This window comes from Zingiber officinale, chromosome 6B (genome assembly GCF_018446385.1).
Source record: "Zingiber officinale cultivar Zhangliang chromosome 6B, Zo_v1.1, whole genome shotgun sequence".
Classification (NCBI taxonomy): domain Eukaryota; kingdom Viridiplantae; phylum Streptophyta; class Magnoliopsida; order Zingiberales; family Zingiberaceae; genus Zingiber; species Zingiber officinale.
The window spans coordinates 130,229,126-130,301,214 of NC_055996.1; the positions used below are offsets into that span (position 1 = coordinate 130,229,126).

The following is a 72,089-nucleotide window of genomic DNA, read 5'->3' on the forward strand; positions in this document are numbered from 1 at the left end:
TTGATTCATGTATTCAATGAGTCTAATTTAGATTATGACTCATTAAATCAACTTAATTTAATGAATTAGATTCATTATATTAAGTTGGCTTGAATCATATGGTTGGATTAGATCAACCATGAGAGAGATTTGATCAAGTTTGACTTGATTTGAGAGGAAGAGAAAAAGTCATGTTTGACTTGACTTTTTGCTACATCACTAGTGAGTTGGCAAGATGTGGACCAATAGGATTGCTCCACATCATCAATGTGTGCCACCTCATGGAGGTTACAAGCCTCCATAGCATTTAATGTGGCCGGCCCACATTAAATGAGGAGGTTACACTTGTTGCCATGTCATTTAGTGAGGTGGCAAGATGTGGACTAATAGTGTTGATCCACATCATCCTAGAGTGCCACCTCATGGGGGTTACAACTCTTAATGGTCTCCACATTAATTGGAATTAATGTGGGGGTTACACCTCCTAGAGTGGCCGGCCACTTGATGGCTAGGGGGTTTTTTGAATTTCCTCTCATTGATTCATTCACTCTTCTTCTCCCTTGGGTGCTCTCTCTTCTCCTTCTCTCATTCCTTGGCCGAACACTCCATTGGTACTAGCACACCTTGTGTTTTGGTCATCTCCTTCTACTTGTGTCCGTGTGGATACATATAGAGGTTGTCTACTTTGACAACTAGAGATCCGGCGACATCTTGGACAAGCGGGAACGCGAAGGGCTTCTCTACAAGGGTAATGATCTTAACTTTAGTGTAGATCTAAAGTTTTTACAAACTCGTACAAGAAAAAGGTTTTTCGATAATTTTGTTTACTAATCTTTGCACGAGATCCATGGCTTTGGGTGACTCGGGGTTTCCGCGACGCGAAAAAGCGGTTTTCGCGGCCCGAAGAACCCAACATCTACTACCCTGGATTAACAACCTCCTTGGTTGTAACCAGGTTAATTCTTCTGTGTCTTTCTTTTACTGTTTTATTATTTTGTTAACTATTGCACTAACTGAGTTGGAAATCCGAGGAGGGTATAATTACTTTTTGTTTTCAGCAATTCACCCCCTCTTGCCGGCCTCCGCTGCACCAACAAGTGGCATCAGAGCCTGATCGCCTCAGAAGGACTAACCGCCAACTGAAGCACTACGATCAAGACGATGGCCGAAGCTAACATCCATCCCCCGAAGTTCGACGGAGACTTCGCCACATGGAAGCGCAAAATGGAGGTATTTTTTAAAACGAATTTTGATATTCTTATTACAATGAAATATGATTTTGCAGCGCCGAAAGACAAAGAAGAAAACACATGGAGCAAGAAGGAGCAAGCCGATTTCGTCGCCAACGGAAAGGCGGAGTTCCACCTGCTTAGTGTGCTGCCATCACAAGAAGTAAATCGGATCGGAAGCTACGACTCAGCGAAAGATCTCTGGGAAAAATTCCTGGAGCTACACAAAGGTACTTTCGAAGCGAAGCTAGCGAAGCGCGACATCCTCCGGAACCAGTTAACGAACCTCCGGATGAACCAAGGCGAGAAGGTAGCGCAACTCCAAGCGAGAATCAAGGAGCTAATAACACAACTAATGAACCTTGGAGAAGAGGTAACCAACCGGGATTCCATCCGATACGCGCTCAATGCCTTCCCGAGAACTCCGGAATGGGCCTCCTTAGTAGATGCGTATTACATCTCTAAGGACCTTGAGGTAAGTACTTTAGAACAATTATTTTCCACTTTTGAACTTCACGAATCTCGAGTTTCAGAACCCAACGGAGCAGAGAAGACAAGTCAGAACATTGCTTTAAAGGCAAAGATGAACAGTTCTGACTCCGAAGCCTCAGTCGACGAATCCGAAGCGGCACTATTGGTAAGACGCTTCAATAAGTTTTTTAGTACTAATAAATTTAAATCGCAGAGGCATCATCGAAAGAAGAGGATGGTTTGCTGCTACAACTGCAACGAAGAGGGACACATCAAAGATGACTGCCCAAAGTTAAAGAGAAAGGAGAAAGAAAGGGCAAAACCAAAATACAAGAAACCAGAACCCTCCAAGCACAAGAATCTGAAGGCTACTTGGTCAGATTCGTCAACCTCTGAGTCGGACATCGAAGAATTCTCAGGGTTAGCGCTATTGGCGAACCATCAACCGGAAGAAGACTCAGGCTCAGAGATGAGCATCGATGAAGGGGGAGGAACATCAGAAGAAGAAAGCAGCAGTGAAGGGGGAGTGTCACCAGACCAGGTAAGTAAGGTACGCAATCTAACCCCAACTCAATCTTTCAAATTTATCAAGTCTCTTTCTAAAGAGTTAGATCAATTAGAAAACGAGAATGCTGAACTAAAGTTGAACTTAGCAAGAGCATGCCCGTTAGAAATGTATGATGATCTAAAATCAGAAAGTGAAAATTTAAAATTAGAAATTGAAAAATTGAAAAATGATGCATGCTTAAAGAAATTTCCAAAGTCAAAAATTAGAATTTATGGTAAATTAAATTGGTATATAAGGGAGCATCAAGGTCAACTTAGAAAAATACCAAGAAACTATGTACCCCCTAGATTTTTGAATAATCCTGTAGGAAGGAACCTCTATTGGGTTCCAAAATCTGTGCTTAATTAATTTTTCAAAAATTAAAAGCTTAAAGTGAGAAAATTAAACATTGAAATTCTTTATGGAAGCTTTGTCTAAGGAAGTGGTTGTTGCTCTAATAACCAAGAAGGCTTAGTGCCTCACCACGACCTAGAAGCTAAAATATTGAAAGAAAATGTTTAATTAACTTTCTGAAAAAGCATTAAACTAGAATCAAATAATGCTTTAAAAGTTTTTAAATCTTTTTAAAATTCTAAAAAGTCAGATTGTGAAAATTAAAAAATTTAAATATTGACTTAGAAATTTTTTATTGACTTAGAAAATTTTTTCTGAAAATTCAAAAATTTGACTTAGAATTTTTTTTAGAAAATTCATTTTGACTTAGAATTTTTTTTAAAAAAATTCATATTGACTTAGAAAATTTTTTTCTGAAAATTCAAAAATTTGACTTAGAAATTTTGTTTGGAAAAATTCATTTTGACTTAATTTTGACTTAGAAGATTATTTTTTTAAAACTAAAAAATTTAAATTTGACTTAGAAATTTTTTATGGAATTCATTTTTAACTTAGAATTTTTTTAAAATTCTATACATTTCACTTAACTTAAGTTATTTGTTTCATATTTTCTTAACCCCATTTTTGCTGATCAAAGGGGGAGAGAAAGGTACAAGTTCAAGGGGAAGTTAAACAAGGGGGAGATAAAATTTTAAATGTTTGCTTATTGTAAATTTTTTTAAAAAGGTGTTGCAATTTTATTTATTGAAAAATTATACTTAACCTGTTAGTCTAGTAATTTACCTTTAAAATTTCTATTTATATCTATGTTGTCCCTAACTTGAATTTGGGTTGATGAACATCAAAAATGGGGAGATTGTTGGACCCCGTGGTAGTTTTGATGTGATCAACCAAGTTGGTTAGGTCCTGCGTTGTATTTGATCCCTGTGTCTGAGTGTGCAGGAGCTTAGGAGCACAGGAAGTCGAGCGGAAGACGCAGCTAGCGAGAAGGACGCCACGGGAAGGGAGCTGACGGGCTCGGTGCGTCCGAAGGATGAGAGAGCTGCGGAAGAGTACTCCGGTGGGCGTGAAGAGCGTGCACGGCGTTCGAGGGACGTTAAGCCGGGACGGAAGGTTGCTCGAGGAAGGCCGGAAATTGGGTTCGGGTGAACCCTATTTCGGTTGGCCACAATCACCCAAAAGATCGGAGCATCGGAAGTCGCAACAAGCTGGAAACGAAGTCAAAGGAGCTGAGCTGCCAGCTTGGAGGCGCCTCCAACCTGACTGGAGGCGCCTCCAGCTTGAAGGCGCCTTCAGCCAGGTTGAAGGCGCCTTCAGCCAGGTTGGAGGCGCCTTCAACCAGTCAAAGTGACCGTTCTGCGCGCGGATAAAGTTTTATCCGCTGACTCCCATGGAGGCGCCTTGGACCCTCGTTGGAGGCGCCTTGGAGCCTCGGGATTTTCAGGACCTATATAAAGGCCCCTGGAGCTAGGAATTCAACAACAACTCAAGCATTCAATCTGTAGTGTTTCCTAGCAATAGTTCTGAGCTTTTGAAAGTGTAAAAGACTCCTCCGCCTTCAACAAAGGAGAGTTTCTTTTAGTGCGCTTCTACTACCCTGTATTAACAACCTCCTTGGTTGTAACCAGGTTAATTCTTCTGTGTCTTTCTTTTACTATTTTATTATTTTGTTAACTATTGCACTAACTGAGTTGGAAATCCGAGGAGGGTATAGTTACTTTTTGTTTTCTGCAATTCACCCCCCTCTTGCCGGTCTCCGCTACACCAACAGAATCTAGAAAAGCATTAGCTAGAATGATCATAATGGATGAACTCCCTTTCAAATTTGTAGAAAGAGAAGGATTTAAAACATTTATGGCTATAGTATGTCCAAAGTTTCGAATTCTTTCAAGATGGACGGTTGCACGTGATTATGTTGAATTATATGTAGTTGAAAGGGAAAAATTAAAAAAATTATTGCATGATTCAGCACAAAGAGTTTGTTTGACCACTGATACATGGACATCGATTCAGAAAATCAATTATATATGTCTAACAACTCAATTATATATTGATAAAAAATTGAATTTACAGAAAAGAATTATCAATTTTTGTCTAATTACAAGTCATAAAGGTGAGACTATTAGTTTAGCCATTGAAAATTACTTGAGGGGTTGGGGAATTAACAAAATTTTTACTATTATAGTTGATAATGCAAGTTCAAATGATATTGCAATCAATAGTTTTAGAAAAAAGATGACTAATTGGGATTGCACTATTTTAAAGGGAGAATATGCCCATATGAGATGTGTAACTCATATAATTAATTTGATTGTTATTGATGGCTTAAAAGATAATCAATCTGTGATGAAGGTCAGGAATGCAATCAAATATGTTAAGCAATCCTCCTCTAGATTAAGCAAGTTCAAAGAATGTGCAGAGATTGAAAAAAATTGAAAGAAAGAACTCATTATGTTTAGATGTACCAACCAGATGGATCAACTTTCTTGATGTTGAATACAACTCAAAAATTTGAAAGAGCTTTTGATAGGTTTGATGAACAAGATCCATGTTTTAAATTAGATCTTCAATATACAGAATGACATGTTATTTTGAATGAGAATGAAGAGATGATACTTGAATCAGATGGTAAACCTAAAAGAGAATTGAAGACTTTTGATGGGAAACCAACAAGTGCTTATTGGAATAATGTTAGACTTTTTACATCTCTACTGCAAGTTTTTTATGAACTAACATTAAAAGTTTCAGGATCTTTGTATGTCACATCCAATACTTTTGCACACGAGATTAGTTATATCCATACCATCTTGAAGGAGTGACAAGAAAGTGATGATATTGATATGTATTCAATGGGAATTAGAATGAAAAATAAATTTCACAAGTATTGGGGAGATATCAAGAAAATGAATAAGTTGTTTTATATTGAGGTGGTGTTTGATCCAAGGCATAAATTAGATTTCGTAGAATTTATATTGATTGAATTATATGGAGATGAGAAGGGTGTAAAAGTAGGAAAGATAATAAAGGACACTTTTTTTGCGTTGTATAAGAATTATAAGAAAAAATGGAGCTTCAATGTGATACTTCAATAGTTTCATCTATTCTAGAATCAGTTGACAATGATAATACTTCAACAAATATGAGTGATTTGGAAAGACAATCAATCATAGCGAAGTATAAGAAACAAAAGACACAAGTTTTTGGTGATGACAATATGTTAGAATTAGACAAGTATCTTAATGAAATAGTTGAAGAATATTGTGATACTTTTGACATTTTGGGATGTGGAAGCAAAATTGTCACAGATTTCCTATCCTTTCTCAAATTGCTCGTGATGTATTAGCTATTCTAATATCGATAGTTGCTTCAGAATTCACTTTTAGTACTAGTGGTCGGGTACTTGACTGTTTTAGGAGTTCATTGACTCCCAAGGTGGTAGAAAGTCTTATTTATACTCAAGATTGGCTTTGGTTAAGTTTGAAATCACTCAACGTTAAGGAAATTTTAAAGGATATGGAAAAACTTGAAAACGGTAAGTTTTTAAAAAAATATAATTAAAATATTATTTATAATTATAAACTTTATTTACTTAACATGCATGTTTTTACTCGATTTCTCAAAATTCATAATGGACTTATCTTCTTCGACAACACCGATGACATAATGATCAATGGTATGTTTAAATATTGTATTTTATTTAAATTGATTTCGATACTAAGAACATGAAGCTATATGAGATATAAGTGTTGTTTCTAATTTGCTCACTTTCTGTATAGCAATGTGATGATATATTAGACGTTTGGAAACACCCATTATATTAGACGTTTAGCTACATGAAGCTTATTCCTCAATTTTTGTGGTATTTGCAGCTATATAGAATCACTTGCGAAAAGAAAAAGGTATGTCAAATTTGAAAAAAAAAAATATATAGTGATACCTAAGTTAAAGAAGATATAAAAAGATGAAATGCTTCTAAAAACTAAAATGTCATTGTTTAAGGTGATAATTAGCTTGGTTCGTGAAATTTTCAAGTTGGCATAATTATTCTGATATATGCAGTATGAACATGTTCACATGACTTATGAAAATTTCAAGCTGCCATAAATTTTGATGAAGTATGGAGATGTTAACATGGCTATTTATTTGACATGGTTTTGATTGAGATATCCTGGATGTTAACATATCTATTTAAGATATCTATTTGACATATCAAGGATATTTATTTAACCTATGCAAGTTGACATGTTAAACCATCAGCCATGTGAACTGTCCTTCGAAATATTTATAGGTCTCAAATAAGCCATGTGAACTTGTATTATAAGAATATTCTACGGTCTAACTCTTGGTGGAGTTGTTTTATTTTCTACAACATTCTTACAAGATCATCATGAACAATGTAATTAACTGGAAGTTATTGTTACCTTGTTCAATAAACATGCGGTGGTGAATGTTGAATTTATGTAGTTTGATATGTATAATGCAGGTTTATTTGGAAAAGATTGCTAAGGGCACATAGCTATGTTGGGGTTGACCTTGCTGCTTTTTGTTTTAATGTTGCTCTCTGCTGTATACTTGAAAGCTGCCATCCAAATTATGAATTTTTTATCTTGATGTAGCCAAACGATTGTATGAAGTTTCTTGTATGTCTCAAACAAGTAAACTTTGCTGCTTTTGTGGTGTTTTCTTGTTGACAGTTTTCTTTAGAGTTCTCTTTCGTGACAACTCAATTATGTGATTGAGTGAAATGTATGTTTGGTTTCATCTGAACTGAATGAGGATATTTGTTGGTTTCATTAATGTGACTTGTTTGTTTTACTTTTTATATAATTAATGAGTTATTGAAAGTTTAGAAATGACATGTGAACCTTGCCTTCTTTCTATTTGCTTATCCCAGCTCATGTATGATTTCTGAATATTGTGATATCTGCTAGCTGATGTTGCTGAGATGGAGAAAATTGATACTTGCATTCTTTGTATTTGCTTTTCCCAACTCACGTATGATTTCTGAATTATGATTGCATATTTAATATCTACTTGCTGGATGGAGGAAATTGATGGTAAAAAGATTGAAAGCAAAAAGGAGAAAGATGGAATTTGGAATAGTATTTCAACTTGTTTTAATACTTTGTTCATGTTGGAAAAATTCGGCCAAACGGTTAATTCGGTAAAAAATCGAATAAATCAATTTTTCCGATTTGGTTTTATCAGTTTCTATTTGGAAAATCGGTCAGTTTGGTTTGTTTAAAAAATTTCGATTTATTCGGTTTTCGATTTATTCGGTTCGGTCGATTCAATTTTAACCGAATGCTCAGTCCTATTCATGATGACTCGATTTTATCGTGATCTATCACTGTTTGAACGATCTCGCTTTTACCTAAGGACATCCTCAAAATTATGTAATTTCGCAAGGATATAGTAAAGTTTAATATTTCCAAGGCGGTCTCTTAATTTTTTTTATTATACCCCTTTCACCTTTCAATCTTAAATTTTAAAAAAAAACTGATTTTCTTTATTTAAACCGAATCAAATCTAACAAAAAAAATTGAAAACTCAAAAGTCCTTCTAAAATTTTATATATATATATATATAATATATATATATATATATATATATATATATATATATATATATATATATATATATATAATTTTATATTTTAATAAAAATTAATAAAATTTTAAAAAAACAAAAGAAAGTTATTATAAAGCTAAACGAACGTTTTGTTTATTTATTTTTAATCTTTTTTCAATAGCTAATTATAAAGATAAAAATGAAACAAAAATAAAAAAAATAAAAAAAAATAAGTATAAATAAATAAATTATTTTGGTGTTGTTTTGATTAAATTATCACCACACGAGTACTGATTTTATCAAAATATCATCACCTAACTGTTGATTACACTATTTGGTATTGATTTATGAGAATTAGCACCATTGCAGTGTTATTATTAAAAGATTTGAAGCAATGAAATCGGTTGATTTCACAAACGATGGTGTTGATTTGGAAGGATTAGCATCACAATGGTGCTGATTTCCAAATACCAACAACTGTAGCGCTGTTATTCAAATATCAAAACTAATGTGAACTATTGATTTCACAAATTAATGGTGTTGGTTTTCAAAGATTAATATCACTGTGATATTATTCGAATATCAAGAACAAAGTCTGGAACTTTAAAAACATTTTGAGCACTGCTGGGAATGTCTTCAAGTTGGTAACTCCAGCATTTGGACTTTGGGACACTTAAAAAATTTATTCGACTTGAAATGAGTTTAATCAGAGTTTGCTAGATTTATTAATGAGTTTTAACCGAAATACATTGATAAGCCTAGAAAATTAGGATGTCTAAAAAAAATTACTATGTATTGAAAGAGGATAGTGTAAGGAATGTATTTATGGTATGAAATCCTAATTCTAGACTCCTATAAGAAGTTATGGGTACGTGGCCATTGTCTTAAAGTTTTAAACTCTAAAAACCTTTTGAGCACGATTAAGAATACTTTTAAGTTGATAACTGAGGGCGCATTTGGACTCCTAGACACTACAAAAATTTATTGGACTTGAAATGAATCCAATCAAACATTGTTAGATCCATCAATGAGTTTTTATAGAAACTCATTAATGGACTTAGAGGATTTGGATTTTTGAAACATGGACATGTACTGGAAGAGGATAGTATAGGATATTTATGATGTGGAATTCTAGTTCTGAGACCCTAAAAAAGTTATGGGTTTGTGCTAGTTGCTTCAAAGTTTGAAAATTTTAAAACCTTTTGAGCACGGTTAGAAATATCTTCAAACTAATAACTCATTTCTCAGACACTACAAAAACTTATTGGATTTGGATTGGGTCAAATCAGAGGTTGTTATGTCTATGAATAAGTATTGACCAAAACTCATTGATGAACTTAGGATATGTAATTTATGAAAATTTAACACGTATTAAAAGAAGGTAGTATAGAGAAGATATTTATAGTATCACCAATTTTGTTGATTCAAACATATGATTTACAGTGTTCTATTGATATGATAAAGGGGTGGTGCTGATTTTCAAAGATCAACACTATTATGATATTGTATTTGAAGAACAACACAATAGTGTACTATTGATATTACAAAACGGTGGTGTTATTTTACAATGATCAACACCACTACGGCTATTTGAAGAATAGAACCACGGTGTATGTTGATATCACAACAAGGTGGTTTCCAAGAATCAACACCATTATAGTGTTGTTATGCGAAGAACGAAACCATAATGTACTGTCGAATCACAACATAGTAGTGCTGATTTCCAAGGATTAACACCACTTTAGTGATGTTATTTAAAAAACATAACCATGGTGGTGCTAGTTTCAAATATCAGAACATGTATGGTGTTGTTGTTCAATGATCAAAATTATAGTGGTGTTGGTGGTAAGAAATTAGTACAAAGATAAATGATATTTTGATAAAATAAACACCAATTTGGAGATATTTAATCAAAACAACATCAAAGTAATATATTTATTTTTAATTATTTAATTTTTAATTTCTATTTTTTAATTTTGTTTTATTTTTTCTCTTATAATTAGCTATTTAAAAAACTAGAAAAAATATTTATTTTTATTAACATTCCTTTAATTTTATAATTTTTTTATTATCTTTCTTTTTTATTTTAAAATTTTTATTAAAATTCTAAATTTAAAAATATGGATAAATTTAGGAAATGAATGGCATAATTTTTTTAAAAAAATTTAGAATTATTAATCACTTTTGTATGAATTTTTAATAAAATAATTAAGTTTGATTTAAATAAAAAATTATTATTTTTTCTTTAATAGTGTGTAGTTGAAAAGCCTTTGGGAGATGGGTTAGTCTTTTGGTCATTTTGAGCATTAAGCAACTTTGATTTATATAAAGCCGCTTCAATCATCATTAATTGCTATTATGGTAAATGAATCATATGTTTGTGAATTAATTTGGTATTCAATTTAGTAAAAATTTATTTATATTCGTTCAATATATACAAGATTAATTAAATGAATAAGCTTGAACAACTAGTTTAACTAAACGAACAAGCTTGAACACATATGTGTTTAACTCATTAACGTTCGTGAATCATATTGATCAATAACACAATTATCAACTTACTAAATAAATAAAGAAACTTTCAAAATGAACAAACAAATTTGTATTATCAAACTCAATAACTAATGATTAAAATATAAAAATTTCAAATAATCAAACAAGCTTGATAACATCTAAACGAACGAATCTCAAACTAAGCTCAAGCTCATAAAAAAAAAATCAAGTCATAATTGAGCAATCATTTTAATGGCTTGGTTGTTTTATTAAACACAATAAAATTTGTCTCGGCTCGTTTAACAGCTCTATGGGATACTCGGTATTCTGCACCATGGCTCATCGGAACGACAGTGGAATGACGGGAACGAACGTTCTAGCACGGGAACGCCTCATGCCATTCCAATTTTTTGATGCATAACGTCAATTGCTATGGGACGACATTCTTGGATGTTACAATTGCAAAAACGATTGGAATGGAACAGATTAGAGCGGGGAACAATGATGATTACCTCCGGAGAAATCAGACAACGATGTCGGAGGTGCTCCCAATGTGGCTTGATCCGACAGCATGAGTGAGCGTGAGAAGAAGGCAGCGGCGGCGGTTGTTTAGGATTTAGGCGTATGGGACAGTGGGAGAACTTGCAATACTATAATAAACTTATAATTTAGATTTTAATAAATAAGGGTGCTATGTTTAAATTCACATTAAAATATCAAAGCCTAATATATCACATTAAAATATAATAAAAATTCATTTTAATGTTTTAAAAAAATATAAATTTTTTTTATTGTAATCATATAAATATATTTTCTTATTAACTATTAATTATATTATTACTAATTTTAATTAGATTAAATTTTAATTATTATAATCCTACATATAATCATACTGTTTAGTATTTTAAACCCATGAGTACAGCATTAAATATTTAATATCTGTTATTTTCATAATTAAACTACAAATAGTCTACATGTTCTGCACTTTATACATATATATATATAACTAACCATGTTCTGCACTTCACTCTCTCCTCGCATAGGAGCCGACGATTCCCGGCTCTCTGGGCTACTGGGCCACGCCGGTATTCTGCGCTGCTCTGCTCGCATAGCAGCGGTCGTTTCACGGCTCTCCGGGCCACTCGGTATTCATTCTGCGCTGCTCTCCTCGCATAGCAGCGGCCGTTTCACGCCTCTCTGGCTCCAACTTTATATTCTGCGCTGCTGATCTCCTCCTCTGCCCATCTTCGCTTCCTGTTCGGACGGCACGAACGAGGCAACACCTGATCCGGCGCTTTCTACCTTTCACTGCCATGGCTGCTGCGTCGACCACGACTTCGTCCCTTCCTGACGCCGCCGAGAAGGTTACCGCGCCTTATGGCTCTTGGAAGTCCCCGATTACCGCCGACGTCGTCTCCAGAACTGGCAAGGAGCTCGGAGGCATGGCCGTCGCCGGAGACGGCCGGCTTGTTTGGATAGAGACTCGGCCCGACGAAGGATGGTCAGTGGAGGGTTTACCTTTCGATTTGCTATCATTTTGTCATAATTCGAGATCGTGTGAAGCATTTCTAGTTTATCTTTAGCCTAGATTTTAATTTTCAATTCTAAACTCTGTTATGCCATATGGATATAATTGAAGATTCAATAGTCAACTAAGTGACTTGTAGTGTGGTCGCACAATAAGGCCTAGATAAGGCAACAACACACTAGAACTCGAAGGGTGAAAAATTATTTTTGCTACAAATGCTTGCTATCTGACCTTCCATTTACTGTTAATAACTAAAGAGTGTTCTTTTATAAATGGTTTAAGAAAGTGGCAGTTGGATTTATGATGGTTGGTTCTCCACTTTGTAAAAGGGTGTTCATTTCCTGTGTATGGTTCGGATGGAATAGCTGCAGAACTGGCAACATACATTAGTATAGTTCCACAACCTAGATGTGATTTTCAAACATTCTTTGGGTGTGTTTGATTCAGTATTATCTTTGATAAACTTGGTTATCCATCCAACGAAGGTTATCAACGAAAACTTTGTTTGATTTAGGTAATCGATGATTCTCAATTAATGTTCTATGCCCGATATGTCAGCAAAAGGGGCATGCAATCCGGAATCGGAAAACTAAGATTTTTCTTGATTCCGGGATTAATTTTTTTTTTTTATCCAAAATACTCTTGAATAAGAGAAAAATATGATAAAAAGGAAAATGTAAAGAAAAAAAATAAAAAATATTTAAAAATAATAAAATAAAATAAAAAACTTTTAAAAAATGTAAAAAAACATAAAAAATTAAAAATAGAAAAAACATTAAAAAATTTATAAAATAATAAAAAATGGGGGGAAAACATAAAAATAGAAAAAACGTAAAAAAATTTAAAAAAATAGAAAAAATTTTAAAAATATAAAAAATTATAAAAAACATTAAAAACATAAAAAAGTAAAAAAATTTTAAAAAATGAAAAAATAAAAAAATAAAAAACACATAAAAATAAAGAAAAACGTGAAAAACAAAATATAGAGTTTAAAATAATAATAATAATAATAATAATAATAATATATGGTTGGTTTTGTAACTAAGGGTAATATAGTAAAATATTAAACTAGGTTATTTATTAAAACCTTCAAACAAATAAGTTTTTGTTGCATTATTTAGGTTGAACCAAATAATATTTGGTTATATTTTATTCCCCATAACCTTGGTTATGTGATTACTTGGTAATCACATAACCAAGGTTATACATGATAACTTGAATCAAACGTACCCTTAAGGTAATTAAGAAGTCGTGAACTGATTTTAGTGTGTTAGAAGAAGCCTTGCCTGATTATATGCCAAGCTTTTGCAACACTTGTTTGTTAGACTCAAGGAGGTAGGTTTCTTCTCAAATCAAGAAATTTGGTGATTATAGGATTTTGCACTGATATTGGCATGATGTAGCTTTGTTCAACAAGAATAACTTGGCGCTTGTGGCTCCAAAACTGCCAACAAATGGGAATGGTATTAAGTTACAAGTCATAACAATGCCCAATACACATACATTGTCATTATGTCTTCATTTCCTCATCTCAACTACTTTTTCTTCATTAACTTGCTTTGTGTATGAATAGTTGATGGTATCATATTATTAATTTCTTTTCAGGGCCTGTTTACCTTCTGTACCTATTTGATTGGATGAGTAAATACCACTCATTATTGTGTAATTTGTTTTTAATTTAAGTTGCAATTGTTGATTACCAACTATCAGTTTCCAAGTTGAGAACAATCTAAATTCAAAATCATCCCACCCATTGGATGCTCTCTTTACGTCATTTTTTCTTATAAATAATATATGACATTCTAAAAAACTCAAGTTAACATTGCAATTCCTCACATGCTTGTCATCGGAACTACTAACTACATTATGCATTTAGGCGCGTTGTGCTTGTTAAGGAATCAGCAAGTATGGAAGAAAAACCAATGGATATCATACCTCCAGAGTTCGCATCAAGGACGTTGGCCAAAGTGTTTGGTGGCGGTGCTTTTGCTGTACTGGACGATACAATTATTTTCTCAAACTACAAGGATCAACGGTTATACAAATTAACTATTGGAAGTATGACTATTACTCCTCTTTTTTTGCCTTATTGGTCCTTTTAGATGTTTCTCTACTTTTGGTTTAAAGGCTTTTGATGGGAGGCATTTTCATGGATGAAAAATTGACAACATGAACTTGAAAAGTGATTATGTCAGTGTGTTGGTTTACTTGCTCCATAATAGGATACAAAACACCACATAGAAGAAACTGGGCAATTGTCATTAGAACAACCATGATTTGTGTAAAAACTTTACTTTTTTCTATATATATGGTGCATCAAGAGGAAAAAGATTTCCTACTTATCTCGTGCACTAATAATACTATATTTTCTTATTTATTTTAATAGTTTGATAAACAATACAAGATATATTTATTCATTTCTAGCAGGTTCTGCACCAATACCAATTACCCCTGACTATGGTGGAACTTTAGTCTGTTATGCTGATGGCAGTTATGATCCTCACTTCAACCGCTATCTTACTGTCATGGAAGGTCTGTTACAGTCTAGTTTAGAAACTCTTTTTTTCGGACATTTTGGTAGTCAAAATTTTGTTTTACAAATCAACTGCTTATCTTCTATTAATGCATGTTTTCTTTATAGATCACCGGAAAGGTAGCTTAAACAACCCTAGTACTATAATTGTCTCTATAGATCTGAATGCTATAAGTATTAATGGTAAGACATTTTAATTTTGCTTCACTAGACACTTGCTTATAGTGACAAAAATTCAAGCATTTTTTTTTTGAATCATGTACTAAAGAACCAAAGGAACTGGTTGTTGGTAATGATTTCTATGCCTTTCCGCGGGTAGATCCAAATGGGAAGAGGATGGCATGGATAGAGTGGAGCCATCCTAACATGCCTTGGGACAATGCTGAACTTTGGGTTGGGTATTTCTCTGAGAATGGGTGAGTATTGTGCTGGACTGCTGGTTGATATTATATTAGGCATATATACATCTACTCTAGTTGCTTGGAAGACTTTGCAACTTTTGTACTTCTTAACTAGCATTTCCAGTAAAGAAGGAAAGAGTGGGTAATTAATGTATGAATCTACTTTTGAATTATCCATATAATTTAGTGTGGGTCTTCTTCAACTCACAGAGATCTGTCCAACCGGATATGTGTTGCTGGTGGCGATCCTACAATAGTTGAATCTCCAACTGAACCCAAATGGTCACCTAAAGGTTTGTTTTCTTTATGCAATGAAACATAGGATTTATCCTTGTCCCCATATTGTTTATATTTGTTATTTTTTTGTGTAACTCTACAGGGGAGTTGTTCTTCATTACTGACCGGGGAAGTGGTTTCTGGAACTTATACAGATGGGTAAAGTTGGCTTTAGCTTTACGTTTTGGAGTCTTAGTAGTACACCTCTTGGCAAAATAATGTACTATAAACTACAAAGTTTGTTGTATATAGGAAAGCTAAAGCCTAAAGTCTCCTTTAAATTTTATTTGTTTGCTTTTGTATAACTTCGGTGTTATATTATTTATCATTTTGTTTTAAAAAATAGAGATCTAGTTGTAAATTTATTTTTTTGATGGCTTATTTAAAAATTGCTATTTAATTTCCTAACCTAATCCTCCTTCTCAACTCTTGTTCTATCTTCTTCCTCATGAAGCAGTACAACCATTCTCTGTTTCTTCTTTGCGACAAACCCTCAAACCCCTCCAAGCTTATTGCCTAATCCATGTGCCTACTTTGTGTTTGCCATCTTTGCCATAGCTACAATGCTTGAGGTGGTCATATATGATCATCGATGCCACACGCTAGATTACCACCAACATTATTCTTTTCCTTTTCCCTCTCTTTCTTTTCCTTTAGTTAATGGTGATACCCTGTTTTTTTTCCTTTTTTGAAAGATTATGATTAAATTTCAGGATGATCCTATGCGATAGTTCTAAAAATCGCTTCATTATGCTTCATTTACTTGATAAGTTTGCTGTGCCCATAAATTCATGCTTTAAATTCTAAGAAGCAAATTATTTGAGCATGCTAGTTCTGTGGACTAATATTTTTTTCACTTTTTTTTCCCATTTCATATTATCTTTTGTTATTGAGTATCCTTTCATTGCATCTGTGTCATAGGATGAAAAGAAAAATGAAGTGGTAGCTATTTATTCTTTGGATGCTGAATTTACCAAGCCACTATGGGTATTTGGCATCAGTTCATATGATTTTGTTTGGAAAGATGTGGATAGTAGCAAAATTATTTGCACTTACAGGTTTCTAAATTCATTTGTAAAAGTACACTCTACTTTTATACTGACTTTTGGAACCTTTGGATATTTGTCTGTGCTTTTAGTATGATCAGAATAACTTTCGGCTTTGCAGACAGAATGGGAGGTCATTCCTTGGAATCTTGGATTATGGTACAAGTCGGTTCTCATTGCTTGATATTCACCTTACTGATATTGGAAACTTAGTAAGTTTATAATTTTTTACCATTAATTATATGGTTCTCTTATGCTGCTGTTAGAATTAAGATACTTTTTCCTTACCTAACAATTTGTTTCATGAAACTTTTGAAATCTGCATTAACTGATAATCGAATGACAACAAGTATGGCGAGCATTTACAACATGATATGCACCCCTCAAAATAATATACAATTAATTTAGTTACTATACTGAGGTACCAAGTTTTAACATATTTGTTTAGGTATCAAAGTTTGATACATTCGGTTTTAACAGGTTAGTTGTGGCTCTTGTTTATACGTTGAAGGGGCATCTGCAGCCCATCCACTGTCAATTGTCAAGGTTTGACAACGTGTCATTTAAATTGTTAGCATATATGTGACCACACTTACACCAGAATGGCAACGCTCTACATTCTTTTACTTGATCAGGTGAACCTGGATGTGAACCAATCAAATGCAACAAAATTTTCAGTACTTTGGTCTTCCTCCCCAGATGCAACAAAATATGATTCATACTTCAGCTCTCCAGAAGTTATTGAGTTTCCAACTGAGCATCCTGGTCAGAATGCTTATGCATATTTTTACCCTCCTTCAAGTCCCACCTACAAAGCATCCTTAGATGAAAAACCACCATTATTGCTTGAAAGCCATGGTTTGTACTTTAATTATTTATTTTATCCTTACACACACACACATATTCTTTTAAACTGCTACCCCTTAGCTTTGTACATTTTACTCGCCATCTTCATCACTTAAATGTTGAGCTAGGAAATGCATTCTTTGTACAATTTGTTTGTCATTGGATTTCTGCAGACGTATAAGGTGTAATGGAGGCCTGAATAGGATCTGTATCTGGTAGGAGTTTAGTAGTCATGGCTAATAAACATAAAATGTACCTAATGCCAACATTTTTTTATACATGTAAATGGATGGTTGAAACGAAGATGAGAATTTAGAGTGATATGTCTTAGACCAATTTAGCTCCACATGGTGATTTGTGGGCTAATGAAATTTTTTTTATAAGTTTGAATGAGTAACTTGGGGTTGAGCACTTTGGATATAGTTGATGGGTCAATTATCTCGTTCAAAGGGGTTGTGATAATTATATAAAAGTAGATCTAATTCTAAGCATGATGAGATGCTAATGATTGCTCAGGTAGTAGTTTAGCTACAATTCGGACTCACTTACTATAAATTAGAGATGATTTAGGTTGTGAGCTGGACTTTGGGGACACTTAGATTTGTGGTGATACTCAAAAAAAAAAAAACAATGTTGCTGTTGTTCAGGAGCAATTACATGTAGCTCCAATAAATGATAAAAATGAGAAAAAAACATCTTATGATGTTAAGATGATATGGATGTATTCAAAAGTGATCAATGAGTTATATGTAGGTGAATCAACTAGAACTGAAGATTTGAGGTAAAAGAAGCTAAAGAAGAGTTAATATAATTGAAAATGACTTTAAGAGTTTTGAATATTACTAATTATGCAACTTAACATATATACAATGGAGAAATACGATCCACGTAGCCGACACTAAATGGTTCATGGTTGATCTGGCAATGTTGATGACGATGATGATAAGAGTATCAAATTCTTTTAATTTAGTGAGTTTATACTTGATATGTTAAATTCATTTCATTCAATGAGGTCATACTTTATCTCAGTGATGAATTTTCTAGATTATGTACCATTTGGATATCATAATCTTGTGCTTGTTTCCTCTTAAATGTAAGATAGGGAATCTATAGGCCTAAGATCCTGATGTGAGTTTATTGATGTGTTCACTTTGTAGTGCAATAAGCACATCATCATTTAAACAAGTAGGCCAAGTCTCAAAGTGCAATTCTTGTAGAATATCCAAAATTGACAAAAAAGACTTTTGTTTTCTTCAATTTATCTATGAAGATATGATCTGAGTATATATTTTGATAGAAATTTGTAACATTTGGTGTCTTAACAATCTTGCAGCAGGGCCCACATTTGAAACAAGTTCTAGACTGAATCTTAAAATCCAGTACTGGACTAGTCGAGGCTGGGCTTTTGTCGATATCAACTATGGAGGAAGTACTGGTTGTATATCTGAACTCTCTAGTTTTTTTGCATGTTATTGTATGGAACTTCTTCTGAATGTTTTACTTAACTGATTAAACTAAATGGCTTTATAGGTTACGGGAGAGAATACCGAGAAAGACTTTTAGGACAATGGGGTATTGTTGATGTCAATGATTGTTGCAGTTGCGCTAAGTTTCTGGTATCTCTTTGGCTGCTTTTTCCTATATTAATTAAACATAACCACTTGATTTATAATCAAGGAAATGAATATCTTGCTTTTCAAGGTAGAAAGCAGGAAGGTAGATGGAGAACGACTTTGTGTAACTGGAATATCAGCTGGTGGATACACCACATTAGCTTCTCTTGCTTTTAAAGAGACATTTAAAGCTGGTGCTTCTTTGTATGGGGTAAGGCACTATTCTATTTAGTTTTTCTTTGATCCGAGGTGTCACAGGTAACCTTCTTAAGTTTAACCATATTGTTTTTACACTAATTATTCCTATGTTTTTGGAAAGAGCTTTTTTTTTCCAGATTTTAAAGCATGACTCCATTCTTATATTAGTTCCATTTCTATTGTCATAATGAACTTCATTCCAACCATGACCCCTTTGCCCAAATCTCCACCTGCAAGCTTTCAGCAAAAAGGGATATGTGCATGCATTATCGATTATGGGCATCACTGGTCACTGAGCTTGCTGTTGAAGAATTCAACAATTACATGTATTAGTGTCACTTTGACTCGTGATATCTTTAGCAAACATAGTTTTATAACTAAATTCCTAACTAGTGGACCATTCTAGTTTCTTCTTATTGTTCAGAACTTAAGGGGAAACATTATAATATTGTGAACTTTCAATTGTATGTAGATCTTATAAATAGAAAAAAAAAAACTTGATATAATGTTTACTGTTGTTAATTATTTGATTGACCAAACACTGCATTCTTTCTACATGTCTCTATACTCCTTAATTACAGATGATCATGCTACAAATTGCCTTGTGATTTTTGTTTGAATTTGTGGATTCCTGTACGTTCTTGCTAGTAGTGTACCTTCTTTATGATAAAAAACCTATATGCCATTTTAATATTTTCTGACATGAGCTAATTATTCACATTTTTGTGTTATATATCACCTCAACCGATATTCACTTTCTTTCTGTCTCTTTAAAGGTAGCCGATTTGTCTATGTTGAGGGCACAAACTCACAAGTTTGAATCCCACTACTTTGATAATCTTGTTGGTGAGTTCATTTTGTTGAACACATTTCTGACTGCATTGGGCAATACACGTACGGTTTATCCTTTATTCTGCTACTTTCAGGAAATGAGAAGGCTTATCTTGAACGGTCTCCCATTAACCATGTCGATAAGTTTAGTTGCCCCTTGATTTTGTTCCAAGGCTTAGATGATAAGGTATTAATTTAAACTTCCACTTTTATTAGCAATTCTGATTATTTGACAAATCCATGGCCCCTCAAATCCTGACTACCTTCTGATTTTGTATGCAGGTTGTGCCACCTGATCAGGCTCGTACGATATACAAGGCTCTCAAGGACAAGGGCTTGCCTGTTGCTTTAGTTGAATACGAAGGAGAACAGCATTGGTTCGGAAAGGTGATCCATGTAGACTTTGATTTCACTTTCACGCTGAGTTGCTAATGCATTTATTTTTGCCACAGGCTGAGAACATCAAATTCACACTGGAACAACAGATGGTATTTTTTGCTCGTGTAGTTGGGCACTTCGAAGTTGCAGATCCCATCACTCCGATCAAGATTGATAACTTTGATTAGTATGTTCGCAGTCATTTTAATTATATTATAGAACAAATGCAATTTGATCTTCATGATGTAAAAGTGCATGCTATAATGTTGTTATGAAGTGTAAACATAAACTTTTTTCATGAGGATGAGCAATTATTCTCCTTCCATGATCCATAAAACAACAAACTACAGTACAGACCTAGGTTTACTTTTCATCCACATGAGGGTTGATGAAGCTTCCAACTTTGTAGAAGAGGTTTTACACAACAAAAGCATGTTTACAATCAACATCAAAATTCATTTCTTTCTAGTCGTATGGATAATTCACATTTGCACTATTAAATAAAACTCAACTAGTCGTATGGATAATTTATATTGTTGCATTCTAACTATCAATTGCATCATTGGGGCCGGTAATGGATTTATTTATTTATTTATTTATTTTTCCAAGTCACTCTGGGTTTTATTGTGATCCGTCACCGTTTGAATGGGTTCTAACTTCTGTTTTTATTGAGAAAAATGATTAATCAGATTGGGGTGATCGGTCCGGTTTCACGAAAGTTTTTAATCGAGCCTGAGGTGATTGGTCCGGTCTCACGGAAGTTTTTATAGAAAAAATGTCTATAAACATACTGTAAGTAGGAATCAAATCGTAGATACCTAGGAGACAACTGAAGATCTTTATCGTTGTACCATAGCTCCGGAGGCTTCTATTGTTTTTACAGACGATGCACTCAAAGTTATGTAATGCCTAAAGGACACGTATTAAAGTTTGATATTTTTGAACGGGCATACTTATTTTCGATTACACCCTCCCACTTTTAAACAGAATCCTAAATTTTGATAAGACTAATTTCATTTATTTACACTGAATCAAATTAAATAAAAAATAAAAACTTAATTATTTCATTGAGTAATTTCATAAAAGTCATTGACCTAAAAAACTTATCTTTTAAAAAATTTATATCATCTTACTATTTAATTAAGAATCTAGACACTTTAATAACTAATTTTGATGAACCCAAAATAAAATTATGTTAATATATTTTTTTTCTTATCCCACTAAAAATAATTTTAAGACTTATTAGTAATTTTCTCTGATTATTTTTATATAAAAAATATGTATTGTTATTGTTCTCTTTAGTCCCATATCTTAGGATTGGTAACACCGCAAGTAGAGAAGTTTCTATAAATACTTTGGACCGACAATATTAGAAAACATATCTTTCTTGACCTTTTGGCTGAGATCAAGTGTAGTATATGTTCTTATTAGTTTAATATCTTATATAAAAAAATTAAATAATTTTTTAAGAGGAAGAGTCTGGGCACTACTTTATATGCATTATATTACATATGCGCACTAGTTAATAATATGATCATCTCCTAAATTTATCAATTTTTTTTTAAAATTTTAGAATTATTGTTTTTTTTTAAATACAAAATAACTTTATTATAAAATTAAAGGAACATTTTATTTTATTTTTAAAATAGTTAATTACAAGAGAAAAATGAAACAAAATTAAAAAGAAAAACTAAAAAATTAAATAAATAAAAATCAATAAATTATTTTGGTGCTATTTTGATTAAATCATCACTACATTTATGCTGATTTTGTCAAAACATCACCATCTTGTGCTGATTTCTTACAACTAGCATCACTTTGGTATTAATTTATGAGAAGTAGCACAATTATGATGTTATTATTCGAATATCATATCTAATAAAATCTGTTGATCTCACAAACTGCGGTGCTGATTTCTAAGGATAAGTACTATTGTGGTGCTGTTATTCGAATATCAAAACTAATGCAAACTATTGATCTCACAAAATAAATTGTACTAATTTTCAAGGATCAACACCTCTATGGTGTTATTATTCAAATATTAGAACTAAAGTCTAAAGCTTTAAAAACATTTTAAGCTCTGTTGGGAATACCTTTAAGCTAATAACTCAAGGTACATTTGGACTCCGGGGCACTTAAAAAAAATCCATTGGACTTGGAATGAGTCCAATTAGGGCTTGCTAGGCCCATTAATGAGTTTTGATCGAAATCCATTGATGGACCTAAGGAATTTGGATGTCTAAAAAATTGACATGTACTGGAAGAGGATAGAGTAGGGAAGATATCTGTGGTGTGAAATTCTAGTTCTGAGACCCTTATAAGAAGTTATGAGTACATGCCGGTTGTCTCAAAGTCTAAAACTTTAAAAACCTTTTGAGTACTGTTGGGAATGCTTTCAAGGGGATAACTCAAGGCACATTTGGACTTCGAGATACTACAAAAATCTACTGGATTTATAGTGGGTCAACTTACAACTTGCTAAAGGGTCAACTTACACCTTGCTAAATCCATCAATGAGTTTTGACGATGGATCTAGGGGATTGGATTTTTGAAATATGTACTGGAAGAGGGTAGTGTAGGCGAGATATTTATGGTGTGGAATTCTGGTTTTGAGACCCCTACATGAAGTTATGGGTTTGTGCCAGTTGCCTCAATGTATGAAAATTTAAAAATCTTTTAAGCACTATTGGAATGCCTTCAAGCTAATAACTCAGAGCATATTTAGACACCGAGGCATTGTAAAAACTTATCGGGTTTGGATTAGGTCCAATCAAAGCTTGTTAGGTCTATTAATGAGTTTTGATCAAAACCGATCGATGGACTAGGGGATTTGAATTTCTAAAAATTTGACATGTACTGAAAGAGGGTAGTATAGGGAATATATTGATGATGTCGAATCCTAGTTTTGAGACCCCTATAATATCTTATGAGTCTGTGTCAATTCTATTGATTCGAACCCATGACCTATAATATTCTGTTGATATCACATAGGGGTAGTGCTGATTTCCAAGGATCAACACCACTATGGTGTTGTATCGAAGAACAACACCTCATTGTACGGTTGATATTACAAAGCGATGGTGCTAGTTTACAATGATCAACACCACCGTGGTGTTGTGATTCGAAGAACAAAATCACGATGTTCTGTTGATATCACAATAGGGTGATGTTGGTTTCTAAGGATTAACATCACTATGATACTGTTATTCAAAAAGCCAATACCATGATATTCTGTTGATATCACAAAATGATGGTGCAGGTTTCCAAGGATCAACACCATTATGATGTTGTTATGGGAAAAAATAACCACAATGTACTGTTGATATCACAAAATAGTAGTGTTGGTTTCCAAGGATCAACATTATAGTTTGTATAATCATATGGCAAAAAGCGATTCGCTCGCCCCTAGTGTATAGTTTGTAAGTGGCGAGACATGAGAGGGAGGCATGCTCGGACACGTTGAGTTTCGATCCCAAGGCCTCATGTGGCAACACCCCATGCCTTAACACCACACTGCCCCAAGGGGTTTGTAGAATCATGATGTCAAAAATCGGGTTGGTCGGAATCAGATCATAGAATTATACGATCCTACCAAAAACCCTTAAAATTTTATGATACATGATTAATAATTAGAAAAAAACATCTAAAAAAACTCATTTACATATAATAGATTAATAATTTTGCACATTCAACTGTTGACACTCAACACCTTAGATTACATTATTATCTATACACATTTAAATTAACTAGTGATTTAACTACCATTCTTGCATATCACTTAATAATATTTCTATTTTTATATCATAAAATGAAAGAGTATAAAATTTCTTTTAACAAAATAATAATAATAATCAATTCAACTCTTCAAAAATGTTCTGGTTTACAAGATGATCCCATTTAAATACCAACAAAGCACCTAATATAGCATAAGCTATTGAATTCTTTGATTCAAACATGAACGTCAAAAATAATCTTCTAATGACTCATTGATTTTGTAAAGTACTAGACAATAAATATCTAAAAATTTATAATTTTGGGGAAAAGAAATGACAGAATATTATTAATAAAAAATTAATTCAAAAACAATTAGACAAATGTTTAAATAATTTCAAAATCCTAACCCTAAGTTTGCAAAAGACGAAAAAAGATAATAAAAAAGACAATCTTTTTGGCCTTCGAAAAAGGTTTAAATGATATTTTTTGGTCTGAAATTGTGCGGTTAAGGGTAAACCTTGAAACTAACAATATATTCCTGAACGAGTTTTGATTTGATATATTATAAGTCCAGTGGTTCAACCGAGTCAAAAGTTATGGTCTCTCAAAACTTCCACTGATCGAGCGATCCTGTTACGTTCTTATAGATCCTGTTTCAATCTTGCTTTGATCCTACGGTAAAAAATTGATTTTTCACGATCCAGGATGGATTTGTGCTTTCAGATTATAGGATCGTGTGATCTTACGATCCAAGATTGCGATTTTACAAACTATGAACACCAATTTAGTGATGTTATTCGAAGAACATAACCACAGTAGTGCTGGTTTCAAAGATCAAACATGTGTGATACTATTGTTCAAAGATTAGAATCATAATAGTGTTGGTTGTAAGAAATCAATACCAAAGTGATTATATTTTGACGAAGTTAGCACCAAGGTGGTGATTTAATAAAAAAAGTAATTTATTTAATTTTTAATTTCTATTTTTTAAATTTTGTTTCATTTTTTCCTTTCTAATTAGCTATTTTAAAAAATAAAATAAAATAATTTTTATTTTTATTAAAAAATCTATAATTTTATATTTTTTATTATTATATTATTATTATTATATTTATTAAAATTTTAAATTTTAAAAAATATATAGATAAATTTAGGAGATGATCATATTATTAGTGATCATATCATAAATTAGGAGATGATCATCACAAATATTCTCCAACACTTGTATCACTAAAGGCAACATAGATAATAGACGAGCCAATGTCGAGTAGTGTGATCCCAATGAGTATCTCCTAGCCTTACTAAATTAATTTCTTGATTTTTGCCACTGTCAATACTAATCTCTCCACCCTCCAACATTGCAACAATCCTATCATGTTCAATTTGCCTAAGTTGATCTCTCTTTTTACATGATGCTCCATTCATATTCACAATCATAGAGACATAGTTAAAAAAATCACTCACATTGCGATTACTCTTGGCAACATCAACAATAACTAACTGTAATTGGTGAGAAAAACAATGAATATACTTTGCATATGGATTTTCTTGCAAAATGAGAGATTTCAACCCATTGAATTCACCTTGCATATTTAAAGCTCCATCATATCCTTGACCTCTTAGTCCGGATAATGATAATCTATATTTTACAAATAAAGCATCGATATCATCCTTCAAAGAATGAGAGCGATACATGATCAATTGCAAGGAATCGTTCAATCACCTATCCTCTTTTGTTCACATATCTCAAAATAACTCTCATATGCTCCTTCATTGAAATGTTTCGAGACTCATCAACCATTAAGGAGAAAACATTGTTTCTAATATCTTTGATTATGGAAAGTGTGATCTCAGAGGCACAAGCACGCGTAAGATCTTTTTGAATTGCTAGAGAAATCATTTGATTGATTCTAGGAGCATTTGATTAACAATCTTGGAAACTTTCTCATTTTATTGACTGTACCATTGAAACCATTCAGGAAAGTTTCCTCTATTTAAAGAACTACTTGACTCATCATGTCCACATAAAGACAATCCCTATTTCAAAAGAAATCACATAACATCCAACATTGTTGTTAAATGGGTGTGATGAGAAACCTCCATATCTTGTCCATGTGCTCGTAATATATTTGAAACATTATGTATTTGATCTTGAAAAGATTCAAACTGTACTCTAGCATGATTGTGACAACTATCCACAACACCATTATGCAAATTAAATCTTTCTAATGCATTTTTTCAATTAATGAATCTAGTTTTTATAAAGGCATCCTCTTTATATCGACCTCTTTTATTTAATGGTTTTAAAAGATAACACCATAAGCAAAATACTACATCTTTCGATATGCTATATTCTAGCCATGTATATATTTTATATCAACTATCTTGGAAACTCCTTTCTTGATTACCAAAAGATCTTTTTGGATACATATGCCCAATTGGTTGACAAGACCCCCTAGTCGAGTACTCTCTTCGAACTTGATGTCGAATAGAAATATCAAACTCTTTAATTGGTTTTCGTAATCCCGAATCATTAACAATATCATTTAAATCTAATTCCTCAAAAGATTGATTTTCCATAGCTTCATTAATATTAGTATTATTGGAAGAATCCTCACGACGAAAACTTTTATGTTTAAAAAACCTCTCCATAATCTACATTTAAAAATAGAGTCATGTACATTATGTAATTAAATCAACATTCACAATTAATTTAAAAATAAAAATAAATAAATAAAATAAAATTGTCTAATTTATAGTTCCCTAATTTCAATTTAAAATTAAAAATTTTTCAATCATACAACAACAACAACCAAGTCCTATCCCAACACTGTTCTTTTCTTTTCCCTCTCTTTCTTTTCCTTTAGTTAATGGTGATACCTTTTTTTTTTTTTTGTCTTTTTTGAAAGATTATGATTACAGTTAAGGATGACCTATAAGATAGTTCTAAAAATCATCTAATTATGCTTCATTTACTTGATCGGTTTGCTGTGCCCATGAATTCACGCTTTATATTCTAAGAAGCAAATTATTTGAGCATGCTAGTTCTGTGGACTAATATTTTTTTCACTTCTTTTTTTTCCCATTTGTCATTCTCTTTTGTTATTGATTATCCTTTCATTGCATCTTTATGTCACAGGATGAAAAGAAAATGAAGTGGTAGCTATTTATTCTTTGGATGCTGAATTTACCAAGACATTATGGGTATTTGGCATCAGTTCATATGATTTTGTTTGGAAAGATGTGGATAGTAGCAAAATTATCTGCACTTACAGGTTTCTAAGTTCATTTGTAAAAGTACACGCTACTTTTATACTGACTTAGGGACCTTTGGGTATTTGTCTGTGCTTTTAGTATGATCAGAATAACTTTTGGCTTTGCAAACAGAATGGGAGGTCGTTCCTTGGAATTTTCGATTATGGTACAAATTGGTTCTCATTGCTTGATATTTACCTTACTGATATAGGAAACTTAGTAAGTTTATAAGTTTTTACCATTAATTATATGGTTCTCTGATACTGTTGTTAAAATTAAGATACTTTTTCCTTGCCTGACGATTTGTTTCATAAAACTTTTGAAATCTGCGTTAACTGATAATCGAATGACCCTCTTACAAGTATGGCGAGCATTTACAACATAATATGCACCCCTCAAAATAATATACAATTAATTTAGTTATTACTAAGTTACCAAGTTTTAACATATTTGTTTAGGTATCAAAGTTTTATACATTTGGTTTTAATAGGTTAGTTGTGGCTCTTGTTTATATGTTGAAGGGGCATCTGCAACCCATCCACTGTCGATAGTCAAGGTTTGATAATGTGTCATTTAAATTTGATAGCATATATGTGATCACACTTTCACTAGGATTGACAGCTCTCTACATTCTTTTACTTGTTCAGGTGAATCTGGATGTGAACCAATCAAATGCAACAAAATCTTCAGTACTTCGGTCTTCCTCCCCAGATGCAACAAAATATGATTCATAGTCCAGCTCTCCCGAAGTTATTGAATTTCCAACTGAGCATCCTGGTCAGAATGCTTATGCATACTTCTACCCTCCTTCAAGTCCCACCTACAAAGCATCCTTAGATTAAAAACCACCATTATTGCTTGAAAGCCATGGTTTGTACTTTAACTATTCTTTTCTCTTTATATATATATACACACACATACACATATTCTTTTAAACTGTTACCCCTTATCTTTGTACATTTTACCGGCTATCTTTGTCACTTAAATGTTGAGCTGGGAAATGCATTCTTTGTACTATGTGTTTGTCATTGGATTTCTGTAGATGTATAAGGTGTAATGGAGGTGAATAGGATCCGGATCTAGTAGGAATTTAGTAGTCACAACTCACGGCTAATAAACATAAAATGTACCTAATGTTTGCATTTTTTTTATACATGTAAATGGATGGTTGAAATGGAGAAGAGAATTTAGAGTCATATGTGATAGACCAATTTAGTTCCACATGGTGATTTGTGGGCTAATGAAATTTTTTTATATGTTTGAATGAGTAACTTGGGATTGAGCACTTTGGATATAGTTGATGGGTCCTGCTTAAATTAGAGATGATTTAGGTTGTGAGTTGGTCTTTGGGAACACTTAGATTGGTGGTGATACTCAAAAAAATAACAAAATGCTGAAAGTTGAATCATCTAGAACTGAAGATTTGAGGTAAAAGAAGCAAAAGAAGAGAATGTAATTGAAAATTACTTAGGAGTTTTGAATATTACTAATTATGCAGCTTGACATATATACATTGGAGAGATATGGTCCATGTAGCCACACTAAATGGTTCATGGTTGATCTAGCGATGTTGATGACGACGACGATGAGAGTATCAAATTCATTTGATTTAGTGAGTTTATACTTGATATGTTAATTTCTTTTCATTCAATGAGGTTATACTTTATCTCAGTAATGAATTTTATGGATTATGTTCCATTCGGATATCATAGTCTGGTGCTTGTTGCTTCTTAAATGTAAGATAGGGAATCCATAGGCCTAAGATCCTGATGTGAGCTTATGGATGTGTTCACTTTGTAGTGCAATAAGCACATCATCATTGAAACAAGTAGGCCAAGTGTCAAAGTGCAATTCTTGTAGAATATCCTAAATTGACAAAAAAGACTTTTGTTTTCTTAAATTTAGTGCTTAAATTTATCTGTGAAGATCTGATCTGAGTACTATTATGTTATTATGTTGAACTTCTTCTGAACGTTTTACTTAACTCTACTATTTTCTAGTACCATATATTAATGGATGCTTACTGCTATGGCAGTTTGATTTTAGTTGCCAGTTATAATAGATTTTATCACTTCAAAATTGCCACCTAAAATTTCATGGTGTTCATTATTTAACAACTTGTGGTTTATAGAATCCAAGTTGGTAAGGGATTTTCATTTTATTGATTAAACTAAATGGCTTTATAGGTTACGGGAGAGAATACCGAGAAAGACTTCTAGGACAATGGGGTATTGTTGATGTCAATGATTGTTGCAGCTGCACTAAGTTTCTGGTATCTCTTTGGCTGCTCTTTCCTATATTAATTAAACATAACCACTTGATTTATAATCAAGGAAATGAATATCTTGCTTTTCAAGGTAGAAAGCAGGAAGGTAGATGGAGAACGACTCTGTGTAACTGGAATATCATCTGGTGGATACACCACATTAGCTTCTCTTGCTTTTAAAGAGACATTAAAGCTGGTGTTTCTTTGTATGGGGTAAGGCACTATTCTATTTAGTTTTATTTTGATCCAAGGTGTCACAGGTAACCTTCTTAAGTTAAACCATATTGTTTTTTCCACTTATTCTTGGCAAGAGCTACTATTTTTATCTTCCAGATTTTAAAGTATGACTCCATTCTTTTATTAATTCAATTTCTATTGTCATAATGAACTTCATTCCAACCATGACCTCTTTGCCCAAATCTCCACCTGCAAGCTTTCAACAAATGGGATATGTGCATGTATTATCAATTATGAGCATCAGATTGCTGTTGCAAAATCAAACAATTACGTGTATTAGAATGGTTAGATTATATATATATATATATTTAATTATTTAAAATTTTTAGGGTAATTCGGTCTTTTTTCCCTTTTCTATTTAGGGTTTAGGATTCTTTAACTTAACTATATAATGATTTATATTCTGTATTTCTGACTATGAATTTTGAATTCAATAATATGACTAGCTTTTTCCTTTTCTTAATTTTTATATGGTATTAGAGTGGTTATCCTTCCCTAATTTTTTCTGTCGTCCCCTGTTATTGCTTTCTGTTGCTGTTGTCGTCTCTTACTGCTGTTGTCGATTTTGGCGCCGATATCATTTTCTGCCGATTTCGGCGCTAACGCCCTGTGCTGTCGATTTCAATGCCAACGTTTTGTTTCTGCCGATTCGGCGTCGACGTCATGTACTATCGATTTCAACACCAGCGCCCTTTTTTGCTAATTTCGGTAGCGATGCCTTGTGCTGCCGATTTCTACACCGCATTCTTTTCGATCTCAGATTCTTCATGTGACTACGGGTTATCCTGACACTAGTTTTTACGGATCGTACAGATGTGTGTCCTTACAGTTTGGTTATTCTGAGCATTATTCGTTCTGTTATCATGCTGATCGTACAGATACTTCATGGAAATCTGATCTATATATATTAGAGCAGTTTCAACAGTTCCTTGTTTTACAATCCTCTGCCATGTCAGCTTCCTCTCACATAGGTTTGTCTTTGTCTGGTATTTCAGGTATAATTCATCATTGTGAATTTTGGATTTTGGTGTCTCCCATCATATGTCATCTAATTTATAATCCTGTATTTCTTTTTGTCCCAATCCATCTATATCTATTGTGATTGCTGATGGTGCTCCTATATCATTAGTAGGTGTTGGTTTAATTGTTACATTTTGTTTATCTCTTACTAATGCTTATTATATTCCGAGTCTTACTTTAAATCTTGTTTATGCTAGTCAATTATGTAAGTCTGGATACTTAGTCTCTTTTTCTTCATCTAATTGTTATATTCATGACCCGTAATCTCAAAGACTGATTGAGACAGGCCATAGGCAAGGAGGACTCTATATTTTAGATTAACTCAAAGTACTAGAAGTTATAGCTTTGAGCGTGGATTTACATCTTTTCATATGAGTCGTTTATCTTCTATTTTTTATTTGTGACACTCTCGTTTAGGTCATATTTCAGCGTCTCATTTGCAGTTTTTAGCTTCTACAAGAGTATTAGAATCTTTAAAAAGTTCTGATTTTCTGATTGTCGTTGTTGTAAACTGGCCAAATTTTTTGTTTTACCATTTTCTAAAAGTCTTTCTTTTTCTTCTGCTCTATTTGATCTTATTCATTCTGATATGTGGGGACCCTCTCCTATTCCTACAAAAGGGGGTCAAGATATTATGTTTCATTTATTGACGATTGCATTCGTTACTCTTAAGTCTATCTTATGAAACACAGATATAATTATCTTATAATTTTCAACAATTTTAGAGCTTTTATGAATACTCAACATTTTAATGTCATAAAGTGTTTTCATTGTGATTTGGGGGGTGAATATACTTCGAATAATTTTTCACATTTACTTGCTTCTGATGATAGTATTCATCAGATCTCATGTTTAGAAACACTCCTGAATAGAATGGTGTGATTGAATAGAAACATATGCATCGTGTTGAAACAACCCATTCATTTTTATTATCTGCTAGTGTTCCTAGTGCCTTTTGGAGAGAAGCAATCTTTACTGCTGCTCACGTGATTAATAGAATTCCAGCCTCACATAATTCAGACTTGTCAACTTTTGAAAAATTGTATCGGCATGCTCCTGTCTATTCCTCTTTGCGTGTTTTTGGTTATACTTGCTTCGTCCTTCATCCACATGTAGAGCATAAGAAGTTAGCCTCTGGTCTGCCTTTTGTGTTTTTCTAGGTTATGATGTTAGTCAAAAAGGATATCGTTACTTTGATCCCGTTAGTCAAAAATTATATGTCTCATCATGTTGTGTTTCTTGAGTATATTTCATTCTTTTCTATTCTGGTTAGTTCGCATAATATGACAAAGTCAGATTTACTTTGCATTGATCCTTTCAATACCAACACCGAGGAAGCTTCACCCACATCTCCTACTGGTAGCTCAACTGAATTTATTATTTTGGTTCCCGAGATATCTGCTCCACATGCTCATCCTTCTGCCACTACCCAATCATCTCTTGAGGTTGCAGATGATCTTTCTCTCCACCATCGTTAATCCACTCGTATTTGTAAGTCTATTAAACTACCAGATTTTACTTACTCTTGTTATTCTTGTTCTTTTATTTTATTTGTTGCATTTGTTTATTGTCTTTTTGAGCTTGTGTCCTATAAAGAAGCTGTTTTAACCCACTTTAGTAGAGTGTTATGGTTGATGAACTAACTGTTTTGCATTAGACTCATACATGAGATTTGGTACCGTTGCCACTAAGAAAACATATTATTGGTTCTCGTTGCTAAAGGTCAAAACTAAATTTGATGGATCTATCGAATGATACAAAGCTCGTCTTGTTGCTAAAGGTTATTCTCAGGAGTATAAAATGAATTATGAGAAAACATTTGCTCCCGTTATAAAAATGATGACTATTCGTACTCTGATTGCTGTTGCTTCTGTTTGTCGATGGAGAATATCTCAAATGGATGTCAAGAATATATTTCTAAATGATGATTTTCATGAAGAAGTTTATATAACATCTCATTCTGGTATTTCACACAAACCTGGTGAAGTTTGCAGACTTCGTAAAGCGTTTTAGGGTCTCAAATAAGGACCTTGTGCTTGGTTTGAGAAGTTTTCTACAGTAATAGTAATTACTTGGTTTTCATCCTAATAATCATGATTCAGCATTATTTGTCAAATGTACAAGTGCAGGTCGTATTCTTTTATCATTATATGTTGATAACATGATTATTATCGGTGATGATTCTGATAGAATTTCTTCCTTAAGTCTTAGTTAGCTCGTTGTTTTACTATAAAAGACTTGGATTTATTACACTACTTTCTGGGTATTGAGGTCGCTTATTCTCTAAAAGATTATTTTTTATCCCAGTCAAAGTATATATCTGATCTGTCTGAGCATACTCGTCTTATAGATAATAGAGTAATTGATTCTCCTATTGAGACTAATGCTCGATATTCTCCATCTGATGACTCACCTTTGGCGAATGCTAGTTTGTACAAAACTATTGTTGGAAGCTTAGTTTATCTCATTATGACTCGTCCAAATATTGCGTATATTGTTCATGTGATTAGTCAATTTATCGTTGCACCAACTATAGTTCATTGGGTTGCTATTCTTCGTATTCTCAGGTATCTTCGGGGCACTCAATTTCAAAGTCTTTTATTTCCTTCTACTTCATTTCTAGAGCTGCGTGCATACTCTGATGATGATTGGGTTGGTGATCCTACGGATCACAAATCTATCACTGACTTATGCATTTTTCTTCGTAATTCCCTTATTTCTTGGAAAAGTAAAAAATAAGATATTATTTCTAGATCTTCCACAGAAGTTAAGTATCGAGCCATGACATCAACTATTTATGAGATAGTTTGGTTGCGTTAGTTGCTTGCGGATATGAGTATCTTTCTTCATTAACCTACTCCGTTATATTGTGATAATCAGAGTGCTATTCAAATTATGCACAATTTAGTTTTTCATGAGGAGACGAAACATATTGAAATTGATTGTCACATTACTCGTCATCATCTTCAGATTTGCACCATCGCATTACCTTTTGTTCCTTCAAATTTATAGATTGCCGATATATTTACCAAGGCACATTCCGTTTTATGCTTTTGTTTCTTGTCTGACAAACTCTCAATGCTTCTAGATATAGTATCGTGAGTTTGAGGGGATATTAAATTATATATATTTATTTGTAGGGTTGTGAATGAACCAAGCGTTCGTGAACAAGCTTGGTGTTCGGCTTGATAAGAGTTTGTTTATGTTCGTTCAATATACACAAGATTAATTAAATAAACAAGCTTGAACACATATATATTCGCGAACAACGTTCGTGATCAATGTTCGTGAATAATGTTCACGAACCATATTCATTAATAAAACTGTTTTTAATATGTTAAATAAATAATATAATAAAATAAATAAATAAATTTAAATTATCAAGCTCAATAACCAATCAAACAACTAAAGTTTTCAAACAATCAAACAAGTTTGAATTGAGAGTTCGATAACATCTAAACAAACCAAGCTTGAACTAAACTCAAGCCAGGCTCGAATCAAGCTCAAGTCAAGCTTAAATTGAGAGCCCGATAACATCTAAACAAGTCAAGCTCAAGTCAAGTTTCAAACAAGCTCAAGCTTATAAAAAATAAACCAAGCCAAGCTTGAATAATCATTTCAAAAGCTTGGTTCATTTTAAGCTCGGCTCGGCTCGGCTCGGCTCGGCTCGGTTACCTTATCAAATAAGTTTGAATACCCCAAAGCTCGACTCGGCTCGGTTCATCTACAACCTTATTTATTTGTTTAAAATTTTTAGGACAATTTAGTCATTTTTCTTTTTCTATTTAGGATTCCTTAACTTAACTATATAAAAATTTATATTCAATATTTTTGAGATGAATTTTGGATTCAATAATATAGTCAGCTTATTTTTTTTATCTTAATTTCTACAAGAATGACACTTTCAAGGGGAAGCAATATAATATTGTGAACTTGCAATTGTATGTAGATCTTATACAGGGGCGGATCTACCTTAGGACATGAGGGGGCCACGGCCCCCCAAAATTTTTTAATAACATAATTTTATAGAGAATTTTTTTAAAAAAATTTTATTCGTATATATATTATTTTACCCTAACTTAAAATATATATGTAGTTGGTGTATTGGTAAATTTTAATTTTATTATAGCACACCTCTTGAGGTCGAATCTTCATAGAATTGAATTTAAGTTTTTTTTCTCTTTTATTTTTCACATTTCAACTAAATATACATTATATGTTTTTAAAGTTTGGAGAGGTCATTATTATATAATACATTTAATAATTATTTTCGTCACTTAGTATATGGTCCCCGTAAATTTAAAATCCTAGATCCGCCCATGATCTTATAATAGAAGAAAAAACTTGATATAGTGGTTTCTGTTGTTGATTATTTGATTGACCAAACACTGCTCGCTTATTGATTCTCCAGCAAAATTCTTTATCCGTATCTCCGTACTCCCTAACTACAGATGATCATGCTACAAATCGCCCTGTGATTTTTGTTTGAAATTTGCGGATGCCTGTATGTTCTTGCTAGTAGTGTACCTTTTTTATGAAAAAAAAAACCTATATGCCATTTTAGTCTTTTCTGACATGAGCTAATTATTCACATTTTTTGTATTATATATCACCTCAATCAATATTCACTTTCTTGCTGTCGTTTTTAAGGTAGCCAATTTGTCTCTGTTTACGGCAGAAACTCACAAGTTTGAATCCCACTACTTTGATAATCTTGTTGGTGAGTTCATTTTGTTGAATTACATTGTTGAACACATTTGTGACTGCAATGGACAATACTCATACGGTTTATCCTTTATTCTGCTACTTACAGGAGATGAGAAGGCTTATCTGGAACGGTCTCCCATTAACCATGTCGATAAGTGTAGCTGCCCCTTGATTGTGTTCCAAGGCTTAGATGATAAGGTATTACTTTAAACTTCCACTTTTATTAGCAATTCTGATTATTTGACAAATCCATGGCCCCTCAAATCCTGACTACCTTCTGATTTTGTATGCAGGTTCTGCCACTTGATCAGGCTCGTATGATGTACAAGGCTCTCAAGGACAAGGGCTTGCCTGTTGCTTTAGTTGAATACGAGGGAAGAACACAGTTGCTTCGGAAAGGTGATTCACGTAGACTTTGATTTCTCTTTCAGACTTTGAGTTGCTGTTGCATTTATTTTTGCCACAGCCTGAGAACATCAAGTTCACACTGGAACAACAGATGGTATTCTTTGCTCGTTTAGTTGGGCACTTCGAAGAGCAGATCCTATCATTCCGATCAAAATTGCTAACTTTAATTAGTATGCTAGCAGTAATTTTAATTATATTATGTAAACGTCCATAGAGGACTTGACTGGCCTCGAGTTAGTATAAAAAAAAAAATGCAATTTGTTCTTCATGATGTAAAAGTAATGTTATAATGTGGTTATGAAGTGTAAACATAAACTTTGTCATGAGGATTGAGAAATTATTCCCCTTCCATGATCAATAAAACAACAAATTACAGACCTAGGATTCCTTTTTCAACCACATGAGGGTTGATGAAGCTTCCTACTTTGTAGAAGAGGTTTTTACACAGCCCAAGCATAAAGAAGTTTATCATTAAACCAAGATCCATGCAGTGAAGTAAAGAACAAGTTATCCGCCGAATTTGTCCTGATCTCTAAACGATTCATGGTTTGGTAAGTTTATAGGACCACTACATCTCTTAGGGCTTACAGATGTATTTATCCTCCGCATTTAATTTCCAGAGCTGGAAGACTTATCATGTCACACCATGACAAGATTCATGACCTGTCGCCATGAGTACTATCCCCTGCACCTGTCACGGCCAATGCAGTGTAAGTCTCCCCACGGTGATCTGAAAGGCACTCAGATTTCTTCTCTAACAGAGTGCATCTCTCCTGGCCAAACAAACAAAAGTAAGGCCTCAAAGCAGTGTTTGAAAGCTAATTTTTTTTACTTGTTAGATAAGGCATCAATTTTCGATAGACAAAAAAAAAAAAAAAATTCCTCCTACTTCTTAATCAATTTAGAAACAAACTATTAAAAACATCTACAGTATCATAATCATCTTTTTACTGTCATTCTACTTTTTTACGATCTGCCTCTTTAAAATTTATATATAGAGACTCATTAATGCTATTGCAATGAATTTGCATTGGGTTTTGTTGCTTGCGTTATCATGGCAACTCCAATAGACTAATACAGTGCATGCCTTATCCTTTTATTGTGATTGAGAGACAGATATTAGGCTAACAGAGTATATATACGTTCACATCACATCACTTAATAAATGGAACACTATAATTGCAGGATGCTCAGATGGCATTATCAGATATTCAGATGTCTGTCCTCTACAGTCCATATACTGCTGCTGAGCAACATTTAACTGTTAGCTCCGAAAGTAAAATAACAAGTAGAAAACATCTTCATTGTAGATCGCTTGTCCTGATTGTGAAGAAACATCTTCGATTAGAAGCTAACTCGGAGAGGCCAAAATAACGAGCTTTTCTTGCTGGGGTTAGTTCCTTTAGTTGAATATTCATGCATGCTCACCCTGTTCTACTCCAGACCTTTAACTCACATTTACACATCATAAGCAACGTACTAAATAGCATCGACATTCATCATCACCGAGATAATTTTGTTACAAAAATTGACTGCAATAAGCATGTAGGAAAATTTTAAAACTCCCAAATGACGAAGAATGCTCTAGATACGTAGATGCATGTGTTTAACCTAAATAATGAATCTTGATATCCATGTTGAAGTTCCTTTCGCAGTCATCCACCTATTGTTTGTTAATCTGACATAAATAAAATGAATGTAACAACCGATGAACTTTTAATGAATACCAATGTCAACAAACGAGTAGTAGAAGACAGTCAACAAAACTTGAAAGTCAAATTACATAAAGCAACATGAACTTACTGGCGAAGGCTTCATTTTAGCGAGGTTCACATTACAGAGGGCTAGTGTGGCAAGCAAAGCAGCCAGTCAGGGAGCTTAAAGGACCACTCTTGCAGAAGAACTTAGTCTTTTTGGCAGTCGCTGCTACCCGGTTGGTTCGTCTATCAGCCACTGCATTTCGCATTTCCTCGGCTTTCTTCTGAGCTGATCTAAGTTTGTTCAGAATTTTCTCCATAGAGGAAGATCTTTTCTTTTCCAGTTTCATCTGCAACAAGATATATTGAATTACAAGACAATTTAATGAGGATAACTACACAAGTTCTGAATCACCTCTAATTTCCTAATCTCTGTCTCGGCCTTTGCGTTCTGTAAGTTCTCCCATGCTGTGATCTTGGCTTCTTCTCTTTTACACCTTCCCAAAGTGTTGGAGAGTGATCAGATAATAATAACACTTGCTTTCAAGCAAGAACCATTGCCATGGTTGTCCACAGATATAGCAAGGGAATCAAGTGAAAATTGAAGTAAAACAGAGAGAGAGAGAGAGATAAGAGTGTTACTTTGACATGGACTTTGCTGTCTCAGCAATTCCCCAAGCCGAAGTATTTGCCTCCACAGTCTTTTTCTTCCATTCTATAAAGCTCGATGAACGCCTGTCAGATCCCCGAGATATTTGTTTCTTGGACCATCTAGTTACAGTGACCCGATCATCGACTTGCACATCCCGAACCTCAAATTTTGAGAAATGGTTCTCTAATTCTTCAAGGGCAGGAGTTGAGGCGGAAGGGGAAAATTGAATCTCTTTGGGCGAGTATGGAGGGCTTCTCTCTGGACTCATCTGTGTTGCTACATCCTTCCTAAAAACAGAGATTGATGCTGTGGAGGCTACTTCTTTTGTACCTTCAAATTGCTCATCTGTATTTGAATCTAAATAAGATCTAATAAGTTAAACATCTCACAAAGTCAAATATTATGCAATCATATGCAGATTGGCAATTGAATAAGCTTGATGAAGTGAACATTGATAGTTTGGTTTACTTTTGATAGGTGCGAATGAGTTTAAAGGATTCAAACAAGGAAAACAATATTGAAGTTCACATAGATTTTCATATTAGGATTCAACATAAGATTGCCTTGCAGAAAGTTCAATCGCACAATAAAACTAATAATCATCCAAAAGAAAATATAGAACTCCTCTAATTGCACGTGGAATAGGCAAGGAAGAACCCTAAAAATGGTTGCAATTGCTACTTGTTGGTGAATGGGATTGTGAAAGTGGAAGTTCAGTAGTACCATGAGAGCGGGGAAGGGAGGAAGAAGACTCCATCACTGAATCAGAACACCTACGAGTGCTAGCAGATCTGACCGTGTATGGTTCTCCATCGGCAGAGCGAGCTTTGCCACCCACACTGCTGCCGCCGCTGACGCTGCCATCGGCTCTTCCTATTCCTCCCATGTTCGCACTCGCTCCTCCTCTCGCGCTGCCGTCATTGCCCAAAAAGCTGTGTTCCGGCATCAAAACTCCTGCCATGAACGGCGAGGCCGCTGTGAAATTTCCAACTCTGCCACTGTCGAAGCAAGGAACCAGCGGGGAAGTAGACGAATAGGCGCCGGATTTCCCAGCGTGTGCTACGAGAGGGCCACTCTTCGACTTGGGTCGCCGGTGATGCAACGGCGGCATGAGCGAACTCCCGTACGGGTCGCCGGAGACGGGGCTGAGGATCCACCTCTCGGCGTCCTCCCATTTGGAGGGCAAAGTCCTCCCATTGGCGAACGGCAACAGAACGCCGCTCCCCGCGTACCTCCGGTTGCCGCTCCCCGGCAACGGCACCCTCTCCGAGCTCCACCCTTTCCGGTATCCAGCAGCACCAGCGCCGTCTCGGTAGGTGGGCGTTCCGGGGCTAGGAAAGGTGCCGGATCTGGCGGAAGAGGAGGCAGTGGAATTCTTCTTCATCTCCAGCCGCTACACCAAAGAAAAAGCTTCAGATCTGCAACTGAAGCTACACAAAACTTCAAAACCAAGCAAAATCCACACCTACCTGTTGCGTGGGATACAAAAATGGCCTTCTCTAACTCAGCACCAAACGCATTGTGAGAGAGACCTGCAGGCCTTCCGAGTTTGGGCAATTCGCCTTTCCATAATTGCGATTCGCGGATTAGGTGACTGAATGCCGCAGCATGGGGAAGGGAGAGTAAGAGCGTAGGACCTCCTCCTACTTCTCTCTGATCGCGGCGGAAGGGCCACCAGCGGAACCAGCAAGGGTTGTATCGAGTTGTATCGATCAATGGCCTAGTGTGTCTGTTAATAGGGCGAGTGACCACCGCCCACCGACTCCTCACAAGTCGCTCTGCATAAGAACAAAAAAAAAAAAAAAAAAAAAAAAAGAGGTTGCGAGATTGTCAAAAACCCTCAAAATGTCGTTTCTCGATCCAAGATCCTACTTGTTTTCTGTTCTTGCCTCCTGCTTGTCTGATCAAAGATCGGCAGCTAGACGAAATCACACAGAAATCAGATCTGGTGATTGAAATGTAGCAATCTGGAAGACTAAAGAAAACATTCTTTTATTTTTCTTTAAAATTTTACTGTTAAATGTTATTGCATTCGTCTCAAGAAAGAAATCATCTGCATTTAGTAAATATCACATTTCTTAGAAGAACGAGGCTAGCGTTTCATATACCGGCGAACGAGATGTGAATCACCGCGCTGCCTCCGCTTCCGTTTATTCCTTAGCTTCCGCCACGTGGTGTAAGAAATTGACCGAATATCTGATTTACTTTATTTTCATCTAGCTAGGCGAAATACCTTATAATCTCTCAAGTATTTTTTGTAAATACCCACATTTTACCTCATCTCTCGTTATCCTAGTGGCAAAAGATGAATACGTTCGGCTCCAGCACTCTCGTCAATTCGTCTCAGGACCAATACAGAGAAGTTAATCACGGATGACTACTAACATTTGAAATAATAATTAACATAATTATCTCTCCTTATCCTGATATGCATAGGGATGATCGGTACATATATCGATATCAATTGTACTAAACAATTCGGTATAAAAAATTTATACTACATCGTACTAAAAATTTAATATACTCAAATGTTAATATACTAAATTTTTAATATGATATAAATTTCATGTTAAAAATTTCGGTATACCGAAAATTATATTATAGTAACTACTGATTAGTAGCTACTACAACAAAGAAAATTATATTGTAGTTGTTATAATATGTTTGCTGAGTAAATTTGAGAGATTATAACTTTAGATTTAGATTGAATCACGAGACGTATAATATATCAAATCAGAACATATTCAGATATCTTCGATTTGATATATTATACATTATATGGTTCATCCAAAATTAAAAGTTATGACCTTTCAAACTTCACTCAAGTACAACATAATATTATTGTAGTAGATATTGGTTAATAGCTATTACAACAGAGAAAATTGTGTTCTAAGCAGCTATTGGTTAGTAGTTTCTATAATGTGTTTGTCAAGTAACTTTGAGAGGTCATAACTTTTAACTCAAATTGAAGCACGGGATGCACAATAAATTAAACCAAAGCTCGTTCAGATATCTTCGATTTGATATACTGTGCAGTATATGGTTCATCTAGAATAAAAAATTATGACTTCCCAAATTTCACTCGATAAATATATTATATTAGCTATTAACCAATAGCTAATACAATATAATTTTCTTTGTTGTAGCAGCTATTAACCAGTAGCTGCTATAATATAGATTTTTTTTTGTACACATGTGCTGTTGTAAAATAATTTATTAAGTATTTCAATTTATATTGAAATATCAAAAAATAATAAATTTTATATTGATATTAAAAATATTAATATGAATGATATATATCGGTATAATATATACGGGAATTTTTGATATTTTCACATCTTAAGTATCTATTTCTATTAGAAAAAGTTATTCCTTTTAAAAAGTATGGGATCTGTCACATTGATGATAAGTGGTTTTTCTCTAATAAAATAAAAAATCTAAGACGTAAAACTAACGGGTTGTCTATTACATGGCTACATGATGGATGAAAAATTTATTTAAGACCAACTGGTTGCCTTCCAAAATTAATCGATTAAAAAATTAAATACTTGAATAAAAAATTCTCATTATAAAGAATTTCTTACTTTAAAATATATTAAAATGTTACTTTCTATTTAAAAAATCATATGGTTCTCAATCTCATCAAAATTATTAAATAATTATAATTTAAAATTATTTAAATATTATTATATGCAACCATATTCAGAGAGAAAGGTTGTGGTTAATTGTTTTAATATAATTTTTATAAAAAATAAAAAATAAATTTAAATATTATTTTTATATAAAATAATAATTAACTTGCAATAATTATAATTTAATTATGCAATTAATATATATGTATTTTCAAATAAGTATTGTAATTTATTGAAATTACTGTGTTAGACCTAATTTGATCGTTCAATAAAGTTAGTGTTGGTGTAATTTATACTAACATTCTAATTTAAGTTTTGATGAATGATAAATGAGTTAAGTTAGGGGTTTTTGTTATTAAATGCATTTATCGAAGGGATTGACGGGTCTAGAGAACCTGACACCAGGATAAAATCTAACTCGGTGTAAGGACTCAATAATTGGTGTGAAATCCAAATATGTCAAAAGGATGACTAGATATCTGGTAGGAAATCTGACTGGGTCCGCGGGGCCTGACAATTGGCAGAATTTCGGTTGGGTCTGCGGACCTGATAACTAGCGAGAAGACATGGTGGGTCGAGAGGCTAGTCAATAGACTGGATGTTAGTAAGTGAAAGTAAGTCACTAGAGGAGAGAGTTCTGGTGAGGACGATTCTAAGTTTGGACTTTAGACGATGGTCCAGTTTAGATCCATTTTAGATCCCTAAACTAAGACTCTGACTAGTGTTGGAGCAATCCCAATGGTCCGTGCGACCATGTGTTTTGGTGTTTGGGCAAAGGGTTTAAGTTAGGTTCACCCTTGTATTTGATATGGGTATGTGAGTGTACAGGTTTGTAAGATACACATATTACTCAGCTTGATGGCTTCAGATCCGGTGAAGGATGGAGCATTCGAAAGATCGTGGATAAAGCGGTAAGGACAAGGGCCGAGGGAAGTAACTTCGAGGCATACGCGAAGGATGACATTGGGGACGAGTCGTGAGCTTGGATGCATCCGAGGGACGAGAGCTAAAGGAAGTAGACTTGAAGGCAAAATGTCAAGGCTGCAAAGAAGAGTCAAGTGAGTCATAAGGGTGAGGGTCTGAGTGCTGAGAGATTATACTCGGGTACCAGTCGACTGGTAGTTTCATCAGTCGATTGGTGCAGTCGACCGAGCAATCGACTGGGAGTGAACAAAATACTTCTGTTCGCTCAAACAGTGTGGAGTAGTCGATTGGTACTTTCACTAGTCGACTGGTATCGAGTCATTAGGTTGTAACGGTCGAATCTCCATAGAGGGCAGTCGACTGATAGGCGGGGGGTTTTTCAATCCGTGGCCTATATAACCAAGCCTTGGGAGCTTGGTTAAGGTTGACAAAATAGCAGTGGTTAAATCCTATTAGTAGTCTACTTGTGCTCTAGCGTCTCAAGTGTTCTTGTAAGAGTTGTGGTGAGATTTCTCCACCCACAAGGAGCTACGTGAGCTAGCCGGAGTTTACCGGAGAGTCATCCACCGACGGATCGGGATCACCCTCCTTACGAACAGTCGTGGAGTAGAAGTCTTATTTTTGAACCACGTTAAACAACGTGTAGTGGTTTGCTTATTTCTTCTTTATCTTTAGCTCTCGTATTTGTGTTTGTATTAGTATTGTATTTCCGCTTGTGTACTAACAAATACATAGGAATCGATTGATTTGGGGGCACCGACTATTCAACCCCCCTTCTAGCCGGTCGCCCGATCTCCAACAAGTGGTATCAAAGTGAGGACGCTCTCTTTCGGACTAATCGCCAAGGAAGCAAAAGATGGCCGACTTGATAGCACCTCCGAAGTTTGAAGGAGAAAACCTAGAGGACATCACATTTTGGATGATGAAGATGGAGGTCTTCTTCGACACGGATTGGGGACACCATGATGGTGATCAAGAAGTCGTTCGAAGTCCCAAAAGACAAGAAAGGGAAGAAACTCCAACCATGACATTGGACGGAAGAGCAAACCTCACAATCGGAGGCAAACTCAAAGGTAATATTAATCTTAATAGATATATTGCCGTCTAATGTGATAAGTGGTGTAGGTGAATATCAGAATGCCCACGATTTGTGGAGTAAAGTGAAAATGATTCTAGGGGGAAAGCCTAAACCTACACAATATGAACAATAACCCAAGGAGATGGGCTTAATTGCTCAAGTTAAGGAGGAGCAAACGGAGGTCTTGGATGAAGAGGAGAAGGATGAAGAAATGTCATCCACAAGTGTGGATGAGGAAACATCCTCAAGGGTTGAAGAAAAATCTAAGACAAGTGAAGAGGAGGTCTTGGAGGTCAACAGAGTGAGCATCTCCACCAAAGATAAGTCAAAGGACCACATCATTTACTTCGGATGCAATGAGAGGGGACACTACAAGAGTAGGTGTCCATTGGGTAAGAAGAAGGTAACTCTTAAACCCAATCAAGTTATTTTAAACACTTACATGGGTTGTAGGAATGAAGAAGTCCAAAGGAGAAGGATGAACATAGTATGCTTCACGTGTGGGGAGAAGGGACACTACTATAGGCGATCAGTGGCCGGCTAGAAGGGGGGTTGGATAGCTAGGTCACCCCAACTTCGATTTCTTCTCTACACGGTTAGTTTACGCAAGCGGAAATAAAACTAAAACAAGAAAGCAATGAGTAAGAACACAAACGCTAACACGATTCTTTTACGTGGTTCAGAGATTGCTTGCTCCTACTCCACGGCGTGTCCTTGAGGTGGACGAGCCCTTGATCCTTTGGTGGATCAGTCTCCGGCAATCTCCGGCTAAAGCTTCTCCTTCTCGGTGGAGCAAACCTCTCACAAAGGCTCTCTTCCTCTTTACAAGATGGAGTTTGAATTAGGAGGAAGAGAATTGACTTGAGAGCTTTGGACACAGAATAGGAGTTAAACTACAAGCATCAGTAACCTCCTTAATGTCCCAAAGCTCCCCTTAAATAAGAGGAGAGAGTTGATCACAAATCAACTCAAACCCCGACACCAGTCGACTGGTCCAAACACCAGTCGACTGGTGTGCCGTTGGACCCAGCCAACGACTCTCTGCAGAAAGCCAAATCCTGCCAACGGCTATGTACCAGTCGACTGGTCTCAGGACCAGTCGACTGGTCCCCGTAGCCGACAAGCACAGAATGCTTCTGTGAAGTTGGATCAGTCGACTGGTCTCATTACCAGTCGACTGGTCCCAGTACATTCACTCCTCTCATCCTTTCCGGAGTCGCCTTTGAAGTCCTCTTCCTCGGCCTTCGTCCCTCAGATGCACCCGAGCCCGCGGCTCCTCTCCATGCCATCCTTCACGCTGCCTTGAAGTCCATTTCCCTCGGCTCCACTCCATTGCTCCTCGTCCGGCGGTCCCTCGGATGTCTTCCACACCATCCTTCACCGACTCAAGGATCCGAGCCCTTGGATGAGTTTCTCATACTTGGCCGTACCAAGTTCTCATGTGTTCCACCAAGTCCTGCAAGACTCAAACACATATCAAATACATATGAAAGTCTAACTTAAACTCTTTGACACACACATCAAAACCTAGGTCGATTGCACCAACAATCTCCCCCTTTTTGATGTGTGGCAATATGTTTAAGTTAGGCATAAATAAAAACTTTGAAAATTTTGAAGCAATATGTAAACATGAAGCATAAAACCCAAGCTCCCCTTTAACACATGCTCTCAACCTTAATTTTCAAAGATTTTTACACAAGTAAATCAAGTAGGTTAGTTCCTAACTTAACCTTCCCTTTTCTCCCCCTTTGACACCATCAAAAATATTGTACTAGACACGTACACATACTATGGTATCAATTTCATAACCCTCAGAGTGCTGGAAGGCTGGTACCAGTCGACTGGTACCTGTCACAGTCGACTGATACATGCTGAGCTCGAATTTCAGCCTTCTGAGGCCAACTTCAGAAATGCATAAAAAATTCCACAAAATTCGAAAAATCATGAAATTCTGAACACATATTTCTTGACATGCTCTTTAACAAGGAAAAATATGTTTTCATGAAAAGTCAAAGTATTTTTGAAATTTTGACCAAATCTCAAAACCATGCAAGTTTGTATCAATTTAAAACCCAGTTTTGCACTCATATGTTTTAATATAGCTATACCATAGTAAATAAAACATAGGATTGTTTTCAAAACATTTAAAATATCCAACTATGATCTATGGGAAAGATGTCCACTAATTAAACATTTGCTTTCCCCATAGTTGGTCTATAATTACTAACTATATGATACAATTCATAACTCATCAAAATGCCATAAGCATAAGTGAATTATTTGTATCATCCTAATATCTCACATTTTTGGTTAGAAAACAATGCAAGTCATTGTGAGATAAAGGTAACCTTTACTTAGCCCTTTCAATCATGAATTTCTATCAAGGCTAACCAAATATTCTCCCCCTTAAGGTCTCAAGTCAACCATTTTTCAAGGATTTGAGTTATGATTTTAATGGTTGACTAACCTAAAATCCTCTAACCCTTGAGGATTGATTTTGGCACCCAATAGAAATTCTTTCTAATTGGGTTAACCAAATATTCCTTGGGGATCCATTTTTTATCTATAGTCTTGGTTTTTGATTGACCCCTAGCAAGTAGACAATGGTAGGTCTTTTCATTGTTGGGTTCCTTGTATCCTAATCCATTTTTCTTAAAACTTGCCCTTTGGCTCCCAATAATCATGTTTAGGGCTTTAGAGCCAATTTAAAATTTTCTAAGGGCATTGGTAAGGAATTCTACCTTTTCTCTTAATTTCCTATTTTCCTCTTCTAAGCATGAATCATTTGAACTTGTAGAGGAAGAAATAAGCATATCATTGTTCTTAGAACACATAGATTCTAATTTTTCTTCAAGACAAATAATATCATGTTTCAAAGATTTATTTTTCCTTTTTGCCTTGAATAAATCCTCATTTGTGCTTTTAATAATTTTAACCAAAACATGGGGAGGAAGATTGTGTACCTCACTTACCGAGAAGTCCGAATCCGAAGTTTGACCTCCCCCTTCACTTGAGCTTCCCTCTTCATTTTCACTTGAGCTCTTTCCTTCTTCTCTTTCGGATGAGGTGGAGGCTATATCATCAATTCTCATTAGAGCAAAATTGACTACATGGTGCTCTTCTTCCTCCGATGATGATGGATCATCCCATGTTGCTTTTAGGTTGCGAGCCTTCTTCCCCTTTTCTTTTGTCTTCTTCTCCTCCCTCTTCTTCCCTTCCTTCTTCTTCAAGAGAGGACAATCATCACTTATGTGTCCCTCTCCTTGGCAATTGTAGCAAATTACCCTCCTTTTTCTACTTTTGCTTCTTGAGCTATTTCTAGCATGAGATTTGTTAGTAGAAAACTTTTTAAATGCCCTTCTCATTTTTCTTACCATATACGCCTCTTGATCACTATCCATTGAGGCACTTGATTCTTCGGAGTCGGAGGATGGTGGAGATGAAGATTTCTTCTTCTTACCTTTTCCCTTGTTTGCCACAAGGGCTACTCCTCTTGATCTATGTGCTTCTTCATCTAATCCTTCAACTCTTGTTTCATGGAGCTCCATTCTTGAGAAGAGTTCATCTAGAGAGGATTTCTCTAGGTCCTTTGATATGTAGTATGAATCTACAATGGAGCTTCAAGTTGTGGTTCTTGGGAAAGCATTTAGGGCTTTCATCATCATGTCTCGATTTGAGAGTGTCTCACCTACACTTGTTAGTCCATTAATAATTTCCTTAATTCTAGAATGTAAAATTGATACCTTTTCTCCTTTCTCAAGCTTGATATTGTTGAGTTGAGTTCGAAGGAGGTCTCTTCTTGCCAATTTTGCTTCTGATGTCCCTTCATGAAGCTCCACTAGCTTTTCCCATAACTCCTTGGCGCTTGAGTAGGTTCCAACCCTTGTTATTTCTTGTTGGGGAAGAACATTGTGTAGATGATGGATTGCCTTGGCATTTGCTAGATGCTCTTCTTTTTGCCTTTTGGTCCATCTTGTTATGTCAATTGTCTCATTGTGTTCATCCTTGGGCTCTTCAAAACCACTTCTCATGATTAGCATAATGTCAAAATCGGTATTAAAAAATACCTCCATTCTCTTCTTCCACCAAGAGAAGTCGCCTTCGAATTTGGGTGGATGAATGTTTGAGCCGGCCATTTTGATGAGTGCTCTTCTTGGCGATTAGTCCGTTGAAGGACAACCTTGCTCTGATACCACTTGTAGGCGATCGGTGGCCGGCTAGAAGGGGGGTTGGATAGCTAGGTCACCCCAACTTCGATTTCTTCTCTACACAGTTAGTTTACGCAAGCGGAAATGAAACTAAAACAAGAAAGCAATGAGTAAGAACACAAACGCTAACACGATTCTTTTACGTGGTTCGGAAATTGCTTGCTCCTACTCCACGGCGTGTCCTTGAGGTGGACGAGCTCTTGATCCTTCGGTGGATCAGTCCCCGGCAATCTCCGGCTAAAGCTTCTCCTTCTCGGTGGAGCAAACCTCTCACAAAGGCTCTCTTCCTCTTTACAAGATGGAGTTTGAATTAGGAGGAAGAGAATTGACTTGAGAGCTTTGGACACAGAATAGGAGTTAAACTACAAGCATCAGTAACCTCCTTAATGTCCCAAAGCTCCCCTTAAATAAGAGGAGAGAGTTGATCACAAATCAACTCAAACCCCGACACCAGTCGACTGGTCCAAACACCAGTCGACTGGTGTGCCGTTGGACCCAGCCAACAGCTCTCTGCAGAAAGCCAAATCCTGCCAACGGCTATGTACCAGTCGATTGGTCTCAGGACCAGTCGACTGGTCCCCGTAGCCGACAAGCACAGAATGCTTCTGTGCATTCTGTGAAGTTGGATCAGTCGACTGGTCCCATTACCAGTCGACTGGTCCCAGTACATTCACTCCTCTCATCCTTTCCGGAGTCGCCTTTGAAGTCCTCTTCCTCGGCCTTCGTCCCTCAGATGCACCCGAGCCCGCGGCTCCTCTCCGTGCCATCCTTCACGCTGCCTTGAAGTCCACTTCCCTCGGCTCCACTCCATTGCTCCTCGTCCGGCGGTCCCTCGGATGTCTTCCACACCATCCTTCACCGACTCAAGGATCCAAGCCCTTGGATGAGTTTCTCATACTTGGCCGTACCAAGTTCTCATGTGTTCCACCAAGTCCTGCAAGACTCAAACACATATCAAATACATATGAAAGCCTAACTTAAACTCTTTGACACACACATCAAAACCTAGGTCGATTGCACCAACAACTACCACACCAAATGCCCTAAGAAGAGGAAGATCAAGAAGCTTATGCATTTAAAGAAATGGGAGAAGAAGAAGAAAATCTCAAGTCAAGGGGGAGCTTCAAGGGTAAGGGAGGTATACCCTAACTTGAATTGCAATTTAAATTCTTACACTCCCATGCATGCTAGGAAGTGATAAGTTTTTCTCCACAACAAAAAATCTTCTCCTTTCCCTTAAGGCCGACGCCTCATTCTTTCTTTTCTTTCCTCTAGGGCCGGCACCCCACTTCTTTTCTTCTTCCCTTTTCTTCCCTCTAGGGTCGGCGCCCCATCTTCTCTTGGTGGCCGGAGCTTGGAGGAAAAGAAAACGAAGAGACGAAACACCTTGGTGGTCGGCGGCTTGGAGGAGAAGAAGAAGAAGAAGGTGTTCCTTTCTTTGCATCCTTTAGTGGTAGGTGGCTTGGAAACAAAAAGGGTTCGGATGTTTTTGTCTTGGTAGATCATCGCCCACACGACGTCCAAGAAGAGGAGAGGAATATGACAGAAGATCAAGAGGTCTTTGTCTATGAAGAAAGGTACAACTAGTTATTTATTTCGCAACACAACTAGTTTTGTTTTCTTTGTATGGATCTTGAAATACCAACACAAGAGGCTAGCGATTTTGTGTTTTCATTTTTGTGCTTCGATTTTGTGTTTCGATCTTGTGCTTTGATTGAGGTCTCTGTAGTTAAACCTAAGGTTACTATGAGAAGTTTAAATATCCAATTTCTTTGAAAGGCTTTGTCTTATAAGTGGTGGATGATCTCATAACCAAGAAGGCCTAGTACCTCGCCAACGACCTGGAAGTCGATCCTTGAAATAGATATTTAATCAACTTCTGTAATATGGTTTAACTTCAGAAGAACACAAGGATTGAACTTGGAGTAAAAATGTTAAGTTTCGTTTCCAATCCAGGTTTAACTTTGAAGAACGAACTTGGAGTAAAAATATTAAGTTTCATTTTCAATCCAAGTTTAACTTCTGAAGAGCACATGGGTTGCTAGGAAAAGTTCTGTGCTTGTATAATTTTTTTTGTACAGGGGAAACAAAACGGTATTCCAAGAAGCACCCAACACTCCCGTGCTGTCCTTCTCTCTAGCCGCGTCTCTCGCTCGAATTCCTGTGCTCCTAAGCTCCTGCACACTTAGACACAAGGGATTAAACCAAAACAAGGTCTAACCTAACTTGGTTGATCACACTAAAAATAACTTTGGGTTCCAATAATCTCCCCCTTTTTGATGTGAGCAACTCAAGTTAAGTTAGGGTAAAATAATTTGTTGATCCCTTGGTGGTCGGCAAGAGGGGAGGGGTGAATTGCCCTACAAAAACAAATTAACCCTTTCTCGACTTATAGCTTGAATAAGAACACTTGCAATTAAAAACTAAGAGACTAATTACAGAGATAACAACATAAGGAGACTTACTTGGTTTGCAATCAGTAGATTGCTAATCCAAGGAAAATAAAGCACACTTTTATGACGATCTCCTTCGGGCGAAGTAGCCTCTTAAAACGTTAACAACTCACAATTGAAAGTAGAATAGAAAGAAAATAAATTACAAGTTGTTGATTGAACTACTGAAATCAGAGCTATATTTATAGCACTGTTCCGGGCGCTTGAAAGGGTTTCGAGCGCCTAGAGTGGGATAGAATTCTATCCCCGACGCGTCGGTCAGCGTCCACGTCACTTTTGATAGGATTTGGGTTCTGGGCGCCCGGACTCAATAAGCTCCGGGCGCTCAGACCACATAAGTCAACAAAGATGACTTTTTACGGTCCGGGTCCTCTGCTCTGGTTCTGCTCGTCTCGGTCCGGGTCTTCCGCTCCGGTTCTGTTAGCTTGGGTGATTTCGGCCATCCGGAATAGGGCTCACCCGAACCCAACTTCCGGCCTTCTTCTCGAGCAGCCTTCCTCCCCGACTTCTCATCCCTCGAACGTCGCGTACGTTCTTTTCGTCCACCGATGTATTCTTTCGCGGCACCTCATCCCTCGGACGCACCGAGCCCGTCAGCTCTCTCCCGTGCCGTCTTTCTCGCTAGCCGCATCTTCCGCTCGATTTCTTGTGCTCCTAAGCTCCTACACACTTAGACACAAGGGTTAAACCAAATATGACCTAACTTAACTTCTTTGATCACATCATAACAACCTTGGGTTTCCAACAATCTCCCCCTTTTTGATGTGAGCAACCCAAGTTAAGCTAGGCTAAACAACTATAATGTAAAAATAAATAATTTTGCAAATAAGTACAAAAAGAATTTTTAATGAAAAATTTAGATTATTCATCCCCCTAGACTTAACATCCTTCTCCCCCTTTTATCACATAAAAAATAGGGTTTTTAACAAGTCTAAGGTTAATTTTAATTTTTTAAAAAAATTACAATAAATTAGAAAGTTTTAAGTGTTGCAAAAAAAAAATCTAAGTAAGAAAATTTCAAGCAGAAAAAAATTTCTCAAGTTTTTTTTTTGTTATATTTCATCACTTAATTAATTTATTTTAAAAAAAATTCTAAGTAAGAAAATTTCAAGTAGAAATTTTTTTTCTAAGTTAAAAGATAAAAATTTTTAAGTGAAGTTTGCAAAAATTTTTTTTAACAAATGTTAAATCATTGACAAATATTGAAAGCATTCAATTTAATTAACTATTTCATGCTTATCAGTTTGTCAATTAAATATTCAATTCAGAAATTAGCTTCCAGGCTATGGCAAGACACTATGCCTTCTTGGTTATTGGATCATCAACCACTTCTAGACAAAGCCTTTTAATGAATTCAAATATTTAATCTTTTATCTGAAAGTCTTAAGCCTAATTCCATTTTTAATTTAAACAATTTTTTGAAACCCAATATAGGTTCCTTCCTATAGGGTTAATCAGGTATTTTCTTGGGATATGAGATTTTGCTATTTTTCTAATCTGACCTTTGTGAAATCCATAGTATTAGTTTAACCTTCTATAGTTTCTAAAATTTAAGACAGAAACATTTAAACTTGCAGAATTTTTTAAGTTATCTATTTCTTCTTTTAATTTAGCATTTTCAAATTTTACTTTATCAAAATCTTCTATTAGACATGATTTTGCTAAAAAAAAATTATTTCTAAGTTTTCATTTTTTAATTTATCATTTTTTACTTTTTAACTTGTACATATATTTTGCCATAGACTTAATTCCATAATAAAGTTGATCAGGAGGTAAGAGGCATACCTTATTTACCATATCAGACTTAAAGCCTGACTCTCCCCCTGCTTCGCTACATTCATATGAAGTCGCTCCCCCTTCATCGATGCTGGCTTCTGAAGTGCTTTTCTCTTCATGGCTAGCGTATCGTATCCCGGTTGGTTACCGTTTCACTGAGGTTTTCGAGTCCGGTGATTAGTTCTTTTACCTTCGTGTGTAGATCGGCTATCTTCTCACCTCTTTCCAGATAGATATTCATTAGTTTGTTCCGAAGTATGTCTCTTCTTACAAGCTTGGTTTCGGATGTGCCTTCGTGGAGTTTCAGAAATTTTTTCCAGAGTTCTTTGGCCGACGAGTAGCTTCCGATGTGGTTTACTTCTTGAGGCGGCAACACGCTCAGCAAGTGATATTCCACTCAGTTATTTGCTACGGAATCATTTTGATCTTTCTTCGTCCAAGGGCTCTCTTCCTTCTCCTCTCCGTTTTGATTAGTAGGAGCTACAAAACCATATTTGATTATTAAACGAATCTCAAAGTCTATTTTTAGAAATACCTCCATTTGGTGTTTCCAGTGTGCGAAGTATCCCTTGAATTTTGGTGGAACGATACTTGGTCCGACCATTGGTTTCTTTGCTTCGGTCGACAGTTAGTCCTTTTGAAGCATCCTCGCTATGATACCACTTGTTGGTCCCTTGGTCGCTGATAAGAGGGGAGGGGTGAATTGCCCTACAAAAACAAATCAACCCTTTCTCGACATATAGCTTGAATAAGAACACTTGCAATTAAAAACTAAGAGACTAATTACAGAGACAGCAACACAAGGAGACTTACTTGGTTTGCAATCAGTAGATTGCTAATCCAAGAAAAATAAAGTGCACTTTTATGACGATCTCCTTCAGGCGGAGTAGCCTCTTACAACATTAACAGCTCACAAATGAAAGTAGAATAGAAAGAAAATGAATTACAAGTTGTTGATTAGTGTGCGAAGTATCCCTCTAATTTTGGTGAAATGATGCTTGGTCCGATCATTGGTTTCTTTGCTTCGGTCGGCAGTTAGTCCTTTTGAAGCATCCTCGCTCTGATACCACTTGTTGGTCCCTTGATGGCCAGCAAGAGGGGAGGGGTGAATTGCCCTACAAAAACAAATCAACCCTTTCTCAACTTATAGCTTGAATAAGAACACTTGTAATTAAAAACTAAGAGACTAATTATAGAGACAACAACACAAGGAGACTTACTTGGTTTGAAATCAGTAGATTGCTAATCCAAGGAAAATAAAGCGCACTTTTATGACAATCTCCTTCGGGCGGAGTAGCCTCTTACAACGTTAACAGCTCACAAATGAAAGTAGAACAGAAAGAAAATGAATTACAAGTTATTGATTGAACTGCTGAAATCAAAGCTATATTTATAGCACTATTTGGGGCACCTGGAAGGGTTCCGGGCGTCTGGAGTGAGATAGAATTCTATCCCCGACGCGTCGGTCAACGACCACATCACTTTTAATAGGAATTGGGTTCTGGGCACTCAGAAGGGTTCCAGGCGCCCGAACTCAATTGGCTCCGGGAGCCCGGACCACATAAGTCAACAAAGTTGACTTTTTACGATTCGGGTCTTTTGTTCCGATTCTACTCGTCTTAGTCCGGGTCTTCTGCTCCAGCTCTGCTAGCTTGGGTGATTTCGGCCATACGGAATAGGGCTCACCCGAACTCAACTTTCGACATTCTCCTCGAGCAGTCTTCCTCCCACGCTTCTCGTCCTTCGAACGTCGTATACGTTCTTCTCGTCTACCGGTGTACTCTTCCGCGGTAACTCGTCCCTCAGACGCACCGAGCCCATCGGCTATCTCCCGTGCCATCCTTCTCTCTTGCCGCATCTTCCGCTCGACTTCCTGTGCTCCTAAGCTCTTGCACACTTAGACACAAGGGTTAAATCAAACAGGACCTAACTTAACTTGTTTGAACACATCAAAACAACCTTTGGGTTTCAACACAATCATAAAGTAAAGATAATAAAATTGCAATAAGAGTTGAAATTATGCAATAAGGTGTACAGATTTTCAAAATTTAAAATTTGAACTACTACCTCCCCCTAGACTTAATTTTTCCCTTCTCCCCCTTTGATCACACAAAAATTGGGGTGCTCAATAAAATCTAGGGGTAAAAAAGATAAGTTTTAACAGAAATTTGTTTTAAATAAAAATGCAAAAAATTCTATATGAAATTTTGAAAAAAAAATTCTATGTGAAATTTTGAAAAATAAATTCTAAGTGAAGTTTACAATATCTTAAATGCTAAACCATTGACAAAAATTGAAAGCATTTAATTTAATTATTTCATGTTTATCAATTTGTCAATTAAATATTCAATTCAGAAATTGGCTTCCAGGTTGTGGCGAGGTACTAGGCCTTCTTGGTTATTGGATCATCAACCACTTCTAGACAAACCTCTTAATGAATTCAAATATTTAATCTTCTATCTAAAAGCCTTAAGTCCAATTTCACTTTTTTATTTATACAAGTTCTTGGAACCCAATATAGGTTCCTTCCTATATGATTAATCAAGAATTTTATAAGTACATAACTTTTAGGAATTTTACTAATTTGACTTTTATGAAATCTAAATACCAGTTTAGATTTCTATATTTCTTAATATTTTTCATTGTATGAACATGCATGATTTTTCAAATATTCTATCTCTATTTTCAATTTATCATTTTCTATTTTTAGATTATCATATAAATCCAGTGGATATGCTCTGGACAATTGTATTTTCAAATCTATGTTGTCTTTTTCTAACTTGCAACACTCTTTAGTTAATAACTTCACAAATTTAAATAATTTGTTAGGCGGGAGAGATCGTTGTGTACCCCATGGTTATTTTGATGTGATCAACCAAATTAGGTTAGGTCTTGTTTGTTATTGACCCCTGTGTCTAAGTGTGTAGAAACTTAGGAGTGTAGGAAGTCGAGTGGAAAACACAGCTAGTGAGAAGGACGGTACGGGAAGAGAGCCGATGGGCTCGTTGGTCCGAATGACGAAAGAGCTGCAGAAGAGTACACCGGTGGACGAGAAGAACATGTGCGACATTCGAGGGACGAGAACCTGGGGCGGAAGCCTACTCGAGGAGAAGGTTGGAAATTAGGTTCGGGTGAGCCCTATTTCGGTTGGCCGCAATCACCCAAGCAATCGAGACTTCGGAAGCTAAAGTGAAGATGAAGAAATGCTGGAAAAGTAGCTGGAGGCACCCTCAACGGTCATTGGAGGCGCCTCCGCCCTCAACAACTTTGAGGGAACCCTCAATAGCATTGAGGGCGCCCTCGACTGGCCAAATTGGGCGTTGGCAAGCGGATAAAACTTTATCCGCTTATCCCCTTGGAGGCTCCCTCAACCCCTTTGAAGGCGTCCTCAACACTCGAGATAGAATTTTCAGGAGCTATATAATGGCCCTTGGAGTTAAAAAATAATCAATCAACTCTTGTATTCAATTCCTAGCAACGTTTGAGCTTTCTTAGTGTATAAAAGGCTTCTCCTCCTTCAGAGAAGGAGATTGTTTCTGAGCTTTTCAACCACCTTGGATTAAAAACCACCTAGGTTATACCCAAGTCAATCTCTTGAGTCTTTTCTCTATTTTCTGTCATTTTATTATTTTACTGATGCATTTTTAGAGTTGAAAGAACGAGGAGGGTATTTCTTATTTTTTAGGCAATTCACCCCTCCCCTCTTATCGGCCCGCTGCGCCAACAAGTGGTATCAGAGCCTGACAGCCTCAGAAGGAATAATCGCCGTCTGAAGCAACAAAGATCAAGACAATGGCCGGTGCAAGTATTCATCCCCCAAAGTTCGACGGGGACTTCACGACATGGAAACGTCGAATGGAGGTATTATTTAAAATTGACTTTGAGATTCTTTTAATAATGAAATATGGTTTTACAGTCCCGAAAGATAAGGAAGAATACCACTGGACTAAGAAGGAGCAAGCCGATTTCGTAGCCAACGGAAAGGTAGAGTTCCATCTGCTCAGCGTTATTTTCTAAGGACTTTGAGGTAAGTACGCTAGAAACTTATTTTCTACTTTTGAACTTCACAAGTTTCGAATTACAGAACCTAACCAAATAGAGAAGTCAAATCTCAATGTCGCCCTACAAGCCAAGATGGACGATCTCGACTCTGAAGCGTCGATCGACGAAATTAAAGCGGCACTATTGGTAAGAAAGTTCAATAAGTTTATTAAGACTAATAAATTTAGATCGTAGTCGAGAAATCATCAACACAACAGAAGGACGGTATGTTGCTACAATTGCAATGAAGAATGACACATCAAGGATGATTGCCCAAAAATAAAGAAAAAGAACAATGAAAAGGAGAAAGGAAAGTACAAGCCAACATCCTCCAAGTACAATACCCTGAAGACCACGTGGTTAGATACGTCGTCCTCCGAATATGAAATTGAAGCCTTCTCGGGATTAGCATTGATGGCCAACCATCAAATTGAAGAAGAAACCAGCTCAGAGATGAGCATAGATGAAGGGGGAGAATCATCAGAAGAAAGCTACGATGAAGGGGAGCATCAGAAATAGAGGTAAGTGAGGTACGTACTCTAAACCCGAAACAGTCTTTTTATTTTATCAAAGTTCTTACAAAAGACTTAGTAAAATAAAAAAAAAATTGCTGATTTAAAAATACTGTTAGATAATTTACAAACAGAAAATAATAATTTCAAAATGCAAATTCAAAATCTGAAAACTGATGTATGCTTAAAACCTAACAACTTTCAAAAATCAAAACTTAGAGTTTATGGAAAGTTAAGTTGGTATATTAGACAACATTAGAGACAACTTAGAAAGATTTTCAAAAATTATGTACTCCCAAATTTTTAGTTAATCCAGTAGGAAGGAACCTATATTGGGTTCCCAAGTCTTATTTAGATTAAAAATTCTCTTATATTTAGGCTTTCAGAGAAATTAAATGTTTTTATTCCTTAAAAGGCTTTATCTAGAAGTAGTTTATGATCCAATAACCAAGAAGGCCTAGTGTCTCGCCACAGCCTGGAAGCCGATTATCGAATTGAATATTTAATTGACAAACTTATAAGCATGAAAATTAATTTAATGCTTTTAAATTCTTGTCAATTATTAGAAATTTTCATTTTTTTAAAAAACTGTTTTGAAAATGTTCAATTAACTTGAAAAATGTTTTTAAAACTTGACCATTTGCACCTTTTTTTGATGTGATCAAAGGAGGAGAGATAGATACAAGTCTAGGGGGAGTTAATTTTTTTTTACTGATATCTGATAAATTTTTTTTATCAATTTTAATGTTGCAATTACTTATATTGCAAATTTTTGCTTAAATGTTTTATTTGCATTTATTACTTGTCTGTTTTTACCTAACTTGAACTTGAGTTGATGCACATCAGAAAGGGAGAGATTGTTGTACCCCGTGGTTATTTTGATATGATCAACAAAGTTAGGTTAGGTCTTGTTTGTTATTGACCCCTGTGTGTAAGTGTGCAAGAGCTTAGGAGCGCAGGAAGTCGAGTGGAAGATGCAGCTAGCGAGAAGGATGACACGAGAAGGGAGCCGACAGGTTCGGTGCGTCTGAAGGACGAAAGAGCTGCAGAAGAGTACACCGATGAACGAGAAGAACGTGTGTGACGTTCGAGGGACATGAAGCCGGGGTGGAAGCTTGCTCGAGGAGAAGGCTAGAAATTGGGTTCGAGTGAGCCCTATTTCGGTTGGCCGTTATCACCCAAGCAATCGGGACTTCGGAAGCTAAAGTGAAGATAAAGAAATGTTGGAAAAGCAACTAGAGACGCCCTCAACAGTCGTTAGAGGTGCCTCCGCCCTCATCAGATTGAGGGTGCCCTCAATAGCATTGAGGGTGCCCTCAATGCCCTTGAGGGCGCCCTCGACCTAGCCAAATTGGTCGTTGGCAAGCGGATAAAACTTTATCCGCTTATCCCCTTGGAGGCGCCCTCAACCCCTTTGAAGGCACCCTCAACACTTGAGATAAAATTTTCAGGAGCTATATAATGACCCATGGAGTTAGGAAATAATCAATCAACTCTTATATTCAATTCCTAGCAACGTTTGAGCTTTCTTAGTGTGTAAAAGGCTTCTCCGCCTTCAGAGAAGGAGATTGTTTCTAAGCTTTTCAACCGCCTTGGATTAACAACCACCTAGGTTGTAACCAAGTCAATCTCTTGAGTTTTTTCTCTATTTTCTGTCATTTTATTATTTTACTGTTGCATTTTTAGAGTTGAAAGAACGAGGAGGGTATTTCTTATTTTTCAGGCAATTCGCCCCTCCCCTCTTGTCGGCCCGTTGCGCCAAAAATTGTAGCTTACTTACCTTGTCAATCTCATTATCTGTAATTCCCCCTGAATTGCTGCTTTTTTCTGTCGACGCTCCCCCTTCATTAATGCTCTCGATGCTCATTTCGGACGAGCTTGCTTCTTGTTCGTCTTCTTGGTGACTTGTCATCAACGCAAGTCTGGAGAAAGCTTTGACCTCTGATTCGGACGACGTTTCGTCCCACGTCGCCTTTAGGGTCTTGTGTTTGTTTGTTTGGATGGGCTTCTTATCTTTGCCTTTGTCCTTCTTCTTCAATTTAGGGCAGTTGTCTTTTACATGCTCTTCTTCATCTCAGTGGTAGCATTTTATCTTTCTTCTTCTACCCTGCACTTGATTAAATTGCTTAGATTTAAATAATTTTTTAAACTTACGTACCATTAGCACTGTTTCATCATCATCGAAGGAAGATTCTGAATCTTGTTCATCCATTTTTTTTCTTTAAAAGTAATACTGTGCTTTGGCTCCTTCTTTGAATCTGCATATCTTGTTTCATGGACTTCAAAGTAGAGAATAATTCATCTAAAGTAACAGATTCTAGGTCCTTAGAGATATAATAGGCATCCACTAATGATGCCCATTCTTTATTTCTTGGGAAAGGATTAAGTGCATACCTTAGCGAATCTCGATTGCTTACCTGTTTTCCGAGATTCGATAGTCTAGTGATTAACTCCTTGATCCTCGAGTGAAGATGTGCTACAGTCTTGTCTTCTTCTAATCGGAGGTTGCTGATCTTGTTGTGAAGTAAGTCCCGTTTCACAAATTTTGCCTCTGAGGTTCCTTCGTAAAGTTCCAAGAACTTTTCCCAAAGCTCCTTGGCGGACTCGTAAACTCCGATTCGGTTGACTTTTGTGGCGGTTGGATGCTCTACAGATGAAATTCTGCTTTGCCGTTTGCCACGAAGTCGGCTTGTTCCTTCTTTGTCTAGTGGAATTTATCTTTACCTTCGAGTGTTGAAAAACCAACCTCCATTATCAAAAATAAATCAAAATTAGACTTGAAAAATACCTCTAGCTTCTTTTTCCAGTTGGCGAAGTCCCCATCGAATTTTGGTGGATGGATGCTTGATTTGGTCATCTCGTGTGCTTCGTTCGGCTCCTCCTGAAGCGTCCTTGGCTCTGATACCTCTTGTTGGTTCGGGTAGGCCGGCTAAAAGGGGGGTTGAATATCCTAAAAAATAAATCAAGACCTTTCTCAAACTTTGGAATCAGATTAGTAGCAACAACATAAAAATAAAATAATAAAAAATAAAGAAAGAGACTCAGAATTTTACTTGGTTACTGTTAGGATCGTTCGTACTCGGCTAGAGAGGGGGGGTGTGAATAGCCGTCCCAAATTCTCGCGTTCTTCCTACAGTTAGGGTTAGTCGCAGCGGAAATACAAGGAAGAAACTAAGGAGAAGAAAAACAAACCGATGTAACGAGGTTCGGAGATGAACTCCTACTCCTCGGCGTGTCCGTAAGGTGGACGAAGCCTACCAATCCGTCGGTGGATGAGTCCCCGGAGAACCGGCTAAATATGAGCTCCTTATGGGTGGAGAAACCTCGCCACAACTACTTCTTGCAACAGCAAGATAAGGAGTACAAATACAAGAGAAGCAAGAAGTAAATACACAGCAAATGTAAGCAACCCTTGCCTTCTTGTCGACTGTTGAAGAAGCAACAGCTTCTCAGACGCCAACCACAGCAGCAGCTCAGTCGGAGTCCCAGCCGAAGGAAGAAGCGAAGAAGAGCTCAACAAAGCTCAAGCACTAGAACAGCAGCTCTGTAGCAGAAGAGAAGAGGAAGAAGCAGTAGCATAGAAGATGCCCTCGTTTCCTTTATACCTGCGAAGAAGAAACAGCGAAGAAACTAGTCGTTGCGTTGCAACGGCTAGAACCCTGATCGGTCTGTGGACCGATCAGGCCCTGGACTGATCGGTCCCTAGACCGATCAGTACGTAAACGATGCAGCGATCGATCGTGGACCGATCAAAGGGATCGATCCACGCACCGATCCCAACTCTTGGCTTTGAAGCTCTTCCTTCGCGACATGCCGTCTCGATCGGTCACCACGACCGATCGGGAAGCTCCGATCGATCCACGCACCGATCAGCGCCTTTCTCGCGGCCATCGATCACCGATCGGTCGCCGATCGACACCGATCGAGCACATCGATTCTTGATCGGTCACGATCGATCAGATAACTAGTGACTTGGTTTTGCCCAAACCAAGTCCCAAGCCTTCCAAACCAATATTAGGTCAACCTCGACTGTTGGTACTTCATTCCTAGCATCCGGTCACTCCTTGACTGCTAAATTCCCAAGTGTCGGTCAATCTCTTTGACCTACTTGGACTTTCTCAACCCTGATCCGATCATCCCGATCCATCTGGATTTTCCCTCGCCCGGCTTCACTCACCCGGACTTTCACCGGCTTCACTCACCAGGATTTCCACACCGCCTAACATCCCGCTTAGGACTTTCTCACCGCCTTTCACTCACCAGGGACTTTCCAACCGCCTAACATCCAGCTTAGGACTTTCCCAACTTCACTCACGGGACTTTCCACACCGCCTAACATCCCAGTTAGGACTTTCCCACTGCCTGGCTTCACTCACCAGGACTTTCCAACCTGCCTAACATCCCAGTTAGGACTTTCCCTCGTGCCAAGCTCCCTGCTTGGACTTCTCCGTGCCAAGTCTCTAAACTTGGACTTTTCTAGTGCCAAGTCTCCATACTTGGACTTTTCTAGTGCCAAGTCTCCATACTTGGACTTTTCCCGTGCCAAGTCTCCACACTTGGACTTTTCGCGTGCCAAGCTCCCTGCTTGGACTTTTCCAGTGCCAAGTTCCCTGCTTGGACTTTTCCGTTGCCAAGTCTCCATACTTGGACTCTTTCCCGAATCAGGTCAACCAGGTCAACCTTGACCTACGGTTGCACCAATAATCTCCCAAACATCTATTCTTGTCCCATATCAAGAATACAACTCTTCCACGAGTGTCAAACATCAAAATACAACTCAACTAGGTCAACCTTGACCTAAGGTTGCACCAACAATCTTCCTAAGTCAAACATCAAAATACAACTCGAGTCAGGTCAACCAGGTCAACCTTGACCTAAGGTTGCACCAACAATCTCCCCCTTTTTGATGTTTGACAAAACCATAATCAAGTTAGGTTAATCCGATAACCTAACTTAGGTTTCTCAATGTTCTTCAATGTTCTTCCTTGAACATTATCTAGAACATTTTCCCATTCTCCAACGCTCTCCCCCTTTTTGACACACATCAAAAAGAGAGAATCAAGGTTAAGAGTTTTTCCTAATGAAAGTCCCATACCTTTCATTGAAACTCTTAATTTCCCCCTTGATACTAAACTCAACAATCAACTTAGTGACAATCCTATGTCACTAATCCTCAAAAGTCTTAAGGAGTAAAAACTCCCCCTAAGAGTCAACTCCCCTTGACAATTAGGTAAAACTCCCCTAAAGGTCAACTCCCTTGACCATTGCACCAACATTGTCTTGAGAGTTTCAAACCTTTAGAAACCCGAAACTCAACTCCCAAAACTGAAATTTCAGACACTGCTGAAAATCGAAACTGACGCACCGATCGGTCCTAAGACCGATCAAAACCCGGATCGGTCCCGCACCGATCCGAGCTTCATCGATCGCATCGATCACCGATCGGTCACCGACCGATCAGCCTTCACCGATCGCACCAAGCTCTGGATCTTACACCGGATCGGTCCCGCACCGATCAGATTTCCGGATCGGTCCCGGACCGATCCAGACTGAACAGATTTCTGAAATTTCCTTCCCAAAATTCAGAAACTCCTAGAAAATTCCAGAAAATTTGAAAAATTGTGAAATTTTGAGGATACATTCCTCATAACATATACTATCATGGAAAAATAGTTTTCAATGAAAATAACTTCCATTTTCTAATCTTGATACAAAGTTCAAAAACTTTGAAATAGTTCAAGTTTAACTCAACTTTGTATCACAATGTTCAATGATGAATGCAATCACTAAGATGGCTTCATCAAGGTTTTCCAAATCAATTTCAAAATGATTTTAAACCTTTTAATTTAGGACCATAATCTTAGGGCTAAATGTACATGACTTGTACACAAGCTTTCCCTATGATCCTCCATTTCTTGAATTAGGCTCATCTAGGTACAAGAACTATGCACCTTGATCCTAATTCATGATCCTAATATCTCACACACATCTAAAGTGTATCAAACACATTCATGGCAATTTTGATGTGAGATATGGGTTTAGGTATCTTAGACTAAGGTCTCATGCATTTTCTAAACACAAATTTGATCTCAATATCAAACTGTGTTTTTCATCCTTAAATCAATTCAATTGATTATTAATGCAAGAGATGATGACATGGCATAAAATGGTATCATAAATGAAAACATGTGCCAATGTCATGATGTCATGGCATAAAGTTTGAAACTTAAATAAACATGACATAAAAACTAGCCTGAGCATTATCATGACATTTCAAATGATAATAAAACTAAACATGATGTCATGACATGTGAGGGCAAACAATCATGACAAGATTTAGCATAAATAAATATACCTAGATTACCTATCTAAGTATCCTTAACCACTTGGCTAACTTCAAATTTAATCCTAGATTGCCCCAAAATGCCAAAATCCTAATTTTGACACTTCTTGAACTCTAGATTAATTCATGTCACTTAAAGATCAAATTTATCCTCAAGACTTGGCATGCTTCATTTTTTTTTTCTCGAGAGTTCTCTAGATTTTCCCAAATTATGCCAATTGAGATTAAAAATGAAATTTCCAATCTTTAGGCACATTTAACTCTTCAAAGGAGTAAATGATAATTCCATTTCATTTTCAAAAGTTCTCAAAACCTTGAAAATGCTCCTTGAGTGTCAATTTCCTCAAAGTTGGGTTAACTACCCTTCTAATCGGAGTTGACACTCTCTAACCCATCTATGGGGTAGAGAAGATGCTCCTATGAACCCAATACCTATTAGAGCTCATTGGGTTCACTAAATATTCACTAGGGATAACTTCCCTAGCAACCCTCCTAATGACCCTCTTAGGCTTTAAAGCCTTGGTCATTTGGGTCTCATCAAGGTCAACTATAGGGGTGACTCCCCTTGTGACCTTGGTAATGGTCTTCCTAGCCCTAGGTTTTGTTCCATAATCGAATGAAACATTATGATAAGTGGGCTTGACCAATTGGGACTTAGGTTTGTGACCCAAACTTTTCTTGTCCTTGGACTTGGGTTTTTGACCCCTAGACCCTAGAGTCAAATCCTTAAGAGCCTTTTCTAGAGAGTCAAGTCTTGACCTCAAGACTTGATTTTCTTTCTCTAATACCTCAAGTTTTGATTTATCATTTTTCTTTGAGGTATTCCTAGGCATGTGTCTAGATGATTTGGGATTTCTATCTAGATTTTCCTTAGCCTTAGATGAGTTAATTCTAGGGTTAGCATTTCTAGAATTGTTCTTATCTAGGCTAACATGCTTGGCTCCTAAGCACATGTATCGATTTCTAGTGTTAACATGCTTATCATTATTGACAATGGCAATAAGACTACTAGCATGCATCCTACTAGAATTGCAAGAATGAGCTTTAAATGTTACCTTAGGGTTTGCCTTAGCTCCCCTTTACATGTGTTTGGCCTCTTGTCCTTGTGAGATTGCCTCCCCCTTGGACATTGACTCCTATAGTGTCCCCGTTGCTTGCATTGGAAGCACACCACGTGCTTCTTGCTCTTGCATGTCGGGACTCCGGCTTCCTTGACCTTTGGTGCCGGTGGAGTCTTTCTAACCCTCTTTGGACACTTACTCTTGTAGTGCCCAAACTTCCTACACTCAAAACACATTATGTGTAATTTGCTTGAAATCATAGTGTTTGAGTTACCTAGGGTTGTGGATGTGGATGAGCTTTCTTCTTCATCCCTTCCGGAGGTAGATGCCTCTTCTTGCTCCGATCTTGAACAAGAGCTCTCCTCCTCTTCTTCCTTGGATGTTGAGTAGCCCTCAACTCCCAATTCGCTTCCTCCATGATGTGAGCTACTTGGCTCACTAGGCTCCTCTTCATGGAATTTTGCCAAATTGTTCCACAATTCCTTGGCGTTGTTGTACCTATCTATCTTGCACAAAACATTATTAGGTAAAGCAAATTCAATGATTTTTGTTACCTCGTCATTGATTTCGGATTGTTGGATTTGCTCTTTCGTCCACTCCTTCTTCTTGATAGGTTTTCCTTCCTCATCCATCGGAGGGAAAAACCCTTCTTGTACACAAAACCAATTTAACATATTAGTCCTAAGAAAATACATCATCCTTACCTTCCAATATGTGAAGTTGTCGTGAGACTCGTAGAAGGGTTGAATCGTGACATCTTCTCCATAGAGATCCATCTCTAGCCCGTGCTCCCCCGGGTGTTGATCCGTCGAAGAGCGGCCTCGCTCTGATACCACTTGTTAGGATCGTTCGTACTCGGCTAGAGAGGGGGGGTGTGAATAGCCGCCCCAAATTCTCGCGTTCTTCCTACAGTTAGGGTTAGTCGCAGCGGAAATACAAGGAAGAAACTAAGGAGAAGAAAAACAAACCGATGTAACGAGGTTCGGAGATGAACTCCTACTCCTCGGCGTGTCCGTAAGGTGGACGAAGCCTACCAATCCGTCGGTGGATGAGTCCCCGGAGAACCGGCTAAATATGAGCTCCTTATGGGTGGAGAAACCTCGCCACAACTACTTCTTGCAACAGCAAGATAAGGAGTACAAATACAAGAGAAGCAAGAAGTAAATACACAGCAAATGTAAGCAACCCTTGCCTTCTTGTCGACTGTTGAAGAAGCAACAGCTTCTCAGACGCCAACCACAGCAGCAGCTCAGTCGGAGTCCCAGCCGAAGGAAGAAGCTCACGCGAAGCTTGCGAAGAAGAGCTCAACAAAGCTCAAGCACCAGAACAGCAGCTCTATAGCAGAAGAGAAGAGGAAGAAGCAGTAGCACAGAAGATGCCCTCGTCTCCTTTATACCTGCGAAAAAACTAGCCGTTGCGTTGCAACGGTTAGAACCCTGATCGGTCTGTGGACCGATCAGGCCCTGCGCTGATCGGTCCCCAGACCGATCAGTCAGTGCACAGAAACATTCTGTGCGTACTCTGATCGGTCTGTGGACCGATCAGGCCACAGCTGGATCGGTCCACAGACCGATCCCAACTCTTGGCTTTGAAGCTCTTCCTTCCGCGACATCGTCTCCTGATCGGTCGCCACGACCGATCAGGGAAGCTCCTGATCGGTCCACAGACCGATCAGACGTCTTTCTCGCGGCTACTGATCACCTTCTGATCGGTCTGCAGACCGATCAGATACCGATCAGTAGCACACTGATCGGTCACCAGACCGATCAGATAACTAGTGACTTGGTTTTTGCCCAAACCAAGTCCCAAGCCTTCCAAACCAACATTCGGTCAACCTCGACCTGTTGGTACTTCATTCCTAGCATCTGGTCACTCCCTCGACCTGCTAGAATTCCCCGCCAAGTGTCCGGTCAATCCTTTGACCTACTTGGACGTTCCTCAACACCGATGTCCGATCATCCCGATCCATATGAATTTTCCTTGCTCGGCTTCACTCACGGACTTTCACCGGCTTCACTCACTGGATTTCCACACGCCTAACATCCCGCTTAGGACTTTCTCACCTGGCTTCACTCACTGGACTTTTCAGCCTAACATCCCACCAGGACTTTCCCACCGCTCGGCTTCACTCACTGTGACTTTCTACACCGCCTAACATCCAGTTAGGACTTTCCCACCGCCTGCCTTCACTCACCGGACTTTCCAACCTGCCTAACATCCCGTTAGGACTTTCCCTCGTGCCAAGCTCCCTGCTTGGACTTCTCCGTGCCAAGTCTCCATACTTGGACTTTTCCAGTGCCAAGTCTCCATACTTGGACTTTTCCCGTGCCAAGTCTCCACACTTGGACTTTTCGCGTGCCAAGCTCCCTGCTTGGACTTTTCCAGTGCCAAGTTCCCTGCTTGGACTTTTCCGTTGCCAAGTCTCCATACTTGGACTCTTTCCCGAATCAGGTCAACCAGGTCAACCTTGACCTACGGTTGCACCAATAATCTCCCAAACATCTATTCTTGTCCCATATCAAGAATACAACTTTTCCACGAGTGTCAAACATCAAAATACAACTCAACTAGGTCAACCTTGACCTAAGGTTGCACCAACAATCTTCCTAAGTCAAACATCAAAATACAACTCGAGTCAGGTCAACCAGGTCAACCTTGACCTAAGGTTGCACCAACAGTTACAACCGGGGTGGTTATTAATCCAAGACAATGACAACACTAGAAAAAAACTCCTTTGTGTAGCTGGAGAAAGCTCTTACAATCTTTGAACGCTCAGACTATTGCTAGGAAGTTGATACAAGAGTTGATCTTCTATTTCCTAGCTCTAGAGACCTTTTTATAGCTCATGAAAACTCTATCCATAGCTCGAGGGCACCTCCCAAGGGTATGGAGGGTGTCTCCAGCGAGGCGGCAGCGGATAAAACTTTATCCGTTGTGAACGGTCACTTTGGCCAGGTCGAGGGCGCCCTCCATGCCCTGCCTTCCATGTGGAGGGTGCCTCTCAAGGCATGGAGGGTGCCCTCCGCCTGAAGGTGGCGGAGGTGCTGGCTCGCTTTGGAGGCACCTTCAACACCTTGTTGAGGGCGCCTCTAGAAGTGTTCTCCAGCTCCTTTCACTCTTTTGTTGCTCCGATCATCTAGGTGATTGCGACAAACTGAAGTCCTCGAGCAGCCTTCCTCCCCGACTTCTCGTCCCTCGAACGTTGCGTACGTTCTTTTCTTCCATCGGTGTACTCTTCCACGGCACCTCGTCCCTCGGACGCACCGAGTCCATTGGCTCTCTCCCGTGTTGTCCTTCTCGCTAGTCGCGTTTTCCGCTCGACTTCCTGTGCTCGTGCACACTTAGACACAAGGGATTAAACCAAAACAAGACCTAACCTAACTTGGTTTATCACACCAAAAATAATTTTGAGGTTCCAACATCTATAAACTTCATATTGGCTGAAGAAAGAAATCCAGTTGAAGCCTAGCAGTGTTTTTCATGCCATATCACATTTTAGCAGCTCCTCCAACCTAAGGCAATGTACGCCTACACCAAATTAAGTTAAACAATACACATTTGCTAACAACAAAGAATATACAGCAGACCAATTGAATGAAATATGAGCAATTTGCAAAATCTTCACCAAAGCTCTCCAATCCAAGTTTAAAGAGCTACTTGGCATGCTTAGATATGCAAACAAGTAACAAAAGGCATTACGGTTGCAATGTGGCTTTTAACACTATAACGAGAATTTGAGAAATAATTCAGTGAAGGAAATTGCATCTTTCTAGCATTCTTCTGTTAAAACTCCCTAACAAATTCAAATCTTACAAGTAAGAACTTTTGATATCTGTCATGAACCAATAAACAACTAGCGAAGCGTTCCTTTTTTTTTTCCCCTTTTTTTTAAGAAACTAACAAAGGCACAGTGTCTTGGCTGTATAATAAACTGCTATTAGATTTCCGCAGCTACAAGTTTTTTGGGAAACAACAATACGAGGCACCGTATCCTAGTGAGAAATTAGAAAAGGTTGACTATAAATCATGAAGGAACTCAGATTTTAGGAGGCTGCTGAATTGACTGTAAATCATGACCGATCTAAGTTGATAATCTCAAAAGGGAAGAAAAAGAACATTTTTATTGGATAAGAGGAGGCGAAATGACTCTAATTGGGACACACCTAACCTAAGGGCACAATACAATTTCGGCCAGGGTTCGCTGTAGAAGTCGTTCCATCTCCGGGATCCGCATTCGATACCAAATGAACTCATCCACGATTCCATCCCTCCGTCCGAACCACCTCTTGTAAGATCCAGTATCGAAGTCTCCTCGATACTGGACTGAGGTGCCAAGTTCGAGCACCCCCTGCGTAGACTCTTTAAACAATCGAATCAGGGGTGCTCTGGTTATGACGTTGTACCCTTTATTGAGGTGCCAGGTTTGAGCACCCTTCTGCGCAGACTCTTATCAATTAAGTGATATTGTTCACCTAAAAATCCCTTCGGGGGATTCCAATAAGGGGCCGTTTCGGCGGTGGTGTCGGTCACTATAAAAAATTTATCCATACAGATTTGTCCCCTCGGATGGGTCTAGTGGCTAGCGCATGAAGTGTTGCCACCATGAGGTCTGGGGTTCGAATCTCGGCAAAACCGAGGTAAATGTCTCCCTTATGTGTTAGTTACTATTCCAAAGGCTAGTAGCCGCCCGTGATTTACCTCCTCCGAGTTGGCCCTGGGACGGGTAGGCGGGGGCGCTGGGGGCGAGCGTATTTACCTTTTGCCACCAGTATCGAAGTCTCCTCATACTGCGTCGCGAATACCCCCTCGCTCGCCTCAATCGCAGCCCTCACATCCTCGCACAATGTCTCGCTTCCGACCACGCACACCACCCTGATCTCCGCAGCCCCGTCAAGCACCTGCCTGACCGATCGGCCAAGTTGATCGGACAAATTTTTAAAGGACTCCACTCCCCAGCTCTATCAGACACCACGAGGTCTATTCATCGTTCTCTCCCGATTGACCAAACTGATCAGACAGGTTCTCAAAGGGGCCCACCGCCGGCTCTGTCGGATATTCACGGGGATTTGCTCCCTGTTCTTTGCCGATCGGACAGACTCTCAAAAAGTTCTACTCCCCAATTATGCCGGACGCTCATGGAAGTCTACTCCCCATCTCTCCTGATCAGCCAAGCCAATCGGACAGACTCTTGAAGGATCCCATTCCCCGGCTCTCACAAACTCTCACGAGGATCTGTTGCTCGTTCTCTCTCAATCCGCTAAGCCGATCAAACAGGCTCTCATCGGGACAACACTATAATTTTTGTTAAGCCAATCAAACAGGCTCTCATCGGGACAACACTATAGTTTTTGTTATATGGTTATTGATCTTGGTAATATGAACTTATTCATTTTAAATTTTTTATTTATTTATTTAACATGTTAATAAAGATTTTATTGATAAATATTATTTAAAAACATTAACAAGCTAAATCTTAAAACGTGTTCAATTAATTTAACCATTTATCCAAATTTATTCATTTAATTAATCTTATATTTATTAAATGTACATAAATAAGCTCTCACTGAAACCAGCACATCAAATTATAGCTTTCAATTTTTTTTCAATGGACAGTGAAAATGGATCCTGTCAAAATGGCAATAAAAATCCAAGAGAAAATTTAATTTTACATACTATAAAATATACAGGGATATTCAACATTAGAGATGATTCATCGAAGCTTCCAAATCCTTCTATCTAAAGAAGCTGCAGTTTGAATTTTTAATACCGCAAGGCCACAAGGTTTGATCTCTCCATGTATAGGAAAACCCTATCACAGATTGTAGGTAAATTGCTTGACGTGAAGTGCTCTCCAGCCAATGTCATGGCGAAAGAATCCTTCAGGCCAATCCACTGCTTCCACAGCATCGTAAACTCTTTCTCTAGCTTCTTCAAGATCTTTGCCCCTGGCGGTAACCCCAAGGACACGACCACTAACAGCAATGAAATTGCCATCTGGGTCTATATCAGTGCCAGCATGAAAGATCTGAACTGCAGGTGAAAGCATTTCTGCCTCTTCAAGGTTTCTTATCTTGGTTCCTTTCTTGTAGGATCCAGGATAACCTTTGCTAGCCATTACCACCACCATTGCTGATCCAGGTGACCACTCTAATGAAACACTGCCCAATTCTCCCCTGCAAGCTGCAAGTAAAACTTGTGCCAGATCAGACTCCAAACGCATCATTAGAACCTGTTTATCAAAAAAAAGGAAAAATAAATTGAAGTCACGTGTGGTCAACTTGTTAGCTCAAGAACCAATATAGCCAACGAAATATCATAAGAATTGAACCTTATAAAATGCATGTGATCAACTATTAGTTATGTTTAGTTGCTAGAACATGATTTCAACCATCTCATGTCTTTAAAAAAATAAATAGAGTTCAACATCTTAGCAATGATCTCATTCTAATATAATATAGATGGGTAGAGATGAATTGAAAGTTTATATTACAAAAATGTTTTCCTAAATATTTTACTTCAAATACAACAATACTAACCTGACATTCTGGATCCCCAAACCGCACATTGTACTCGATGAGTTTAGGCATTCCTGTTTTTTTCTCGATCATGAGTCCAGCATAAAGTACCCCAATAAATTTGTGACCCTCGGCTTCCATTCCCTTCACTGTTGGAAGGATTATTGAATCCATAACAATAGACTCGAGCTCTTTTGTGAGTATTGGTGCAGGGGAGTATGCACCCATTCCACCTGTATTTGGTCCAGTGTCACCATCTCCAATCCTTTTGTGATCCTGGGCAGATTCAAGAGGTATGGCAGTCTCACCATCTACAAGAGCAAAGAAAGAAGCTTCCTCTCCTTCAAGAAATTCTTCTATGATAACTTGTGAACCAGCAGAACCAAATGCACCATCAACAAGCATAGAATCGATGGCTTCATATGCCTCCTCTAAACTCATGGCCACAATCACTCCCTTCCCAGCAGCCAACCCATCTGCCTTCACAACAATAGGTGCACCTTGCTCCTTTACATATTGTTTTGCAAAGGAAGGATTGATAAAAGTTTGATACTGTATGGATGAGCAAACATGTAAATTAAAAAAATCAACAGGTAGAAAGATCTAAATTGACAGAGAAACTAATTCTCACCAAAGATGAGAAATTCCTTGCTTTCATTTCAACAAAAAAAAATTGCATGATTTTCTTTTAGGACGAAATTAGAGACAGACATAACAGTTTAAAAATTTAAAATCAGCTCTATGTACATAATAATTCTATGCTACCCTCAATGCAAATTTAGCGCATGTAATACACAGATGTATTTAGATAATTAAAAAAAACAACATACGGAACATCAAATGAGAAATTTCAAAAATAACAAATTAGGATTTTCATAACAATGTGAGAAAAAATGATTAACAAACCTTTGCTGTAGGGATGTCATATTTATCACATAACTTCTTCATGAAATCTTTCGATCCTTCTAGTGCTGCAGCTTTTGCTGATGGGCCAAAAGTAGGGATCCCAACCTTGACAAGATCATCAGCAAGACCAACCACTAGAGGAGCTTCGGGACCAACAACCACCAATCCAACACCCCATCTTTGGCAAAAGGAAATCACTGCTTTGCTATCAAGAATGTTTAGGTCTGGTATGCAGGTGGCATTCCCAGACTGGGAAATTCCAGCATTACCTGGGGCACAGAAAACTACATCACAGGATGGAGATCGCTGCAAGGCATAGCAAAGTGCATGTTCCCTTCCACCGCCACCAATGACAAGAACCACCACTCTATCCTCTAACCAAGAAATATA

General features: G+C 37.0%; 3 protein-coding genes and 2 pseudogenes across 6 annotated transcripts in view; 3 read left to right on the top strand and 2 right to left on the bottom strand.

Moving 5' to 3' along the window:
• Nucleotides 1-11,957: 11,957 nt before the first annotated feature.
• On the top strand, nucleotides 11,958-20,515 carry LOC121991532 (probable dipeptidyl-peptidase 5). Its single transcript, XM_042545524.1, has 18 exons — nucleotides 11,958-12,145; nucleotides 14,049-14,230; nucleotides 14,600-14,704; nucleotides 14,814-14,888; nucleotides 14,974-15,121; nucleotides 15,317-15,399; nucleotides 15,486-15,541; nucleotides 16,304-16,440; nucleotides 16,550-16,640; nucleotides 16,909-16,974; nucleotides 17,064-17,286; nucleotides 18,608-18,709; nucleotides 18,805-18,890; nucleotides 18,976-19,098; nucleotides 19,862-19,931; nucleotides 20,012-20,103; nucleotides 20,199-20,303; nucleotides 20,369-20,515. The coding sequence occupies exons 1-18, from the start codon at nucleotides 11,958-11,960 to the stop codon at nucleotides 20,480-20,482; spliced, it is 2,046 nt and encodes a 681-aa protein (XP_042401458.1). The 3' UTR covers nucleotides 20,483-20,515.
• A 1,157-nt stretch (nucleotides 20,516-21,672) lies between these two features.
• LOC121993498 lies at nucleotides 21,673-21,786 on the top strand (annotated as a pseudogene).
• A 5,369-nt stretch (nucleotides 21,787-27,155) lies between these two features.
• LOC121991533 lies at nucleotides 27,156-36,192 on the top strand (annotated as a pseudogene).
• Nucleotides 36,193-36,404: 212 nt separating this feature from the next.
• LOC121989519 lies at nucleotides 36,405-40,049 on the bottom strand. 4 transcript variants are annotated; one of them, XR_006114265.1, is made up of 7 exons: nucleotides 39,720-40,044; nucleotides 38,974-39,643; nucleotides 38,241-38,607; nucleotides 38,014-38,095; nucleotides 37,705-37,948; nucleotides 37,513-37,579; nucleotides 37,070-37,433 (listed from the first exon to the last, which is right to left on the bottom strand). XR_006114265.1 is itself a non-coding variant. In XM_042543618.1 (6 exons), the coding sequence occupies exons 2-5, from the start codon at nucleotides 39,632-39,634 to the stop codon at nucleotides 37,736-37,738; spliced, it is 1,323 nt and encodes a 440-aa protein (XP_042399552.1). In that variant the 5' UTR covers nucleotides 39,635-39,643; nucleotides 39,720-40,045; the 3' UTR covers nucleotides 36,405-36,674; nucleotides 37,705-37,735. The 4 variants fall into 4 exon arrangements, 3 of the variants coding, with proteins under 3 accessions (XP_042399552.1, XP_042399553.1, XP_042399551.1); XM_042543618.1 differs by lacking the exons at nucleotides 37,070-37,433; nucleotides 37,513-37,579 and adding an exon at nucleotides 36,405-36,674 and having other exon boundaries at nucleotides 39,720-40,045; XM_042543619.1 differs by having other exon boundaries at nucleotides 37,070-37,579; nucleotides 38,241-38,595; nucleotides 39,720-40,049.
• Nucleotides 40,050-69,884: 29,835 nt separating this feature from the next.
• LOC121989520 (phosphoribosylamine--glycine ligase-like) overlaps nucleotides 69,885-72,089 on the bottom strand; it is a 3,439-nt gene continuing 1,234 nt past the window's right edge. The window contains exons 2-4 of the mRNA XM_042543620.1: nucleotides 71,700-72,073; nucleotides 70,815-71,345; nucleotides 69,885-70,507 (exon numbers count right to left, since the gene is read on the bottom strand). Coding sequence (XP_042399554.1) covers nucleotides 70,091-70,507; nucleotides 70,815-71,345; nucleotides 71,700-72,073 — 1,322 coding nt within the window. The 3' untranslated portion in view covers nucleotides 69,885-70,090. The remainder of the gene's footprint in view (nucleotides 70,508-70,814; nucleotides 71,346-71,699; nucleotides 72,074-72,089) is intronic.

Bases quoted from the DNA above. Each gene is read 5' to 3' on its own strand.
- LOC121991532 (XM_042545524.1), top strand. From the start codon at position 11,958: ATGGCTGCTGCGTCGACCACGACTTCGTCCCTTCCTGACGCCGCCGAG. The intron at 16,641-16,908 runs GTAAGTTTATAA...CGGTTTTAACAG, and splicing joins TTACTGATATTGGAAACTTA to GTTAGTTGTGGCTCTTGTTT. The intron at 20,104-20,198 runs GTATTAATTTAA...TTTTGTATGCAG, and splicing joins TCCAAGGCTTAGATGATAAG to GTTGTGCCACCTGATCAGGC.
- LOC121989519 (XM_042543618.1), bottom strand. From the start codon at position 39,634: ATGAAGAAGAATTCCACTGCCTCCTCTTCCGCCAGATCCGGCACCTTT. The intron at 38,608-38,973 runs GTACTACTGAAC...GATCTTATTTAG, and splicing joins CTCCCTTCCCCGCTCTCATG to ATTCAAATACAGATGAGCAA. The intron at 37,949-38,013 runs GTGATTCAGAAC...ATCTTGTTGCAG, and splicing joins CAGAGATTAGGAAATTAGAG to ATGAAACTGGAAAAGAAAAG.